Source organism: Oncorhynchus clarkii, chromosome 2 (assembly GCF_045791955.1).
Source record: "Oncorhynchus clarkii lewisi isolate Uvic-CL-2024 chromosome 2, UVic_Ocla_1.0, whole genome shotgun sequence".
In the NCBI taxonomy this organism is placed as follows: domain Eukaryota; kingdom Metazoa; phylum Chordata; class Actinopteri; order Salmoniformes; family Salmonidae; genus Oncorhynchus; species Oncorhynchus clarkii.
In genome coordinates this window covers 85,540,714-85,612,802 of record NC_092148.1, presented here as the reverse complement: position 1 = coordinate 85,612,802, position 72,089 = coordinate 85,540,714, and the positions used below count along the sequence as shown (strand labels likewise).

The 72,089-nt window shown below is 42.4% G+C and overlaps 2 protein-coding genes and 1 pseudogene across 2 annotated transcripts in view; 2 read left to right on the top strand and 1 right to left on the bottom strand.

Annotated features, from left to right (window-relative positions):
- The first annotated feature begins 25,285 nt into the window (after window positions 1-25,285).
- Window positions 25,286-62,165, top strand: LOC139375360 (transmembrane protein 263-like). Its single transcript, XM_071117071.1, has 3 exons — window positions 25,286-25,517; window positions 26,278-26,386; window positions 58,254-62,165. The coding sequence occupies exons 1-3, from the start codon at window positions 25,512-25,514 to the stop codon at window positions 58,532-58,534; spliced, it is 396 nt and encodes a 131-aa protein (XP_070973172.1). The 5' UTR covers window positions 25,286-25,511; the 3' UTR covers window positions 58,535-62,165.
- On the top strand, window positions 28,510-34,753 carry LOC139418874 (glyoxalase domain-containing protein 4 pseudogene; annotated as a pseudogene).
- A 9,775-nt stretch (window positions 62,166-71,940) lies between the features above and the next one.
- LOC139383011 (carbohydrate sulfotransferase 1-like) overlaps window positions 71,941-72,089 on the bottom strand; it is a 3,038-nt gene continuing 2,889 nt past the window's right edge. Inside the window, exon 2 of the mRNA XM_071127307.1 lies at window positions 71,941-72,089. This exon is cut by the window's right edge and continues 1,177 nt beyond it. Within this exon, the coding sequence (XP_070983408.1) occupies window positions 71,941-72,089 (149 nt within the window).

Sequence of the window (72,089 nt, the reverse complement as noted above, 5' to 3'; positions counted from 1 at the left end):
AGGGGTACGAGGTAAGAACATGGCTATATACAAGGAGTACCAGTACTGAGTTGTTGTTTAGGGGTACGAGGTAATAACATGGCTATATACAGGGAGTACCAGTACTGAGTTGTTGTTTAGGGGTACGAGGTAATAACATGGCTATATAAAGGGAGTACCAGTACTGAGTTGTTGTTTAGGGGTACGAGGTAATAACATGGCTATATACAGGGAGAACCAGTACTGAGTTGTTGTTCAGGGGTATGAGGTAATAACATGGCTATATACAGGGAGTACCAGTACTGAGTCAATGTGCAGGAGGACGAGGTAATAACATGGCTATATACAGGGGGTACCAGTACTAAGTCGTTGTTTATGGGTACGAGGTAATAACATGGCTATATACATGGAGCACCCGTACTGAGTCGTTGTTTAGGGGTACGAGGTAATAACATGGCTATATACAGGGGGGTACCAGTACTGAGTCAATGTGCAGGAGGAAGAGGTAATAACATGGCTATATACAGGGAGCACCCGTACTGAGTCAATGTGCAGGAGGACGAGGTAATAACATGGCTATATACAGGAAGTCCCAGTACTGAGTTGTTGTTTATGGGTACCAGGTAATAACATGTCTATATACAGGGAGTACCAGTACTGAGTTGTTGTTTAGGGGTACGAGGTAATAACATGGCTATATACAGGGAGTACCAGTACTGAGTCAATGTGCAGGAGGACGAGGTAATAACATGGCTATATACAGGGAGTACCAGTACTGAGTTGTTGTTTAGGGGTACGAGGTAATAACATGGCTATATACAGGGAGTAGCAGTACTGAGATGTTGTTTAGGGGTACGAGGTAATAACATGGCTATATAAAGGGAGTACCAGTACTGAGTTGTTGTTTAGGGGTACGAGGTAAGAACATGGCTATATACAGGGAGTAGCAGTACTGAGTTGTTGTTTAGGGGTACGAATTAATAACATGGCTATATACAGGGAGTACCAGTACTGAGTTGTTGTTTAGGGGTACGAGGTAATAACATGGCTATATAAAGGGAGTACCAGTACTGAGTTGTTGTTTAGGGGTATGAGGTAATAACATGGCTATATACAGGGAGAACCAGTACTGAGTTGTTGTTCAGGGGTATGAGGTAATAACATGGCTATATACAGGGAGTACCAGTGCTGAGTCAATGTGCAGGAGGACGAGGTAATAACATGGCTATATACAGGGGGTACCAGTACTAAGTCGTTGTTTAATTGTACGAGGTAATAACATAGCTATATACATGGAGCACCCGTACTGAGTCGTTGTTTAGGGGTACGAGGTAATAACATGGCTATATACAGGGGGGTACCAGTACTGAGTCAATGTGCAGGAGGAAGAGGTAATAACATGGCTATATACAGGGTGCACCCGTACTGAGTCTATGTGCAGGTGGACGAGGTAATAACATGGCTATATACAGGAAGTACCAGTACTGAGTTGTTGTTTATGGGTACCAGGTAATAACATGGCTATATACAGGGAGTACCAGTACTGAGTTGTTGTTTAGGGGTACGAGGTAATAACATGGCTATATACAGGGAGTACCAGTACTGAGTTGTTGTTTAGGGGTACGAGGTAATAACATGGCTATATACAGGGAGTACCAGTACTGAGTTGTTGTTTATGGGTACCAGGTAATAACATGGCTATATACAGGGAGTACCAGTACTGAGTTGTTGTTTAGGGGTACGAGGTAATAACATGGCTATATACAGGGAGTACCAGTACTGAGTCAATGTGCAGGAGGACGAGGTAATAACATGGCTATATACAGGGAGTACCAGTACTGAGTTGTTGTTTAGGGGTACGAGGTAATAACATGGCTATATACAGGGAGTACCAGTACTGAGGTGTTGTTTAGGGGTACGAGGTAATAACATGGCTATATAAAGGGAGTACCAGTACTGAGTTGTTGTTTAGGGGTACGAGGTAAGAACATGGCTATATACAGGGAGTACCAGTACTGAGTTGTTGTTTAGGGGTACGAGGTAATAACATGGCTATATACAGGGAGTACCAGTACTGAGTTGTTGTTTAGGGGTACGAGGTAATAACATGGCTATATAAAGGGAGTACCAGTACTGAGTTGTTGTTTAGGGGTACGAGGTAATAACATGGCTATATACAGGGAGAACCAGTACTGAGTTGTTGTTCAGGGGTATGAGGTAATAACATGGCTATATACAGGGAGTACCAGTACTGAGTCAATGTGCAGGAGGACGAGGTAATAACATGGCTATATACAGGGGGTACCAGTACTGAGTCGTTGTTTATGGGTACGAGGTAATAACATGGCTATATACATGGAGCACCCGTACTGAGTCGTTGTTTAGGGGTACGAGGTAATAACATGGCTATATACAGGGGGGTACCAGTACTGAGTCAATGTGCAGGAGGAAGAGGTAATAACATGGCTATATACAGGGAGCACCCGTACTGAGTCAATGTGCAGGAGGACGAGGTAATAACATGGCTATATACAGGAAGTCCCAGTACTGAGTTGTTGTTTATGGGTACCAGGTAATAACATGTCTATATACAGGGAGTACCAGTACTGAGTTGTTGTTTAGGGGTACGAGGTAATAACATGGCTATATACAGGGAGTACCAGTACTGAGTCAATGTGCAGGAGGACGAGGTAATAACATGGCTATATACAGGGAGTACCAGTACTGAGTTGTTGTTTAGGGGTACGAGGTAATAACATGGCTATATACAGGGAGTACCAGTACTGAGATGTTGTTTAGGGGTACGAGGTAATAACATGGCTATATAAAGGGAGTACCAGTACTGAGTTGTTGTTTAGGGGTACGAGGTAAGAACATGGCTATATACAGGGAGTAGCAGTACTGAGTTGTTGTTTAGGGGTACGAGGTAATAACATGGCTATATACAGGGAGTACCAGTACTGAGTTGTTGTTTAGGGGTACGAGGTAATAACATGGCTATATAAAGGGAGTACCAGTACTGAGTTGTTGTTTAGGGGTATGAGGTAATAACATGGCTATATACAGGGAGAACCAGTACTGAGTTGTTGTTCAGGGGTATGAGGTAATAACATGGCTATATACAGGGAGTACCAGTACTGAGTTGTTGTTTAGGGGTACGAGGTAATAACATGGCTATATACAGGGAGTACCAGTACTGAGTCAATGTGCAGGAGGACGAGGTAATAAAATGGCTATATACAGGGAGTACCAGTACTGAGTTGTTGTTTAGGGGTACGAGGTAATAACATGGCTATATACAGGAAGTACCAGTACTGAGTTGTTGTTTATGGGTACCAGGTAATAACATGGCTATATACAGGGAGTACCAGTACTGAGTTGTTGTTTAGGGGTACGAGGTAATAACATGGCTATATACAGGGAGTATCAGTACTGAGTCAATGTGCAGGAGAACGAGGTAAAAACATGGCTATGTACACGGAGTACCAGTACTGAGTTGTTGTTTAGGGGTACGAGGTAATAACATGGCTATATACAGGGAGTACCAGTACTGAGTTGTTGTTTATGGGTACCAGGTAATAACATGGCTATATACAGGGAGTACCAGTACTGAGTTGTTGTTTAGGGGTACGAGGTAATAACATGGCTATATACAGGGAGTACCAGTACTGAGTTGTTGTTTAGGGGTACGAGGTAATAACATGGCTATATACAGGGAGTACCAGTACTGAGTTGTTGTTTATGGGTACCAGGTAATAACATGGCTATATACAGGGAGTACCAGTACTGAGTTGTTGTTTAGGGGTACGAGGTAATAACATGGCTATATACAGGGAGTACCAGTACTGAGTCAATGTGCAGGAGGACGAGGTAATAACATGGCTATATACAGGGAGTACCAGTACTGAGTTGTTGTTTAGGGGTACGAGGTAATAACATGGCTATATACAGGGAGTACCAGTACTGAGATGTTGTTTAGGGGTACGAGGTAATAACATGGCTATATAAAGGGAGTACCAGTACTGAGTTGTTGTTTAGGGGTACGAGGTAAGAACATGGCTATATACAGGGAGTAGCAGTACTGAGTTGTTGTTTAGGGGTACGAGGTAATAACATGGCTATATACAGGGAGTACCAGTACTGAGTTGTTGTTTAGGGGTACGAGGTAATAACATGGCTATATAAAGGGAGTACCAGTACTGAGTTGTTGTTTAGGGGTATGAGGTAATAACATGGCTATATACAGGGAGAACCAGTACTGAGTTGTTGTTCAGGGGTATGAGGTAATAACATGGCTATATACAGGGAGTACCAGTGCTGAGTCAATGTGCAGGAGGACGAGGTAATAACATGGCTATATACAGGGGGTACCAGTACTAAGTCGTTGTTTAATTGTACGAGGTAATAACATAGCTATATACATGGAGCACCCGTACTGAGTCGTTGTTTAGGGGTACGAGGTAATAACATGGCTATATACAGGGGGGTACCAGTACTGAGTCAATGTGCAGGAGGAAGAGGTAATAACATGGCTATATACAGGGTGCACCCGTACTGAGTCTATGTGCAGGTGGACGAGGTAATAACATGGCTATATACAGGAAGTACCAGTACTAAGTTGTTGTTTATGGGTACGAGGTAATAACATAGCCATATACAGGGGGTACCAGTACTGAGTTGTTGTTCAGGGGTATGAGGTAATAACATGGCTATATATACAGGGAGCACCAGTACTGAGTCAATGTGCAGGGGTACGAGGTAATAACATGGCTATATACAGGGAGTACCAGTACTGAGTCAATGTGCAGGAGTATGAGGTAATAACATGGCTATATACAGGAAGTACCAGTACTGAGCCGTTTTTCAGGGGTACGAGGTAATAACATGGCTATATACAGGAAGTTCCAGTACTGAGCCGTTGTTGAGGAGTACGAGGTAATAACATGACTATATACAGGGAGTACCAGTACTGAGTCAATGTGCAGGGGTACGAGGTAATAACATGGCTATATACAGGAAGTACCAGTACTGAGGCGTTGTTCAGGAGTACGAGGTAATAACATGGCTATATACAGGAAGTACCAGTACTGAGTCGTTGTTCAGGAGTACGAGGTAATAACATGGCTATAATCAGGGAGTACCAGTACTGAGTCAATGTGCAGGAGGACGAGGTAATAACATGGCTATATACAGGGAGTACCAGTACTGAGTTGTTGTTTAGGGGTACGAGGTAATAACATGGCTATATACAGGGAGTACCAGTACTGAGTTGTTGTTTAGGGGTACGAGGTAATAACATGGCTATATACAGTGAGTACCAGTACTGAGTTGTTGTTTATGGGTACGAGGTAATAACATGGCTATATACAGGGAGTACCAGTACTGAGTTGTTGTTTAGGGGTACGAGGTAATAACATGGCTATATACAGGGAGTACCAGTACTGAGTTGTTGTTTAGGGGTACGAGGTAATAACATGGCTATATAAAGGGAGTACCAGTACTGAGTTGTTGTTTAGGGGTACGAGGTAATAACATGGCTATATACAGGGAGTACCAGTACTGAGTTGTTGTTTAGGGGTACGAGGTAATAACATGGCTATATACAGGGAGTACCAGTACTGAGTTGTTGTTTAGGGATACGAGGTAATAACATGGCTATATAAAGGGAGTACCAGTACTGAGTTGTTGTTTAGGGGTACGAGGTAATAACATGGCTATATACAGGGAGTACCAGTACTGAGTTGTTGTTCAGGGGTATGAGGTAATAACATGGCTATACACAGGGAGTACCAGTACTTAGTCAATGTGCAGGAGGACGAGGTAATAACATGGCTATATACAGGGGGTACCAGTACTAAGTCGTTGTTTAGGGGTACGAGGTAATAACATGGCTATATACAGGGAGTACCAGTACTGAGTTGTTGTTTAGGGGTACGAGGTAATAACATGGCTATATACAGGGAGAACCAGTACTGAGTTGTTGTTCAGGGGTATGAGGTAATAACATGGCTATATACAGGGGGGTACCAGTACTGAGTCAATGTGCAGGAGGAAGAGGTAATAACATGGCTATATACAGGGTGTTCAGGGGTATGAGGTAATAACATGGCTATATACAGGGGGGTACCAGTGCTGAGTCAATGTGCAGGAGGACGAGGTAATAACATGGCTATATACAGGGGGTACCAGTACTAAGTCGTTGTTTAATTGTACGAGGTAATAACATAGCTATATACATGGAGCACCCGTACTGAGTCGTTGTTTAGGGGTACGAGGTAATAACATGGCTATATACAGGGGGGTACCAGTACTGAGTCAATGTGCAGGAGGAAGAGGTAATAACATGGCTATATACAGGGTGCACCCGTACTGAGTCTATGTGCAGGTGGACGAGGTAATAACATGGCTATATACAGGAAGTACCAGTACTAAGTTGTTGTTTATGGGTACGAGGTAATAACATAGCCATATACAGGGGGTACCAGTACTGAGTTGTTGTTCAGGGGTATGAGGTAATAACATGGCTATATATACAGGGAGCACCAGTACTGAGTCAATGTGCAGGGGTACGAGGTAATAACATGGCTATATACAGGGAGTACCAGTACTGAGTCAATGTGCAGGAGTATGAGGTAATAACATGGCTATATACAGGAAGTACCAGTACTGAGCCGTTTTTCAGGGGTACGAGGTAATAACATGGCTATATACAGGAAGTTCCAGTACTGAGCCGTTGTTGAGGAGTACGAGGTAATAACATGACTATATACAGGGAGTACCAGTACTGAGTCAATGTGCAGGGGTACGAGGTAATAACATGGCTATATACAGGAAGTACCAGTACTGAGGCGTTGTTCAGGAGTACGAGGTAATAACATGGCTATATACAGGAAGTACCAGTACTGAGTCGTTGTTCAGGAGTACGAGGTAATAACATGGCTATAATCAGGAAGTACCAGTACTGAGTTGTTGTTTAGGGGTACGAGGTAATAACATGGCTATATACAGGGAGTACCAGTACTGAGTTGTTGTTTAGGGGTACGAGGTAATAACATGGCTATATAAAGGGAGTACCAGTACTGAGTTGTTGTTTAGGGGTACGAGGTAATAACATGGCTATATACAGGGAGTACCAGTACTGAGTTGTTGTTTAGGGGTACGAGGTAATAACATGGCTATATACAGGGAGTACCAGTACTGAGTTGTTGTTTAGGGATACGAGGTAATAACATGGCTATATAAAGGGAGTACCAGTACTGAGTTGTTGTTTAGGGGTACGAGGTAATAACATGGCTATATACAGGGAGTACCAGTACTGAGTTGTTGTTCAGGGGTATGAGGTAATAACATGGCTATACACAGGGAGTACCAGTACTTAGTCAATGTGCAGGAGGACGAGGTAATAACATGGCTATATACAGGGGGTACCAGTACTAAGTCGTTGTTTAGGGGTACGAGGTAATAACATGGCTATATACAGGGAGTACCAGTACTGAGTTGTTGTTTAGGGGTACGAGGTAATAACATGGCTATATACAGGGAGTACCAGTACTGAGTTGTTGTTTAGGGGTACGAGGTAATAACATGGCTATATAAAGGGAGTACCAGTACTGAGTTGTTGTTTAGGGGTACGAGGTAATAACATGGCTATATACAGGGAGAACCAGTACTGAGTTGTTGTTCAGGGGTATGAGGTAATAACATGGCTATATACAGGGAGTACCAGTACTGAGTCAATGTGCAGGAGGACGAGGTAATAACATGGCTATATACAGGGGGTACCAGTACTAAGTCGTTGTTTATGGGTACGAGGTAATAACATGGCTATATACATGGAGCACCCGTACTGAGTCGTTGTTTAGGGGTACGAGGTAATAACATGGCTATATACAGGGGGGTACCAGTACTGAGTCAATGTGCAGGAGGAAGAGGTAATAACATGGCTATATACAGGGAGCACCCGTACTGAGTCAATGTGCAGGAGGACGAGGTAATAACATGGCTATATACAGGAAGTCCCAGTACTGAGTTGTTGTTTATGGGTACCAGGTAATAACATGTCTATATACAGGGAGTACCAGTACTGAGTTGTTGTTTAGGGGTACGAGGTAATAACATGGCTATATACAGGGAGTACCAGTACTGAGTCAATGTGCAGGAGGACGAGGTAATAACATGGCTATATACAGGGAGTACCAGTACTGAGTTGTTGTTTAGGGGTACGAGGTAATAACATGGCTATATACAGGGAGTACCAGTACTGAGATGTTGTTTAGGGGTACGAGGTAATAACATGGCTATATAAAGGGAGTACCAGTACTGAGTTGTTGTTTAGGGGTACGAGGTAAGAACATGGCTATATACAGGGAGTAGCAGTACTGAGTTGTTGTTTAGGGGTACGAGGTAATAACATGGCTATATACAGGGAGTACCAGTACTGAGTTGTTGTTTAGGGGTACGAGGTAATAACATGGCTATATACAGGGAGAACCAGTACTGAGTTGTTGTTCAGGGGTATGAGGTAATAACATGGCTATATACAGGGAGTACCAGTGCTGAGTCAATGTGCAGGAGGACGAGGTAATAACATGGCTATATACAGGGGGTACCAGTACTAAGTCGTTGTTTAATTGTACGAGGTAATAACATAGCTATATACATGGAGCACCCGTACTGAGTCGTTGTTTAGGGGTACGAGGTAATAACATGGCTATATACAGGGGGGTACCAGTACTGAGTCAATGTGCAGGAGGAAGAGGTAATAACATGGCTATATACAGGGTGCACCCGTACTGAGTCAATGTGCAGGTGGACGAGGTAATAACATGGCTATATACAGGAAGTACCAGTACTAAGTTGTTGTTTATGGGTACGAGGTAATAACATAGCCATATACAGGGGGTACCAGTACTGAGTTGTTGTTCAGGGGTATGAGGTAATAACATGGCTATATATACAGGGAGCACCAGTACTGAGTCAATGTGCAGGGGTACGAGGTAATAACATGGCTATATACAGGGAGTACCAGTACTGAGTCAATGTGCAGGAGTATGAGGTAATAACATGGCTATATACAGGAAGTACCAGTACTGAGCCGTTGTTCAGGGGTACGAGGTAATAACATGGCTATATACAGGAAGTTCCAGTACTGAGCCGTTGTTGAGGAGTACGAGGTAATAACATGACTATATACAGGGAGTACCAGTACTGAGTCAATGTGCAGGGGTACGAGGTAATAACATGGCTATATACAGGAAGTACCAGTACTGAGGCGTTGTTCAGGAGTACGAGGTAATAACATGGCTATATACAGGAAGTACCAGTACTGAGTCGTTGTTCAGGAGTACGAGGTAATAACATGGCTATAATCAGGGAGTACCAGTACTGAGTCAATGTGCAGGAGGACGAGGTAATAACATGGCTATATACAGGGAGTACCAGTACTGAGTTGTTGTTTAGGGGTACGAGGTAATAACATGGCTATATACAGGGAGTACCAGTACTGAGTTGTTGTTTAGGGGTACGAGGTAATAACATGGCTATATACAGTGAGTACCAGTACTGAGTTGTTGTTTATGGGTACGAGGTAATAACATGGCTATATACAGGGAGTACCAGTACTGAGTTGTTGTTTAGGGGTACGAGGTAATAACATGGCTATATACAGGGAGTACCAGTGCTGAGTCAATGTGCAGGAGGACGAGGTAATAACATGGCTATATACAGGGGGTACCAGTACTAAGTCGTTGTTTAATTGTACGAGGTAATAACATAGCTATATACATGGAGCACCCGTACTGAGTCGTTGTTTAGGGGTACGAGGTAATAACATGGCTATATACAGGGGGGTACCAGTACTGAGTCAATGTGCAGGAGGAAGAGGTAATAACATGGCTATATACAGGGTGCACCCGTACTGAGTCAATGTGCAGGTGGACGAGGTAATAACATGGCTATATACAGGAAGTACCAGTACTAAGTTGTTGTTTATGGGTACGAGGTAATAACATAGCCATATACAGGGGGTACCAGTACTGAGTTGTTGTTCAGGGGTATGAGGTAATAACATGGCTATATATACAGGGAGCACCAGTACTGAGTCAATGTGCAGGGGTACGAGGTAATAACATGGCTATATACAGGGAGTACCAGTACTGAGTCAATGTGCAGGAGTATGAGGTAATAACATGGCTATATACAGGAAGTACCAGTACTGAGCCGTTGTTCAGGGGTACGAGGTAATAACATGGCTATATACAGGAAGTTCCAGTACTGAGCCGTTGTTGAGGAGTACGAGGTAATAACATGACTATATACAGGGAGTACCAGTACTGAGTCAATGTGCAGGGGTACGAGGTAATAACATGGCTATATACAGGAAGTACCAGTACTGAGGCGTTGTTCAGGAGTACGAGGTAATAACATGGCTATATACAGGAAGTACCAGTACTGAGTCGTTGTTCAGGAGTACGAGGTAATAACATGGCTATAATCAGGGAGTACCAGTACTGAGTCAATGTGCAGGAGGACGAGGTAATAACATGGCTATATACAGGGAGTACCAGTACTGAGTTGTTGTTTAGGGGTACGAGGTAATAACATGGCTATATACAGGGAGTACCAGTACTGAGTTGTTGTTTAGGGGTACGAGGTAATAACATGGCTATATACAGTGAGTACCAGTACTGAGTTGTTGTTTATGGGTACGAGGTAATAACATGGCTATATACAGGGAGTACCAGTACTGAGTTGTTGTTTAGGGGTACGAGGTAATAACATGGCTATATACAGGGAGTACCAGTACTGAGTTGTTGTTTAGGGGTACGAGGTAATAACATGGCTATATAAAGGGAGTACCAGTACTGAGTTGTTGTTTAGGGGTACGAGGTAATAACATGGCTATATACAGGGAGTACCAGTACTGAGTTGTTGTTTAGGGGTACGAGGTAATAACATGGCTATATACAGGGAGTACCAGTACTGAGTTGTTGTTTAGGGATACGAGGTAATAACATGGCTATATAAAGGGAGTACCAGTACTGAGTTGTTGTTTAGGGGTACGAGGTAATAACATGGCTATATACAGGGAGTACCAGTACTGAGTTGTTGTTCAGGGGTATGAGGTAATAACATGGCTATACACAGGGAGTACCAGTACTTAGTCAATGTGCAGGAGGACGAGGTAATAACATGGCTATATACAGGGAGCACCCGTACTGAGTCAATGTGCAGGAGGACGAGGTAATAACATGGCTATATACAGGAAGTACCAGTACTAAGTTGTTGTTTATGGGTACGAGGTAATACCATAGCTATATACAGGGGGTACCAGTACTGAGCCGTTGTTCAGGGGTACGAGGTAATAACATGGCTTTATACAGGAAGTACCAGTACTGAGTCAATGTGCAGGGTTACGAGGTAATAACATGGCTATATACAGGTAGTACCAGTACTGAGCCGTTGTTCAGGGGTACGAGGTAATAACATGGCTATATACAGGGAGTACCAGTACTGAGTCAATGTGCAGGGTTATGAGGTAATAACATGGCTATATACAGGAAGTACTAGTACTGAGCCGTTGTTCAGGAGTATGAGGTAATAACATGGCTATATACAGGAAGTACCAGTACTGAGTCAAATATGCAGGGGTACGGGGTAATAACATAACATATGCAGGGAGTACCAGCATTGAGTCTTGTTTACCAGTCTTGTTTAGCAGTCTTATGGCTTGGGGGTAGAAGCTGTTCAGGCTCCTGTTGGTTACAGACTTGATGCACCGGTACCGCTTACCGAGCAGAGAGAACAGTCTAAGGCTTGAGTGGCTGGAGTCTTTGACAATTTTTGGGTGCTTCCTCAGACACCGTCTGCTATTTTCCACCCAGGACAATGGATCGGATCCCAGCCGGCGACCCAAAACAACAACGCCGAAAAAGGAGCAAACGAAGCGGTCTTCTGGTCAGGCTCCGGAGACGGGCACATCGCGCACCACTCCCTAGCATACTACTCGCCAATGTCCAGTCTCTTGACAACAAGGTTGATGAAATCCGAGCAAGGGTAGCATTCCAGAGAGACATCAGAGACTGTAACGCTCTTTGCTTCACGGAAACATGGCTCACTCGAGAGACGCTAACGGAGTCGGTGCAGCCAGCTGGTTTCTTCACGCATCGCGCCGACAGAAGAGGGGCGGGGGGGTATGCCTTATGATTAACGAGACGTGGTGTGATCATAACAACATACAGGAACTCAAGTTCTTCTGTTCACCTGACTCAGAATTCCTCACAATCAAATGTCGATAGCATTATCTACCAAGGGAATTCTCTTCGATTATAATCACAGCCGTATATATTCCCCCCCAAGCAGACACATCGATGGCCCTGAACTAACTTTATTTGACTCTATGAAAACTGGAAACCACAAATCCTGAGGCTGCATTCATTGTAGCTGGGGATTTTAACAAGGCTAATCTGAAAACAAGACTCCCAAAATTCTATCAGGGCTGGTAAAACCCTGGATTATTGTTATTCTAATTTCCGCAACGCATATAGGGCCCTCCCCCGCCCTCCTTTCGGAAAAGCTGACCACGACTCCATTTTGTTGCTTCCAGCCTACAGACAGCGCTGGTCTGACCAATCTGATTCCAAGCTTCAAGACTGCTTCAATCACGTGGATTGGGATATGTTCCGCATTGCGTCCAACAACAACTATGACGAATACGCTGATTCGGTGAGCGAGTTCATTAGAAAGTGCATCGACGATGTTATACCCACAACAACCATTAAAACATTCCCAAACCAGAAACCGTGGATTGATGGCAGCATTCGAGGCGAAACTGAAAGCATGTGGCAGGGTCTACAGTCAATCACGGATTACAAAAAGAAAACCAGCCCCGTCGCAGACCAGGATGTCTTGCTCCCAGACAGACTAAATAACTTTTTTGCTCGCTTTGAGGACAATACAGTGCCACTGACACGGCCAGCTACCAAAACCTGCGGGCTCTCCTTCACTGCGGCCGAGGTGAGTAAAACATTTAAACGTGTTAACCCTCGCAAGGCTGCAGGCTCAGACGGCATCTCCAGCAGCGTCCTCAGAGCATGCGCAGACCAGCTGGCTGGTGGGTTTACGGACATATTCAATCAATCCTTATCCCAGTCTGCTGTTCCAACATGCTTCAAGGGGGCCACCATTGTTTCTGTTCCCAAGAAAGCTAAGGTAACTGAGCTAAACAACTACCGCCCCATGGCACTCACTTCCGTCATCAGAGACTGGTCAAGGACCATATCACCTCCACCCTACCTGACACCCTAGACCCACTCCAATTTGCTTACCGCCCCAATAGGTCCACAGATGACGCAATCGCAACCACACTGCACACTGCACACTGCCCTAACCCATCTGGACAAGAGGAATACCTATGTGAGAATGCTGTTCATCGACTACAGCTCATCATATAACACCATAGTACCCTCCAAACTCGTCATCAAGCTCGAGACCCTGGGTCTCGACCCCGCCCTGTGCAACTGGGTACTGGACTTCCAGACGCCCCCCCCCCCCCCCCCAGGTGGTGAGGGTAGGTAACAACATCTCCACCCCGCTGATCCTCAACACTGGGGCCCCACAGGGGTGCGTTCTGAGCCCTCTGCTGTACTTCCTGTTCACCCACGACTGTGTGGCCATGCACGCCTCCAACTCAATCATCAAGTTTGCGGACGACACTACAGTGGTAGGCTTGATTACCAACAATGACGAGACGGCCTACAGGGAGGAGGTGAGGGCCCTTGGAGTGTGGTGTCAGGAAGATAACCTTACACTCAATGTCAACAACACAAAGGAGATGATTGTGGACTTCAGGAAACAGCAGAGGGAGCACCCCCCTATCCACATCGACGGGACAGTAGTGTAGAGGGAAGTAAGTTTCAAGTTCCTCGGCGTACACATCACGGACAAACTGAATTGGTCCACCCACACAGAGAGCGTTGTGAAGAAGGTGCAGCAGCGCCTCTTCAACCTCAGGAGGCTGAAGAAATTTGGCTTGTCACCAAAAGCACTCACAAACTTCTACAGATGCACAATCGAGAGCATCCTGTCGGGCTGTATCACCGCCTGGTACGGCAACTGCTCCGCCCACAACCGTAAGGCTCTCCAGAGGGTAGTGAGGTCTGCACAACGCATCACCGGGGGCAAACTACCTGCCCTCCAGGACACCTACACCACCCAATGTCACAGGAAGGCCATAAAGATCATCAAGGACAACAACCACCCGAGCCACTGCCTGTTCACCCCGCTATCATCCAGAAGGCGAGGTCAGTACAGGTGCATCAAAGCAGGGACCGAGAGACTGAAAAACAGCTTCTATCTCAAGGCCATCAGACTGTTTAACAGCCACCACTAACATTGAGTGGCTGCTGCAAACATACTGACTCAACTCCAGCCACTTTAATAATGGAATTGATGGAAATTGATGTAAAAAATGTATCACTAGCCACTTTAAACAATGCCACTTAATATAATGTTTACATACCCTACATTACTCATCTCATATGTATATGTATATACTGTACTCTATATCATCTACTGCATCTTGCCATATTTATGTAATATATGTATCACTAGCCACTTTAAACTATGCCACTTTATGTTTATATACCCTACATTACTCATCTCATATGTATATACTGTACTCTATAACATCTACTGCATCTTGCCTATGCCGTTCTGTACCATCACTCATTCATATATCTTTATTTACATATTCTTTATCCTTTTACAGTTGTGGAATTGTTAGGTTAGATTACTCGTTGGTTATTACTGCATTATCGGAACTAGAAGCACAAGCATTTCGCTACACTCGCATTAACATCTGCTAACCATGTGTATGTGACAAATACAATTTGATTTGATTTGATAAAGCTCTCATTTTCTCAATGGTGCAGCTGTAAAGCCTTTTGAGGATCTGAGGGCCCACGCCAAATCTTTTCAGCCTCTTGAGAAGGAAGAGGTGATGTCGTGCCCTCTTCACAACTGTGTCGGTGTGTGTGGACCATGTTAATTCCTTAGTGATGTGGACACAGAGGAACCTGAAGCTCTCGATCCACACCACTACAGACCCATCGATGTGGATGGGGGCGTGCTCGGCACTCCATTTCTTCTAGTCGTCAACAAACTTGAAGGCCAGAGATTGTGATCAAGCCAAGGTAATAACACTTTTGGATTATTTGTGCCAGTGTCTTTGGCAGCCAGGGGTGGCGGAGGAGAGGAGGAGGAGAGGAGGAGGTTATGTGAGCTTATGGATCGTTGGCCTCCTGCCCGTCTTTTAACTCTGTCCTTCGCTAGCCTCATTGACCCCCTTACTTTAGTTTGCAAGCCTGTCATCAAGGTAATGGGTGGCTATTTTGAAAAATCTCAAATATAAAATACATTTAGATTTGTTTAATGCTTTACTGAGCTGCTTTACTGCACAGCAGGTCACAATATAAACATGATGAACATGAACTCGAACATGATGAACATGAACTCGAACAATGCTAAACCTGCAGCAGTTTGCTATGTTAACTGGATAAACCTGAATCAGAGTGGTGCGGAGGGCTGCCTTAATCAATATCCACGTCTTCGGCACTCAGGGAACAGTGGGTTAACTGCCTTGCTCAGCGGCAGAACGACAGATTTTTACCTTGTCAGCACGGGGATTCGATCCAGCAACCTTACTGTTACTGGCCCAACGCTCTAACCACTAGGCCACCAGCCGCCCCAGAAGGTGCATCAGACAGACAAACGGGCAAACTCAGTCTGAGAACCACTTTAAACCCAGAGACAGAGATACAGACACAATGTTTTAAAGCCACAAAAGTAGAAGCATAAATGTTTTGCATTGTCTTCCTTACAGAAGCTCTAATATTAGATTATTTTGACCTGGAGGTTGCTAACCTCCTAAACCAGACTAACCTCTAACCTCACCATTGTTTTATATCAGGCTAGGAGATCATTAGCTCGTTCATGACTTTCTTACTCAGGGCCCATTGGACATAAAGCATATAAAGAAGTAGATAAAGCCTTGACCTCTTGTGTTAGAGGGTGACAACCGGCCACATGTGATGCATGGTATTTGTTTATGGTTAGGGGTCTGGGGTGTGTTTTGACCTTGTAAACTGGGCCTTCATGTTGGTGCCCTGCAAAACACACACACACACACACACACACACACACACACACACACACACACACACACACACACACACACACACACACACACACACACACACACACACACACACACACAGTAGCCTATTGTTTTATGAGAAGTCCTGTTGCCATGAGATCATGTGACTAAGGTCCTACTTGTGACCACCCCAGCATTCTCCCATCACTAGAAATAGCACCACCTCCCCCACATATATGACCAGGTGGGGGTAGACCTAGTCATTATTTCCTCAAATGCTTTCCCTGATAGGAGCAGCTCAGTGGTATGAGCACTGGGCACCATAGTAGGCATATGTAGACGGCCTGTGTTATTGGATTTAATATCTACTTGGTAAAGGCACAAAATAAAGAAAATAAAGGGAGCATTCGTAGAAATGCCATAGAAAATAAAGGGAGCATTCATTTCTGGCATCAGGCCAGAATGGGGTGGGCTATTGGGTCTGATTCAAAAGTAGCCCATGTACCAAAAAAAATGAACGCAATGCCACAGACAACCTGTCAATCATCATATATCTGTATCTCTGAAATGTTGATTTACTGTGACGACAGCCACAGACACTCAGTCACAATACAGTGTGTGGTGAAAAACCAGTAAAACCAGACAAAACCAGACATATACAGGTACATATACTGTACCAGTCAAAAGTTTGGACACACCTATTCATTCAAGGGTTTTTCTTTATTTTTACTATTTTCTAATTGTAGAATAATAGAATAAAACTATGAAATAACACATATGGAATCATGTAATAAACAAAAAAAGCATTAAACAAATCTAAATGTATTTTTTTTTGAGAATTTGAGATGTTTCAAAATAGCCACCCTTTGCCTTGATGACAGGTTTGCACACTCTTGGCATTCTCTCAACCAGCTTCACCCGGAATGCTTGTCCAACTGTCTTGAAGGAGTTCCCACATATGCTGAACACTTGTTGGCTGCTTTCCTTCACTCTGTGATCCAACTCATCCCAAACCATCTCAATTGGATTGAGGTTGGGTGATTGTGGAGGCCAGGTCATCTGATGCAGCACTCCACCACTCTCCTTCTTGGTCAAATAGGCCTTACACAGCCTGGAGGTGTGTTGGGTCATTGTCCTGTTGAAAAACAAATGATAGTCCCACTAAGCGCAAACCAGATGGGATGGCGTATCGCAGCAGAATGCTGTGGTAGCCATGCTGTTTAAGTGTGCCTTGAATTCTAAATAAATCACTGTAACCAGCAAAGCACCCCCACACCATCACACCTCCTCCTCCATGCTTCACGGTGGGATACCACACATTGTGTTTCTTGGCCCAAGCAAGTATCTTCTTCTTATTGGTGTCCTTTAGTAGTGGTTTCTTTGCAGCAATTTGACCAAGGCCTGATTCACGCAGTCTCCTCTGAACAGTTGATGTTGAGATGTGTCTGTTACTTGAACTCTGTGAAGCATTTACTTGGGCTGCAATTTCTGAGGCTGGTAACTCTAATGAACCCTCTGCAGCAAAGGTAACTCTGGGTCTTCCTTTCCTGTGGTGGTCCTCATGAGATCCAGTTTAATCACGGTGCTTGATGGTTTTTGCGACTGCACTTGAAGAAACTTTCAAAGTTCTTGAAATTTTCCAGATTGACTGACCTTCATGTCTTAAAGTAATGATGGACTGTCGTTTCTCTTTGCTTATTTGAGCTGTTCTTGCCATAATATGGACTTGGTCTTTTACCAAATAAGGTTTTCTGTATACCCCCCTACCTTGTCACAACACAACTGATTGGCTCAAACACATTAAGGAAAGAAATTCAACTAATTCACTTTTAACAAGGCACACCTGTTAATTGAATTGCATGCCAGGTGACTACGTCATGAAGTTGGCTGAGACAATGGCAAGAGTGTGCAAAGCTGTCATCAAGGCAAAGGGTTGCTACTTTGAAGAATCTCAAATATAAAATATTATTTGATTTATATAACACTTTATTGGTTAATACATGATTCCATATGTGTTATTTCATAGTGTTGATGTCTTCACTATTATTATACAATGTAGAAAATAGTCAATATAAAGAAAAACCCTTGAGTGAGTAGGCGTGTCCAAACTTTTGAATGGTACTGTACATCATTGTTAAAGACCCACACTAGCATGCATGCCTCTTGATGTATAAATAACCTTTTACATATCAACACGGGAGACAGTTAGAGTAGAAACTCCTCTCATTGGCTGACCTGTCACCTTTGGACTAGTGACCTCACAAGGACAACAAGGCAGACCAGTGAGTGTGCCGATCCTTAGATTGTAATATGTGTGTTATCACATGTATTTCTGAGAAGTATACAACTGTAACATGTTAGCCGAAAATGAGCAAGGGTGCACGGATTAAAAACATGGCTAGCCAAACATGATCATTCTCAAAAAAAACATTTTCAGTTATCATTTCATTATCTCCTCTCCGTTCTCGACATTGTTTAACTCGCAGTGAGCATATAGTACATGGTTACAAGGCAGGAGTTGGCCTTACTCGTGTGTCCCAGTGCCACTATTCACAGTCACCCATGTTACAGTAAAACTCTGTCATAGACAGGTCGAGTAATCCAATAAATTGATTATCCTGAGAGAAATTAACAGCACGCTCATTAAGCTAAATTACACCTAAAGGACTGGACTGCTAATTCACAACATTGCGAAAATAAGAACATGTCCATAAACCACATAATATACAGTGCCTTTGGAAAGTATTCAGACCCCTAGACTTTTTCCACATGTTATGTATGTATGCCTTATTCTGAAATAGATTTTTTTTTTATCATCCATTTATACACAATACCCCATAATGACAAAGACAAAAATACATTGTTTACCTAAGTATTCAGACTCTTTGCTATGACACTTTATTGGAGTCCACATGTGGTAAATTCAATTTATTGGACATGATTTGGAAAGGCACACAACTGTCTATAAGGTCCCACAGTTGACAGTGCATGTCAGAGCAAAAATCAAGCCATGAGGTCGAAGGAATTGTCCATAGAGCTCCGAGACAGGATTGTAATCGAGGCACAGATGTGGGGAAGGGTACCAAGAACACAGTAGTGTCCATCATTCTTAAATGGAAGAAGATTGGAACCACCAAGACTCATCCTAGAGCTGGCCGCCCGGTCAAACTGAGCAATCGAGGGAGAAGGGCCTTGGTCAGGGGAGGTGACCAAGAGCCCGATGGCCACTCTGACAGAACTCTAGAGTTCCTCTGTGGAGATGGGCAAACCATCCAGAAGACAACCATCTCTTTAGTACTCCACCATTCAAGCCTTTTTGGTAGAGTGGCCAGATGGAAGACACTCCTCAGTAGGTCACGAGAGATTAGGTGCTCAGGTCTCTCCAAAAGTTTATAGAATGATGGGTAAAGAAACATGGGGAAATTATTATTATTTCCACTATACACTATTGACAGTCTCGTTCACCCACTGGCTCACTCTATCCCTGTCACAATTAGCCTGGGGACAAGGTACCATTGACAGTGGTAGAAAAAAAAAATAGTACCCCACTTGTTGCTGTTTATATATTTGATATATACATACTGGTATTGGACATGTACACATTCATGAACATATACATAATGATATTTATCATAAGAGGGATTATATCATTTTAATGTATAAGAGTGAAAGGATAAGAGGTTACATTTCTGCAAATTCTTTTCATGACATACACAACTTTCAATGTCACCTCATGTATTCATCAATGCAATAAAATAGAAGTGAAGGATACACTGAATTAGCATAAAACACTGAATACAGTCACAGGTTGAGATGAAATGACTGTCAGATGAAATGGACTGAACTTGAAAACCAAGGCTCAGGGGGAAAAAATCGTAGAATAATAGATTCAATTTGAACTCAAAATTAGTCAACACAATTTGCTTTTATATATACCTCTAGAAATGGAGATATCAAATTAAATCCACTCAAATCCTGGCAGAAGACATGGCAAGCAATATGGCAAGGGAAATATACAGATACTCTTATGTACAGCTTAACATTTGAATACAGTATGTTACACATACTTTCTGTAGAATGATGCACCACCTCATCAGTTGGTTAATTCAGTCTCTTATCTAATCATATGACATGAGTTTTAATTCCAGGTTTCACGGTTGTCGTAAGAACGGGAGCAAGGCGCAGCGGAGGTTAAGTTCCACATATTTATTTCAAAAGTGAAACTTAAAAACAATAACTCAATAACCGACCAACGAAACATGACTACGTTGTGCACAGGCACAAACACAACATAATATCCCACAAACACAGGTGGGAAAAATAGCTACTTAAATATGATCCCCCAATTAGAGACAACGATTACCAGCTGCCTCTAATTGGAAATCATACAAAACACCAACATAGAAAATATAAACTAGAACACAAATTAGAAATGAGAAACTAGAATACTCCCTAGTCACACCCTGACCTACTACACCATAGAGAAACAAGGGCTCTCTATGGTCAGGGCGTGACACCAGGAGCTCTTTCATATGAAGAAAGAAGGAATAAGTAGGCCAGGTGAGGTCAACCTTCAAATGCACAATGTGTATTTAAATGTAACTGGGATCTGTACACAAACCACTTCATGAGTATCACAGGTGCTATCTGAACCCTGATCCACCATTGGAGAAACCAACGTGTTAACCAATAGCCCAATAAGAAAGTACCTCTACTTCAACACGAGACCGGCTCACCTAAATGAGTAAGAGTCCAGCCGTGAAGTATAGGTCTTTCACAACTTAGGCATGCATGTCAAGTATACAGTATATCCCAACCCTATACTGTAGGGAAAAGCTAAGGGATTGGTTATTTTTTATTAACCTTTATTTAACTAGGCAAGTCAGTTAAGAACCAGTTCTTATTTACAATGATGGCCTACTCCCCCGACCAATCCTCAATTGTTCTCCGCCCTATGGGAGCGACACAGCCTGGGAACGAACCAGGGCCTGAAGTGACGCCTCTAGCACTGCCATGCAGTGCCTTAAACCACTGCGCCACTCGGGAGGCCTTAAAGTTAAGAGATGGTTGAGTTAATGATAAAACAGGAAATCCATGTCTATTTAAATATTTTGTAAATCCACTCCACAATGGCCTATCAAAGACATTACTATGATGAACCTTGTTAAGTTTGGCATTGATATCTTAAAAAATAAGGAAACTATTAACAATTGATAAACTTTTTTTTTGCGTTACGCTAATGCTTAAAATAATCCCCAAAAATCAGCTCATGGACTAATAGTCAGATTCACTCCAAATGTGATCTTTGCACTCATCTTCTGCTGCATTCAAAGATAGCCAACCTACAGCACTAGACAAAACTTCACTTGCGTCATCCTTGTGCTATTGAGAGATAAATATGGTAATGCTTTCACTGACTGCACATACAGCGGCTTGTGAAAGTACTCACCCCTTTGGCTTTTTTCCTATTTAGTTGCCTTACAACCTGGAATGTATTAAAATAGATTTTGGTGGGGTCTGTATCATTTGATTTACACAACATGCCTACCACTGAAGATGCTAAATATTTTTTGTTGTGAAACAAACAAGAAATAAGACAAAAAAACTGAACTTGAGCGTGATTAACTATTCACCCCTCCCCCCCTTTTTGCCACCTTTTGCAGCAATTAAAGCTGCAAGTCTCTTGGGGTATGTCTACATAAACTTAGCACATCTAGCCACTGGGATTTAAATGTTTTCCCTTAAACCACTCAAGTTTTGCTTTAGCAGTATGCTTAGGGTCATTGTCCTGCTAGAAGGTGAACCTCCGTCCCAGTCTCAAATCTCTGGAAGACTGAAACAGGTTTCCCTCAAGAATTTCTGGGTGGCAGGTCCTGGAGGACAGGAAGCTTGGCTCCATTCGTACTACTCTCTGTAGTGCCTTGCGGTCGGAGGCCGAGCAGATGACATACCAGACAGTGATGCAACCTGTCAGGATGCTGTCGATGGTGCAGCTGTAGAACCTTTGAGGACCCATGCCAAATCTTTTCAGTCTCCTGAGGGGGAATAGGTTTTGTCGTAACTTAGTGGCAACTTAATGGCCTGCCAATGTATAGAAAAACTAGATAGATGTATATTTTCCATTGTCTTGTTCAGTCACAACTTGGAGGAACATAGGATTTAACAGTTTTCAGATCACGTTGATAGGAGCACTTGGTCAGGAGTACGTAAAACGGCTGCTATTCCCTCCAACGCCAATCTACATGTTTTTAGAATCAGATTGTTTGTTTTGGCTAATAGGCCAAGAAGAACGTACAGTAGCTCTTGGCTTATCCTGTATTGCTTGTATAGGCCTACATAGTACTTTTTTTAAAGAAAATGTTGCAATTTCATTCTACATTAAAGTATTAAATTCTGACAGCATTATATTATCTTCAATACTGAAAGTCACTGAGCGAAAATTATATATATATTCAACATTTTTATTTCCAAATGAATTCATGGGTTAAAATTACAGGTGATAAAATCAAGGCCATGTCACCTGGTATTGGTCAATCTAATGTAAAGTGTAACAATTTCCTCTGTAGTGTGATTATCTCTAACCTATATCGAATACCTTGTTATGGTTTCTGAAGTGTGATTGTTACTAGCCTATGTCAAATACCTTGTTATGGTTTCTGAAGTGTGATTGTTACTAGCCTATATCGAATACCTTGTAATGGTTTCTGAAGTGTGATTGTTACTAGCCTATATCGAATACCTTGTAATGGCTTCTGAAGTGTGATTGTTACTAGCCTATATCAAATACCTTGTTATGGTTTATGCCAGGTCAGGGTAGGTCCTTTTGGGATGTCCGACCCCAACTCTCGAGAACCCAAGGCGGCCTACAGGTTCCCCCTCTTGGTTTCTCAGCTGATGGTAAGGACCACAGACGGCTCCATGTGAACTAAATCAAATCAAATCAAATTGTATTAGTCACATTGCGCCGAATACAACAGGTGTAGACCTCACAGGGAAATGCTTACTTACAAGCCTTTAGTCAACAATGCAGTTTTAAAAAATACGGATAAGAATAAGAACTAAAAGTAACAAGTAATTAAAGAGCAGCAGTAAAATAACAATAGCGAGCCTATATAAAGGGGGGGGGGGGGGTACCATTGTGCGGGGGCACCAGTTAGTTGAGGTAATATGTACATGTAGGTAGAATTATAAAAGTGACTATGCATAGATGATAACAACAGTGAGTAGCAGCGGTGTAAAAGATGGGGGGCAGTGTAAAAGTGCTCCGGTACCGCTTGCCGTGCAGTAGCAGAGCCTTCCTCTGACACCGCCTGGTATAGAGGTCCTGGATGGTAGGAAGCTTGGCCCCAGTGATGTACTGGGCCGTTCGCACTACCCTCTATAGTGTCCTTGTGGTCGGATGCCAAGCAGTTGCCATACCAGGCAGTGATGCAACCTGTCAGGATGCCCTCGATGGTGCAGCTGTAGAACCTTTTAAGGATCTGAGGACCCATGACAAATCTTTTCAGTCTCCTGAGGGGGAATAGGTTTTGGTGTGCCCTCTTCACAACTGTCTTGGTGTGCTTGGACCATGTTAGTTTGTTGGTGATGTGGATGCTCTCAACCTGCTCCACTGGAGCCCCATCGATGAGAATGGGGGCGTGCTCGGTCCGCTTTTTCCTGTAGTCCACAATCATCTCCTTTGTATTGATCACGTTGAACTACAATCCAACACTGTTTTAGCATTTACTGTAGAAACGTTTTGGAAAAATAAAGCCCTCTACTTTCACATCACACAAACGCAAAATAAACAATTACTGTTTAAACGGTTTTAACACAAATTGCAGCAAACAGTATTTTTCAGTTACAACACTATGCTGGGGTCCTTCTTCAAGGGGTTAGGAAACGCTCCGATAGCTAATTAGATCACATGGTCACCTCTGTCTTCTGTAAACATGGAAATATGGCCCTATGATAACCATAACCCTAAAAAGGTGTGTAGTAATTTAACCTTTCATTTTTTTGACGATGTGAAAGTTAAGTTCCAAATGTTTCTAAAACCGTATCTCAAGTGACGTGTATTGACATTTAGAGTAAGCTTTGGGACAGTATTGGTGCATTTTCCCCAGGCGGCGGACAGGTTCATGAATAGATGTTGCATGTTTAACATTACTGTCTATGAATTGGCAAGTCTGACCCCTGCTCCCTTTTCAAGGAGAGCTGCTTTTGAGATAACATGGGCTTTATTTACAAAGGTACCCAATTCTGATATATTGCTCAATTATTAACAAAATAGCTGATCTGATTGGCCAAAATACCAATTAGTGGGAAAGATCAGAATTAGGGTGCCTGTGTAAACGCAGCCATGGGGTTGCAGAGGTCTAGGCCTACCTTGGGGTGGCTTCCACTGGGAAGTGGAAGTCCGACATGAATGTGTTGAGGTGCCGTGGAACAATTAAGCTAGCTAAAACTGCTAATAATAAAGTTAGCTAGTTTGCTTAACATTGAAATACGGTCAAATAAATTAACTACATTCTCCATATTGATAAGGTTATAATCGTCAAACATGTATTTGTTGTCATCTTTTGGTTTAAAAGGTTGAAGGTCAGTGGTGAAACGTAGTGCTTTCAAGACAACTGGGAACTCTGGAAAACAATGTGGTCAAATCATGACATCAGTGATTTTCAGGTCTGAAAGTCAGAGCTCTAAGAAAGTGTTGGAAGGGTGGCATCACTGCGCTCTTCAGTACAGGCCATTCTACTGCCAATGTTTGTCTATGGCTCTGTGCTCGATTTTATACACCTGTCAGCAGTGGGTGTGGTTGAAATAACCAAATCCACTCATTTGAAGGGGTGTCCACATACTTTTGGTGATATAGTGTATAGGCCAGTAGGCATTTTGCCTTTTGTGCTTGAGAGGAGTATTGCTATATAACATTTGGCCAAGTAGGCCTACGTTAACATTCGTTTTTTAAGTATTTAACAATTATACATTTTTGCCATTTCTTAGACACCACCTATTTTGCACCTGATACCGATTCCTCATTTATTTTTATTCATTTGCCTTTTCTAGTCAGTCAGCTAAAAGTGCATAAAGCTGAACCAATATGCTGCTGCTCCTCCTCCTCGTTGAATCATTTGACTCGATGATATCCCCTTCTGACTGAAAATCACCATTACAGCAGGTTACAGAAGAATTCCGTAAACATCCCAAGCGTCACTTCCGGTTACATTTTGACAGCAAAACACTGCACATTTTAGCTAAACGAAGCTCTGATCCTCGTTATATGTTTATTTTAACACGTTTTGTGTTTTATGCTCCACATTTATTAGCCAATTTTACTTTTGTGGCGGAATTGACAGTGTTCAGAAAGAGATCAGTTTTCTGCTTCTAGCAAAAGATGAAAGTGAGTATATGTTGGGATTTTGTTTTTGTTGAAATCGTACAGTTAGCTACGCTTTTGAAATGCACGTCTTTGGTAGCAATCTCACATTTTCGCATTCAATAAAAAGCAAAAGTGTTTTTATTGCAATTACATGACAGACGTTGCAGGTAGTGTACAATGCTGGTGTCATACAGGAAAATAAACACAGTGTACATCACTCCGAGTTCCTCCCCCTTAATAGCCAGCCCACTGTGATGCTCTTTCAGGAAAAACAAGTTGTTTGTTTGCTACGTATGTAGCGACCTCACTGCTGCAGAACATGTTGCTGATTACTTTGTGTACGTGTGTTACAGACACGTGATACACAGCAGCCACTTTGACATGATACTGTAACAGTATTCTTGCTGTCTCTATTTTCGGGCCAATTATGAGTGTGTCAATGTAATAGGATTATTTTTTGCCTAGTGCCACATGATCACAGTTTATATTCTATTATTCTCAATGCTCTAGATCAAACATAACGTTTTCATTTTAAGCTTTTTATTTATTTTTGTATTTTTCTTTTAAACTTTCTTTATTCTCAGTGTATTTATTTGATCCTGGCGCTATTGATCAACATAGGCATACTACATGAGATTATTATTATGTTATCATGAATTATGTCCTCATTTAAACTGCGAAATGCAACTATATGAGATATAATATTATTTATTATTTATATGATATTATTTATTAAGTTAGGCCTATGTGGTTGCAGTTCTCACACTGACTTGTCCTGTAGGTTCCTAGTGATGAAAATGAGGTGGTGGGGGAAGCCAGTAGCAGTTCATCAGTAGACAACTCCAACAACGAAGAGATTCCTCCTTATCTACGTGAAGAACCTCCTGAAGGTACGATCATGCTCTCTAATTAATCAGATATATCTGAGTTTTGATTCAAACTAACTACTGAAAAGGGCTTTAACATTGAAACATGTATTTTTGTGTGTTTGTGTCTGATGAGTCCATTGCAATGAACATTAATCAACATGGGATATAATTTATATTCAACGTTCTCTGACGTGGATGTCTTGGTTTCCTTGCACCATGCTCTTATAGAAATGTTGCTTACATGAATTAATGTCCACTCTGAAACCACTGAAACAGCAGTTTGTATTTGCTCTGAGAGGACGTGCATCTGTAGTTCAGAAATAGTCAAGTCATTCGCCTCATGATCACATCTGATGATGCAGTACAGCCGAACGGCCTGCAGAGGGGCATATTGGCCAACAGAAGGTTTTGATCATCTTTTAACGTGCAGCAACATAGAGACAGTGGGTGATAGACCTAGGCTCTATCGGTGATTTGCCATGCTTATACAGGCTAAAATGTAAGGTTATTGGTCATTATTTCAGAGTAAATGCTACATTTAATTCAACCAATTATTCTGCACTACAACCTTGTATGCCAATTCGCACAAGACGAGGCTGCGCTAAAATAAAATTATATGAGGCGTTTGCTATCTGTCTGGTGGGGATAATGAGAGAATTAATTTCTTCAAGACACAGGCGAAATCCCAAATGGAATCCTATTCCCGATATAGTGCACTACATTTGACCAGAGCCCGATGGGCCCCAGTCAAAAGTAGTGCACTATGTAGGGAATAGGGTTTTATTTGGGACAAACAGAACTGTATGTAAATTAGTGAAATCATGATCAACTAACTGCCTCATCATTATTCCAGATCTTCTGATACAGGCTATTGTTGGGTTCAAATACTATTTCAAATCAGAAACTATTCCATATCTTTTATCGTTGGCTTTAGTCTGCCTGGAGTGCCAGATGGGGTTTGCACTTTTTCAACTATTCTATTAGTTCAATTGCACCAGGATAGCTCATTCAAGCAGGTGAAGTATTTTAAATGATCAAATAGTATTTGAACCCAGGTCTGCTGTTAAGATGAAGACATTCATGCATCTGTCTTTCACGCTAATGCCTTCCACTTTCCACACACTCCTCCCAACACATTACATTTATCAGGTCTAGGCCTAATTGCGCCTGTCAACGTCCAACTTCAGTGGAAAGAAATGTAGGCCTAACTCACCTCATTTAAGTGTGTACGTCCTAGTCCCATGTGTAAAGAAATGTAGGCCTAACTCACCTCATTTAAGTGTGTACGTCCTAGTCCCATGTGTAAAGAAAGCATCAAGTCAAATTTTATTTGTCACATGCGACAAATGCAGTGACATGCTTACTTACAAGCCCTTAACCAACAATGCAGTTTTAAGAAAATACCTATAAAAAAAGGTAAGCTAACAAATAATTCAAGAGCAGCAGTAAATAACAATAGCGGGGCTATATACAGGGGGTACCGGTACAGAGTCAATGTGGAGGCGATATACAGGGGGTACCGGTACAGAGTCAATGTGCGGGGCACCGGTGTCGAGGTAATTGAGGTCTGTCAGTACATTATTAGGAAACATGAAACGGAATACAGATATAAATTCTGCCTTCATCTTCTCTTTGAGAAAACTATTTTTATGCCTCTCTCTTTTTTTAATGTCATTTGTGGACACTACAAAGCAATTCATTTATGGTAATTATCTTTCTGGAAACAAACAAACCCTATTTTTGGTCAAGCACTGGAATCTGATTCACCAAAGTATCACTGCTGTATATTTGAAACAATATGTTGCTGTAATTTACAGAGGCATTGCCATAATGTAAAGTTATTACAGTATATCTGGTGAACAGGCTATATTAGGGCATTGTACTGCTCTTGGGCTTTTCATCCTACGTTGAAAGTATTGTATTGCGTACCACTTAGTATGAGCTTGGTATGGTTATATTAATTGTGTGTATCTGATGTCTGGTACAATAACTAGGTTGCATTTCAACCCTATCCCAATAGGTTCCTCTCTGAATAGCCTATGTGAATATTAAGTGTTTTACATTCTATAAAATTCTGCTTTTGACAATTTCCCAGTTGTCGTTATCAGTCTACAAGAGTTTAAATTAATATCTTTTTCATCACCATGTCAGAGAGGTATGTGTAAGTCTTTCATAAGAGGAGAGGAATTAAAGTGATTTTCTACTTTAGTAGTTCTTCATTTTACCCAGCTGCAGTTGAGAGCTAGTCTAAGACCCAGTACAAATCTGTGTTCTCTGTAACTCTGTAACCCAAACAAACAGGATTAAAACAGAAAATGGCCAACAGGATATGCTGTGCCCATGTTCACAGAATCAGCATCAGTCAGCCAGTGTACTGTGCCCCTAGACCCCATATGTACTACTGGGCCATGCCTTCTATGCTTTCTTTTCAATCATAGAAAGGCCTTCATAGTAGGTTTGATTAGTTACATAGCTACTTGAATCAGTCATTCTCATGACAGTCACATAATCTCTGTAGAAACCACTACAACACGACCTTCACATCCCTTCCAAACCACTACAACACGACCTTCACCTCCCTTCCAAACCACTACAACACAACCTTCACCTCCCTTCCAAACCACTACAACACGACCTTCACATCCCTTCCAAACCACTACAACACGACCTTCACATCCCTTCCAAACCACTACAACACGACCTTCACATCCCTTCCAAACCACTACAACACGACCTTCACATCCCTTCCAAACCACTACAACACGTCCTTCACATCCCTTCCAAACCACTACAACACGTCCTTCACATCCCTTCCAAACCACTACAACACGACCTTCACATCCCTTCCAAACCACTATAACACGACCTTCACATCCCTTCCAAACCACTACAACACGACCTTCACCTCCCTTCCAAACCACTACAACACGACCTTCACATCCCTTCCAAACCACTACAACACGACCTTCACCCCCCTTCCAAACCACTACAACACGACCTTCACATCCCTTCCAAACCACTATAACACGACCTTCACATCCCTTCCAAACCACTACAACACGACCTTCACCTCCCTTCCAAACCACTACAACACGACCTTCACATCCCTTCCAAACCACTACAACATCAGAACAGCCTAAAAAACAGGGCTTGTTTGTTTTTTGTCATAACTTCTTACCAAAGCTTCTCCAGCAGGTATCGGCTAGATTTCCATCTGTTGCGAGTTATTAATAGAACCAAATGAAGTTTGATCGACTTTTCCTCCCTGTTTGTCCTGTCGTGTTTTGTGGCGCGGTGTAGGCTGCTCCATCATACTGACAGGTCTAGTACACATCAGGGGAAGATGGTGATGTGCAGAGTAACTGTGATGGATGGACTATCACACAGCTGAACTCTCAGCCAGACACTGTGTGTGTGTGTGTGTGTGTGTGTGCGTGTGCGTCGGTGTGTGCTACTCCCCCCAAGTCCCCAACAGCCTGTCCACCTGTGTCTCTGCCTCACTTTTCATTAGAAGGAGAACACTCCAGTCTTCTGTGTGACCCGATCCCAGACATCACAGACTCATGTAAGACCTTAATTTGAGCTAGTTTGCTACAGCAGGAAAATAATCCTGCAGAAACAGGAAATGTGAATTATTATATAGATGATGATTATTAGGGGACATTTCTGTTGGGGTTGATACATCATGTCTGGAATTTCAAAGTGGAAATTACAAACTTCAGAAGCCTTTTTAAACTGAAATATTCTACATTGCAGGAAAGTTATCCTGCTACAGGGTGATCAAATTGTGTGGCTCTGTGAGGTTACACCGAATGAATCGGGGCAGCAGTGTGCTTTAAACGAGATCATGCTTTCCATGATTATCATCAGTATTTTTAAACGATAGAGCCATTAGAGTTTTATCCTAATAATATAATCAAACAGAAGCCTATCACTGTGGCTTGTAATGGAGGGGCTATGGCTTATGTTGGTGCCCATACCTTACAGCCCTCAGGCTGCTGTAAATCTATCCATCTCCAACACTGTGAAGTGTGTGTGTGTGTGTCCATCCATCTCCAGCATAGCCCTCAGGCTGCTGTAAATGTATCCATCTCCAACACTGTGAAGTGTGTGTGTGTGTGTCCGTCCATCTCCAGCACAGCCCTCCTGCGAGGAGTCGGGTGGAAGATGACCCTTCTGTGTTTAATGAGCAGGAAACACACACACACACACCCTATTACCTACACTGTATGTAGTGCCTGTGTAGGGCCTAGGTAGTGCACTACATACAGTGTAGGGAATAGGGTGCCATTTCAAATTCAGCCCGTATCTGCCTGCCTTATCACAGTTCATCAGTCACGATCAACATCACTGGTCTGATTGAGAGAAAGCTCCACAGTCTTATCACAGTTCATCAGTCACGATCAACATCACTGGTCTGATTGAGAGAAAGCTCCACAGTCTTATCACAGTTCATCAGTCACGATCAACATCACTGGTCTGACTGGGAGTTTGATTTACGGGCTGCTCTGAGATCTGTCAGTAAAGCTATTCTTTCTTTTTGCTGATCTCCATAACCATAGGAAAGTGAGGAGAGAGGACCCAATTGCACACAACACACACACGGTCAGTGGTCAACATTCTGTTTGGTCATCTGTCTTATCACTCACCCATTCAAGTGTGGATCACACCATTGGCATACAAGCGTATATGGTAGGCCTACTAAAGATTTGAGAATATAGATAGTATTATCCCAGGGATGGAACGCAACTACGCCATGGTTTGTCATGAAACAGAAATACAGGAAGATATTTGATGACTGTTCACTGTGTTTATATCCCATTTGACTGCATAGATGTATCTTTATTAAAGACATCCCCTGAATGGTTGTTCACATCTCTCTTACTGTAAACTAAATCGTCCTCTGGGAGGCTTGCTAGAGGATGCATGTAGACAGGAGCAAGCGAAGAGGCATTTGAACAAAATGATGAAAACAACATTTGCTGTCTCAGAGAGAGAGAGAGAGAGAGAGAGAGAGAGAGAGAGAGAGAGAGAGAGAGAGAGAGAGAGAGAGAGAGAGAGAGAGAGAGAGAGAGAGAGAGAGAGAGAGAGAGAGAGAGAGAGAGAGAGAGAGAGAGAGAGAGAGAGAGAGAGAGAGAGAGAGAGAGAGAGAGAGAGAGAGAGAGAGAGAGAGAGAGAGAGAGAGAGAGAGAGAATGTCTACTTGTCAAATATGAGCAATTTAGATGAAGAAAAGTGAGCTGTTTGTGTTGTGGATGTTCATATCCAATTATTTTCCACAGCGTGTTATTTTGTCTTATCAGCACGTTTCTGTCAGAAGGCATACATTGATAATGTGGTAGGGCTGACAGGTTGAGAGAACAACTCTCCTTCCTCACTGCTGCTGTGTTCAAAGGACTGACAGTCTCTCTATAGCAGACTTTCTGCAAGAACAATGAAAATCAGCAAGGTGCCAAGTCTGCCATCTGTGCTGGCAAATTATGACACTTCATTACTTTATTGGCCCATGTCTGTCCCATCTCTCTCCCATCTCTCTCCCACCTCTCTCCCATCTCTCTCTCTTGTCTCTTTCTCACAACCTTATCTCTCTCTGAAACCCACAGTAGTTAGCCTACCTTTTGAAGCATAAGGAATCAGGGGTTAATCTATCCAAATCTAGATGTAATATTTCCATTCTGTTGCTGGTCTAACACAATGTTTATGACGGAACGAGCATCTGTGAGTATTTCCTGTGTTGGGTGGAGAAATGACCGAAACTGGCCTAAATCTGCCTAACTCATCTGTCTTGTCCTAAGCTGGCTCAGCTACTCAGCAATTAAAGTCACATTCCTGGTGTGCCCCGGGTGCATGGATATTGAATAAATGAATTGATGGTGGCAGAGGAAAATGGAACTCAGAGCTTTGGCCCTCTGTGGTTTTCTGGGGACACAAGGGGATGCTAGTCTTCAGACATACTACAAGCATTACCACCAACCAACGTGTACCAAGTAACTGTTCTGTAGTTGACAATGCCTTCACTTCTGAGTCCTGCTGTATCTCCTGCCATCTGGCCAGATCACAAGGACAACCTATGTAGGAGAGATAGCCTTGGCTGAGATGAGAGCGGAGCACTGCTTTCACTTTGGTCCTCTTTGGTTTCCAGGGACACAAGGGTTTTTCAGAGAGACACACTACAAACATAGTCATCAACCAACCTGTCAAAAGTTGATTTACTGCTTCACAGTTCACCTTTCCTTTTCAATACTTCCTGTGTCTTCTGTTCTGCCATATGGCCATAGCACAAGGACCGAGTAGATAGAGGATAGAGAACCTTGGCTCAGATTAAAGCACAGCTTTCTTTGTAAACTCCCAGGGCTCCAAGACAACCCAACACCACATGCCTTTGTGTGTTGAAGTATTGAAAATAATCTTTACCTGTAACCTCTGACCTCTCACCTTCCCATTGAAACCACCAGGTGTACCTTCCTGCATTATGCAGTGTGGTGCACGTAGTGATTACACTATTGATCATAATTACTTATTGATCAGTTAAATCACCAGATCAGCTTTCATCTCCGACATGATCAGAGGAAGCTGTCTGCCTACTATTGTATCTTTTTCTCTCTCTCTGTCTATCTCTCACTCTCTCTTTCTCTGTCTCTCTTTCTCTCTGTCTCTCACTCTCTCTTTCTCTGTCTCTCTTTCTCTGTCTGTCTCTCACTCTCTCTTTCTCTGTCTATCTCTCACTCTCTCTTTCTCTTGTCTCTCTTTCTCTGTCTGTCTCTCACTCTCTCTTTCTCTGTCTATCTCTCACTCTCTCTTTCTCTGTCTCTCTTTCTCTCTGTCTCTCACTCTCTCTTTCTCTGTCTCTCTTTCTCTCTCTCTCACTCTCTCTTTCTCTCTCTCTTTCTCTGTCTGTCTCTCACTCTCTCTTTCTCTGTCACTGGCATGAACATCATCATTGTTTTAATTTTCTCTTAACCTTACCACGTTTCCCACTACCAGTGACAGCAGTAACAAATGTCCTCAAGCGGAAACGCTTCTTCACACTCAACTGCTCTAACCCCACCATCTTCTGTAACACCTCACAAACTTATCAACATTAAAACAAAAATCTGCCAATTTGACAGATTTCCCAAAAGTCTGATCCAGGAACCCATTTACCTCCTCTAGATTGTAAATTGAGTCGTCACCAGATGCTATCATATCAACAGAGACGTCCATATTCTTCTGATCCTCCTCAACTGAGGCCACAGACCCCTGACTCCCCTCAGCCACATCACTCTCAACACTCCCCACTTGCACCCCATCACTCATACCGGGCATCTCCTCCACTACCTGGGAGGCTAGCCCCACCTGAATCCCCTCCTGTATCCCATCACTCGTGCTGCGCATCTACTCACTAGTCTGGGGAAGTGGCTCCCCAAATCCATCCTGAGGTCCTACAAGAATATTTTTCTGCTGCACATCAGACGCTATGTTCCCCTCTGGTATAAGCTGCAACTCAGTACCCTCAACACGGACAACTTGTTCCTCAGCAACAGGTGCTTGTGGCTGCTCTACCACTGTCGGCCCACCTCTCCCTACATCAGTGGGCCCAGGCATTACGAGGACCACCTACGCCCCTCCTTTCCTACGCCCCTCCTTCAAGGATCCTCAATCAACTTAGACAAACTGAGGGTGATATATAATCGTATAGTACATAACAAACTCTCTTGGGTTATCATGGCCTTGAGGTAAGCCTTGTAGTTCGTTTTCAAAGTGGGTGACCGAAGCTAAACAGGCACCTTTTACCGAGATGTGCTCGGCATGAAGATTTCAAAGAGTTTGAAGAGGGATGCAACTTGTAAGGGCCCTTATGATGGAAAATGGAGCAAGACAATGGTCAACTGGGCCAGAGGATGGTCGCTTTGTGGCTCAACTGACCTACAATTATGTAGTGGGACTTCCTGGGTCTGACTCTACACTCTAGCCAGGCTGTCAGCAATGCTAAGCAGCTTGGTTGGCCCTTAGTTGGCCCTTAGGTTGGAAAGGTCGTCTATCTGGATGAGGGCCCAGGAGGTTATCACTTCTACCTGGTGGACAAAGAACAGCCTCCCACTGATCCCGTACAGAAGGTGAGTCCGGCAGGGTCTGCCCTGCAGAAATCAATACACTGCTGCTCCTCCCTTCTGGGAACGAAGGTGAAAGAGAGAAATGAGGCGAAGAAGACTGCTGATGGGATTCACAGACACTCAGTGTAAACTAGAGCTTCACAACATTGTTGGGACAGTAGACCATGGGACAGCCTTTGGACGTAAAGCATTCTCTTGTCCATGTGAGCAGTTGGCAGATCTTGAAGCACTGATGAAAGGAAACAAAAGGAAACCATAAAATCCTTACTATCTTGGTTAGCCTGGACACCCCATGAGATCTGCGTTGTTGTTTGAGCCTTTATTGTGCTGTGGGTTTCCCAGACCCAATAAAGGTTCTTTAAAACTCAAACTCTTTCTCTGTCTCTTTCTCTGTCTCTGTCTCTCTTTCTCTCTCTCTGCCTTACCCTTCTTTTACACACGCACTCTGCTACCATCCAAATGTGGCCATACATTCCATAAACAGACCCTGTCTGGCTGCCGTGGCTCAGGTGATGGATGGATGTCTCTGTTAGATCCTTCAAAGCACAAACACTGACACGAAATGCTGTGTTTGTGTTTGTGTGTGCGTGTGCGTGTGCGTGTGCGTGTGCGTGTGTGTGTGTGTGTGTGTTTGTGTTTGTGTGTTTGTGTGTTTGTGTGTGCGTGTGCGTGTGCGTGCGCGTGCGCGTGCGCGTGCGTGTGTGTGTGTGTGTGTGTGATGAGATGTAGGAGCTGAACAACTTTGATTTTCTTCCATAAATCCCAGCAGATGAGGGATTGGGTCCTGTCAGGGCCAGCAGTATTCAGCCTTATTTCTCACCCAGCCTCCCAGTCAGAGTGGGCTGAGGGGAGAGTCTCAGAGAAGGGAGAGCTGGACCTAAAGCGGGCAGTCTGGGATTTGGGAAGCTGTTTAATGGTCATTTCAATGATTGATGTATATCCATTGATTCCTGAAGAATATAATGAGTTTAGCACCACTGTCTGTCTTTATTATTATATATGGTTTTATTACTCTGTTGTTTACAAACGACAAGAAGTTGAATCGCAGTCTGTACCTTTTTAAAGCAGGCAGTATGGATGTGGAAATTAAATCACATGGAATTACACCATACAACAAGGGATATTACAAAAAGAAACAGGACGAATCACACATTTGATGTATCAATAAGATACTATGCTTAAAGGTTGCTGTTGACAAGACGTATTGCATGTTCAACCTTTTTCTCATCATGAATCTGGAGGCTGCCCTGCAGAGTGGTCACTAGCTGGCACAGCCACAAAGTTCTAAAATCTGATTTTAAACATAACCCTAACCTTAACCCTAACCTTAACCCTAACCTTAATGCTTAACCCTAACCTTAATGCTTAACCCTAACCTTAACCCTAACCTTAATGCTTAACCCTAACCTTAATGCTTAACCCTAACCCTAACCTTAATGCTTAACCCTAACCTTAACCCTAACCTTAATGCTTAACCCTAACCTTAATGCTTAACCCTAACCTTAATGCTTAACCATAATCTTAACCCTAACCTTAACCCTAACCTTAATGCTTAACCATAATCTTAACCCTAACCTTAACCCTAACCTTAATGCTTAACCATAACCTTAACCCTAACCTTAACCCTAACCTTAATGCTTAACCCTAACCTTAACCCTAACCTTAACCCTAACCTTAATGCTTAACCATAATCTTAACCCTAACCTTAACCTTAACCTTAATGCTTAACCATAATCTTAACCTTAACCCTAACCTTAATGCTTAACCATAATCTTAACCTTAACCCTAACCTTAATGCTTAACCATAACCTTAACCCTAACCTTAATGCTTAACCATAATCTTAACCTTAACCCTAACCTTAATGCTTAACCATAATCTTAACCCTAACCTTAACCCTAACCTTAATGCTTAACCATAATCTTAACCCTAACCTTAACCCTAACCTTAATGCTTAACCATAACCTTAACCCTAACCTTAACCCTAACCTTAATGCTTAACCATAACCTTAACCCTAACCTTAACCCTAACCTTAATGCTTAACCATAATCTTAACCCTAACCTTAACCTTAACCTTAATGCTTAACCATAATCTTAACCTTAACCCTAACCTTAATGCTTAACCATAATCTTAACCTTAACCCTAACCTTAATGCTTAACCATAACCTTAACCCTAACCTTAATGCTTAACCATAATCTTAACCTTAACCCTAACCTTAATGCTTAACCATAATCTTAACCCTAACCATAACCCTAACCTTAATGCTTAACCATAATCTTAACCCTAACCTTAACCCTAACCTTAATGCTTAACCATAATCTTAACCCTAACCTTAACCCTAACCTTAATGCTCAACCATAATCTTAACCCTAACCTAAACCACACTCCTGACCCTAATTCCTAACCTTAACCTAAACCACACTGCTGACTCTAATTCCTAACCCTAACCTAAACCACACTGCTGACCCTAATTCCTAACCCTAACCTAAACCACACTGCTGACCCTAATTCCTAACCCTAACCTAAACCACACTGCTGACTCTAATTCCTAACCCTAACCTAAACCACACTGCTGACTCTAATTCCTAACCCTAACCTAAACCACACTGCTGACTCTAATTCCTAACCCTAACCTTAATGCTTAACCATAATCTTAACCTTAACCCTAACCTTAATGCTTAACCATAACCTTAACCCTAACCTTAATGCTTAACCATAATCTTAACCTTAACCCTAACCTTAATGCTTAACCATAATCTTAACCCTAACCTTAACCCTAACCTTAATGCTTAACCATAATCTTAACCCTAACCTTAACCCTAACCTTAATGCTTAGCCATAACCTTAACCCTAACCTTAACCCTAACCTTAATGCTTAACCATAACCTTAACCCTAACCTTAACCCTAACCTTAATGCTTAACCATAATCTTAACCCTAACCTTAACCTTAACCTTAATGCTTAACCATAATCTTAACCTTAACCCTAACCTTAATGCTTAACCCTAACCTTAATGCTTAACCCTAACCTTAATGCTTAACCATAATCTTAACCCTAACCTTAACCCTAACCTTAATGCTTAACCATAATCTTAACCCTAACCTTAACCCTAACCTTAATGCTTAACCATAACCTTAACCCTAACCTTAACCCTAACCTTAATGCTTAACCATAACCTTAACCCTAACCTTAACCCTAACCTTAATGCTTAACCATAATCTTAACCCTAACCTTAACCTTAATGCTTAACCATAATCTTAACCTTAACCCTAACCTTAATGCTTAACCATAATCTTAACCTTAACCCTAACCTTAATGCTTAACCATAACCTTAACCCTAACCTTAATGCTTAACCATAATCTTAACCTTAACCCTAACCTTAATGCTTAACCATAATCTTAACCCTAACCTTAACCCTAACCTTAATGCTTAACCATAATCTTAACCCTAACCTTAACCCTAACCTTAATGCTTAACCATAACCTTAACCCTAACCTTAACCCTAACCTTAATGCTTAACCATAACCTTAACCCTAACCTTAACCCTAACCTTAATGCTTAACCATAATCTTAACCCTAACCTTAACCTTAACCTTAATGCTTAACCATAATCTTAACCTTAACCCTAACCTTAATGCTTAACCATAATCTTAACCTTAACCCTAACCTTAATGCTTAACCATAATCTTAACCTTAACCCTAACCTTAATGCTTAACCATAATCTTAACCCTAACCATAACCCTAACCTTAATGCTTAATCATAATCTTAACCCTAACCTTAACCCTAACCTTAATGCTTAACCATAATCTTAACCCTAACCTTAACCCTAACCTTAATGCTCAACCATAATCTTAACCCTAACCTAAACCACACTCCTGACCCTAATTCCTAACCTTAACCTAAACCACACTGCTGACTCTAATTCCTAACCCTAACCTAAACCACACTGCTGACCCTAATTCCTAACCCTAACCTAAACCACACTGCTGACCCTAATTCCTAACCCTAACCTAAACCACACTGCTGACTCTAATTCCTAACCCTAACCTAAACCACACTGCTGACTCTAATTCCTAACCCTAACCTAAACCACACTGCTGACTCTAATTCCTAACCCTAACCTTAATGCTTAACCATAATCTTAACCTTAACCCTAACCTTAATGCTTAACCATAACCTTAACCCTAACCTTAATGCTTAACCATAATCTTAACCTTAACCCTAACCTTAATGCTTAACCATAATCTTAACCCTAACCTTAACCCTAACCTTAATGCTTAACCATAATCTTAACCCTAACCTTAACCCTAACCTTAATGCTTAGCCATAACCTTAACCCTAACCTTAACCCTAACCTTAATGCTTAACCATAACCTTAACCCTAACCTTAACCCTAACCTTAATGCTTAACCATAATCTTAACCCTAACCTTAACCTTAACCTTAATGCTTAACCATAATCTTAACCTTAACCCTAACCTTAATGCTTAACCATAATCTTAACCTTAACCCTAACCTTAATGCTTAACCATAACCTTAACCCTAACCTTAATGCTTAACCATAATCTTAACCTTAACCCTAACCTTAATGCTTAACCATAATCTTAACCCTAACCATAACCCTAACCTTAATGCTTAACCATAATCTTAACCCTAACCTTAACCCTAACCTTAATGCTTAACCATAATCTTAACCCTAACCTTAACCCTAACCTTAATGCTCAACCATAATCTTAACCCTAACCTAAACCACACTGCTGACCCTAATTCCTAACCTTAACCTAAGCCACACTGCTGACTCTAATTCCTAACCCTAACCTAAACCACACTGCTGACCCTAATTCCTAACCCTAACCTAAACCACACTGCTGACCCTAATTCCTAACCCTAACCTAAACCACACTGCTGACTCTAATTCCTAACCCTAACCTAAACCACACTGCTGACTCTAATTCCTAACCCTAACCTAAACCACACTGCTGACTCTAATTCCTAACCCTAACCTTAAATTAAGACCCAAAAGCATATATTCAAGGCAAAGGGTGGCTATTTCAAGAATCTCAAATATAACATATATTTAGATTTGTTTACTAAATGATTCCATATGTGTTTTGATGTCTTCACTGATGTCTTCATGATTATTAGAAAATAGTCAAACATAAAGAGAACCCTGGAATGAGTAGGTGTTTTAAAACGTTTGACCGGTTGTGTGTGTGTGTGTGTGTGTGTGTGTGTGTGTGTGTGTGTGTGTGTGTGTGTGTATGTATATGTGTGATATATTTTGGTTTGTTTGTTTGTTTGTTTGTGTTTTTTTGCAGCTGGCCCATCTAGTGGAAATCGCTTTGCCTCAAGGACAAGATTCATCACTATAGGCTAGATTGTAGTTTCAGACCACTCAACAGAGTAGTTGACAGGAAGCATGGAAATGGCTTATTGTAGTTTCACACCACTCACTTGTATTTTCAGCCATGCAATAGGACAATTATTCCACTACATGTTAATGTTTTAAATGTATGTAAATTGTAAAGATTTTGTCTGTAATGTCTTTTTTGTTATGTGTCAGACAGGGTAGTGGACAGGAGGCATAGGAATTGCTTATAGGACAATACTAGTTTTTGTTTACCAGACCATGCTATTTCATATCAAGGAAATCATGTATTCTTTTCTTGAAAAGCTTCTGTGCTTTACAAACCTGGCCTGCTATATGTTGTATTGTATAGTGGTTCTATGGGTCTATTATTAGCATACATTACCTCTAGTCTTTTACCAGGCCCATTGGTGAGAATAGTTTTTTGTTGAGCAGTGTAGCTGGGCTAGGTTTACAGTGGGGAAAAAAAAGTATTTAGTCAGCCACCAATTGTGCAAGTTCTCCCACTTAAAAAGATGAGAGAGGCCTGTACATTTTCATCATAGGTACACTTCAACTATGACAGACAAAATGAGAAAGAAAATCCAGAAATCACATTGTAGGATTTTTAATGAATTTATTTGCAAATTATGGTGGGAAATAAGTATTTGGTCACCTACAAACAAGCAAGATTTCTGGCTCTCAGAGACCTGTAACTTCTTCTTTAAGAGGCTCCTTTGTCCTCCACTCGTTACCTTTATTAATGGCACCTGTTTGAACTTGTTATCAGTATAAAAGACACCTGTCCACAACCTCAAACAGTCCCACTTCAAACTCCACTATGGCCAAGACCAAAGAGTTGTCAAAGGACACCAGAAAGACAATTGTAGACCTGCACCAGGCTGGGAAGACTGAATCTGCAATAGGTAAGCAGCTTGGTTTGAAGAAATCAACTGTGGGAGCAATTATTAGGACATGGAAGACATACAAGACCACTGATAATCTCCCTCGATCTGGGGCTCCACGCAAGATCTCACCATGTGGGGTCAAAATGATCACAAGAACGGTGAGCAAAAATCCCAGAACCACACGGGGGGACCTAGTGAATGACCTGCAGAGAGCTGGGACCAAAGGAACAAAGCCTACCATCAGTAACACACTACGTCGCCAGGGACTCAAATCCTGCAGTGCCAGACGTGTCCCCCTGCTTAAGCCAGTACAAGTCCAGGCCCGTCTGAAGTATGCTAGGGAGCATTTGGATGATCCAGAAGAAGATTCATATGTCATATGGTCAGATGAAACCAAAATATAACTTTTTGGTAAAAACTCAACTCGTCGTGTTTGGAGGACAAAGAATGCTGAGTTGCATCCAAAGAACACCATACCTACTGTGAAGCATCATGCTTTGGGGCTGTTTTTCTGCAAAGGGACCAGGACGACTGATCCGTGTAAAGGAAAGAATGAATGGGGCCATGTATTGTGAGATTTTGAGTGAAAACTTCCTTCCATCAGCAAGGGCATTGAAGATGAAACGTGGCTGGGTCTTTCAGCATGACAATGATCCTAAACACACCGCTCTGGCAATGAAGGAGTGGCTTCGTAAGAAGCATTTCAAGGTCCTGGAGTGGCCTAGCCAGTCTCCAGATCTCAACCCCATAGAAAATCTTTGGAGGGAGTTGAAAGTCTGTGTTGCCCAGTAACAGCCCCAAAACATCACTGCTCTAGAGGAGATCTGCATGGAGGAATGGGCCAAAATACCAGCAACAGTGTGTGAAAACCTTGTGAAGACTTACAGAAAACGTTTGACATCTGTCATTGCCAACAAAGGGTATATAACAAAGTATTGAGATAAACTTTTGTTATTGACCAAATACTTATTTTCCACCATATTTTGCAAATAAATTCATTAAAAATCCTACAATGTGATTTTCTGGATTTTCTTTCTCATTTTGTCTGTCATAGTTGAAGTGTACCTATGATGAAAATTACAGGCCTCTCTCATCTTCTTTAGTGGGATAACTTGCACAATTGGTGACTGACTAAATACTTTTTTAGAAGTATTTTCACCAGCAAACTGAATCCTTGCTGCCTTTTCAGCCTCTACTAAACGTTGAGTGCTTGGGACGGGACATGTTTTATGTCTATTATCTGACTTGGAATCTGTTAATTGTTCGTCAAGCTGTTTTTAGAAGCATTATAGTTATTTTTCTTTACAGGAGCTTACAACCATTCATCATCAGGGACATGGTTCCTATTGTCCTACTGTTGAACAAGCCTTTTACTACGCTGTATTATATTCTCTCAGTGTAGGCTAGTTTTCATTCCCACCACGTTTGGTTTCAGCATGACCCACGAGCACAATGGTTTATTCCTGTCTTCTCTCCTCTTTCTGAAACTTTTTTTATCCATATTTTTCCCCCATTAGGATAATTTTTGTTTGAGTATGCAGTTGTGCTGATGATATATCCCAGTAAGAGATGATATACCCCAGAGTCAGAGATGATATACCAAAGAGTCAGAGATGATATACCCCAGAGTCAGATATGATATACCCCAGAGTCAGAGATGATATACCCCAGAGTCAGAGATGATATACCCCAGAGTCAGAGATGATATACCCCAGAGTCAGAGATGATATACCCCAGAGTCAGAGATGATATACCCCAGAGTCAGAGATGATATACCCAAGAGTCAGAGATGATATACCCAAGAGTCAGAGATGATATACCCAAGAGTCAGAGATGATATACCCAAGAGTCAGAGATGATATACCCAAGAGTCAGAGATGATATACCCCAGAGTCAGAGATGATATACCCAAGAGTCAGAGATGATGATATACCCCAGAGTCAGAGAAGATGATATACCCCAGAGTCAGAGAGGATGATATACCCCAGAGTCAGAGAGGATGATATACCCCAGAGTCAGAGAGGATGATATACCCCAGAGTCAGAGAGGATGATATACCCCAGAGTCAGAGAGGATGATATACCCCAGAGTCAGAGAGGATGATATACCCCAGAGTCAGAGGCGATGATATACCCCAGAGTCAGAGGCGATGATATACCCCAGAGTCAGAGGCGATGATATACCCCAGAGTCAGAGGCGATGATATACCCCAGAGTCAGAGGCGATGATATACCCCAGAGTCAGAGGCGATGATATACCCCAGAGTCAGAGGCGATGATATACCCCAGAGTCAGAGGCGATGATATACCCCAGAGTCAGAGGCGATGATATACCCCAGAGTCAGAGGCGATGATATACCCCAGAGTCAGACCGGATGACGTACCCCAGAGTCAGACCGGATGACGTACCCCAGAGTCAGACCGGATGACGTACCCCAGAGTCAGACCGGATGACGTACCCCAGAGTCAGACCGGATGACGTACCCCAGAGTCAGACCGGATGGCGTACCCCAGAGTCAGAGGCGATGATATACCCCAGAGTCAGAGGCGATGATATACCCCAGAGTCAGAGGCGATGATATACCCCAGAGTCAGACCGGATGACGTACCCCAGAGTCAGACCGGATGACGTACCCCAGAGTCAGACCGGATGGCGTACCCCAGAGTCAGACCGGATGGCGTACCCCAGAGTCAGAGCTGATGCCGTACCCCAGAGTCAGAGCTGATGCCGTACCCCAGAGTCAGAGCTGATGACGTACCCCAGAGTCAGAGCTGATGCCGTACCCCAGAGTCAGAGCTGATGATGTAGCCCAGAGTCAGAGCTGATGATATAGCCCAGAGTCAGAGCGTATGATATAGCCCAGAGTCAGAGCTGATGATGTAGCCCAGAGTCAGAGAAGATCATATACCCCAGAGTCAGAGCGTATGATTTACCCCAGAGTCAGAGCGTATGATATACCCCAGAGTCAGAGAAGAGCATATACCCCGGAGTCAGAGAAGATCATATACCCCAGAGTCAGAGAGGAAGATTTACCCCAGAATCAGAGAGGATTATATATCCCAAGGTCTGAGATGTTCTGATGATATACCCCAGAGTCAGAGCTGATGATATACCCCAGAGTCAGAGCTGAAGATATGCCCCGGAGTCAGAGCTGAAGATATGCCCCGGAGTCAGAGCTGATGATGTACCCCAGAGTCAGAGAGGATGATATATCCCAGAGTCAGAGAGGATGATATACCCCAGAGTCAGAGCTGATATATGCCAAGGTCAGAGATGTTCTGATGATATATCCCAGAGTCAGAGCTGATATATCCCAGTGGTCAGAGATGTTCTGATGATATATCCCAGAGTCAGAGCTGATATATCCCAGTGGTCAGAGATGTTCTGATGATATATCCCAGAGTCAAAGCTGATATATCCCAAGGTCAGAGATGTTCTGATGATATACCCCAGAGTCAGAGAGGATGATATATCCCAGAGTCAGAGCTGATATATGCCAAGGTCAGAGATGTTCTGATGATATATCCCAGAGTCAGAGCTGATATATCCCAGTGGTCAGAGATGTTCTGATGATATATCCCAGAGTCAGAGCTGATATATCCCAGTGGTCAGAGATGTTCTGATGATATATCCCAGAGTCAGAGCTGATATATCCCAAGGTCAGAGATGTTCTGATGATATACCCCAGAGTCAGAGAGGATGATATATCCCAGAGTCAGAGCTGATATATGCCAAGGTCAGAGATGTTCTGATGATATATCCCAGAGTCAGAGCTGATATATCCCAGTGGTCAGAGATGTTCTGATGATATATCCCAGAGTCAGAGCTGATATATCCCAGTGGTCAGAGATGTTCTGATGATATATCCCAGAGTCAAAGCTGATATATCCCAAGATCAGATATGTTCTGATGATATACCCCAGAGTCAGAGAGGATGATATATCCCAGAGTCAGAGCTGATATATGCCAAGGTCAGAGATGTTCTGATGATATATCCCAGAGTCAGAGCTGATATATCCCAGTGGTCAGAGATGTTCTGATGATATATCCCAGAGTCAGAGCTGATATATCCCAGTGGTCAGAGATGTTCTGATGATATATCCCAGAGTCAAAGCTGATATATCCCAAGGTCAGAGATGTTCTGATGATATACCCCAGAGTCAGAGAGGATGATATATCCCAGAGTCAGAGCTGATATATGCCAAGGTCAGAGATGTTCTGATGATATATCCCAGAGTCAGAGCTGATATATCCCAGTGGTCAGAGATGTTCTGATGATATATCCCAGAGTCAGAGCTGATATATCCCAAGGTCAGAGATGTTCTGATGATATACCCCAGAGTCAGAGACGATGATATACCCCAGAGTCAGAGCTGCTGCTGCATCTGGCAGCGATAGATGATGATATATTCCATCAGGTCAGAGAGAGAGAAGACACTATTGGATGTAATGATGGAAGTAAATTATGCCTATATATGGTAATTTACTCTGTTCAGGCGAGTTTGTGTCTCAAATATCACCCTATTCTCTATTCCAATTACATTCAGCCGCGGGGAGATTTTTTTCTTGAGCGGATGGTCGGGGGACCAGAACAAAGTTATAAATAATTTTTCCGAATTTTACTTTGGGGACCGATGATATGGGATCTTTTTCTGGGTGAAAATAGTTAGACTAAATACTTTTAACACAGTTTACTATGTAGCTTAGTTTCTCATTCAGGCTTTTGTTATTTCCCCAGCCATTAGGTTACATGTTGTTTCCACACACACACACACACACACACACACACACACACACACACACACACACACACACACACACACACACACACCACAACAGTACAATCGACCAGGCTGCTAAGGTGCATAGAAATTTGCAATAGAAACATGCTAAAATGAGAAAATAACTATTACACTCTTAGTATCAGTGACTGAGAACTACTTACACTCATTGGAAGTACCCCCTCCCCCCCCCCCTGGTCCCTAGAAAGAGGAATATCTTAATTTAACCTTTTTGGCAGACCCTTGAAATGTCATAGTTCTGTATCAAAAGACAAAGTGACATTTTATTCATGACTGTGGAATTGGATTGATCTTTAGCACTCTTGTTGGAAAGTACAAAGAGCTATTTTCCCAGAAGAGGGTGAGAGGAAATGGAGAGAGGAGCGAAAGTATTATTACTTTGCGTTTTCTTCACAGGATGACAAATGTAAGATTTCTTTGAGGTTTTGGCTGAAGATAAAAAATAATTCAGACTTTCAGACTTGAATAGGAGGGAAATAACACAGACAGTATCATTTTAAGCCTAGCATCTTCTGAAAAATGAATGGAAATTCAGCGATGGAACGAGTGATGTTTTGTTGTTGTTTTTTGACACAAGTGGTAGTTGCCTGGTAACGGGGCGATGAAGTGTTGGTCGGCGTGATATTTGAAGAAATAAGGTGCTGCATGAAATCAACAACCCACAAGACCAATACTGATTCAGATGCCTGACACACACACACACACACACACACACACACACACACACACACATATATATATATATATATATATATATATATATATATATTTATATTTGTGAGCTAATCTCATCTATTGTTTAGCTGCCTGCCTGGTTTCCCCACTGCTATAACCTGCTAATTGTTCAACAGAACTCTTAGACACTTACTTCTACCCAACAACAGCAACTAACAGTGTAATGACAAATTCCTAGAAGGAACATATGATAACAGACAGTTTGACAGGTGGGAGGTGGGAGGCAAAGGGTGGTCAGGTCATATATAGCCAGAAGCTGTGTAGATCATAGTGATATTATTCTAGGGAAGGTTGTGTTGTTGGGAGTTAGGTTGAGTTATGCAGCCTTGAGGAGAGGAATGTGTGGGAGGATAATCAGCATTAGTCAATGGGTCTTATGCAGAGTCATGAGGGAAAATACAAAGCTGAGACATGATTTGTTTGCCTGATGTTTGTACATGTCTCCATCACCCTGCTCTAGTTATCCTTAGGACTGACTGGCCTTTACTGGCCCAGCTGTCTGTAGGGACCATGTTCATGTGTTGGCAGTATAGGCACGGACACCGCCTGTCAGCGAAGCTAGTTGAAGAGCCTCTGCCTGTAGATATTGCAGTTGACTTATGGACCTGTGTATGTGTTGGGGGGTATGTGTTTGTTCATCCGTGTGTGTTTGCGTGACTAACTGTACGTGTACTTGAATGAAGGCTATGTGACGTGTGTATAATGTCTTAGTGCTGGGTAGCTGGGAGAGGTCTGTATTTCACTATCTTACGTAAGGAGCGCACGACCTCAAACCTATTGCTCAGCCTATGACGAGAGTTTGTTTTTATAATACTGAGTGTGCAGGTAGCAAGTCAAATTTGACAGAAGTATAAATAATGAATGCAATCCGATATAAACACCGCCAGTATCAGAAATACAGGATCTGGCCTTGCTGCGAACATCTGAGTCGAGATGATTCAGTGTCCTATTTGAGACCACTGTAGGAAGGTCAAAGCTAAGCAAAACGGAGGTCGGTTTTAATGTTTTAGACTGCTTCTCATATGGCTCCTTATTTCCTTTGAAGTGCACTACTTTTGACCAGGGCCCATAGGATGCAGACTTAATGTGTTAATTGAGTGACAAAGACATAATAACCAGTCGTCAGGTCTAGATACGTGCGGCTATCTTTTAATTGCATTGCAGATACAGTGCCTTGCGAAAGTATTCGGCCCCCTTGAACTTTGCCACCTTTTGCCACATTTCAGGCTTCAAACATAAAGATATAAAACTGTCTTTTTTTGTGAAGAATCAACAACAAGTGGGACACAATCATGAAGTGGAACGACATTTATTGAATATTTCAAACTTTTTTAACAAATCAAAAACTGAAAAATTGGGCGTGCAAAATGATTAACAGTTAACAGCACTGCTGCATCGCCTTGCCTTGTCTTCCTGGAGACAACACTAGTTAGGAAGCACTGAGACAGAAGCTGAGACTGAGGCTGAGTGAGAGACAGGCTGTTAGGGTGAAGTATTTTCTTACGCTAATGTGGGGTAACGTGGAGGAGGCTGCATGGTGTCAAAAACAGTCGGTAAACAGACATTTTATTTTCAGGTAGTTGAGGAACAGTGTGAAATCAGTCTACAATGTGTGACCAAATGTGTAATTCGGGGGTGTAAAATGCCCAGACCCTGTGAATCAAACTCTGTCTGAGATGTAAATAACAGGGTTATTTGTTGTCACATTTTGCCACCATTGCCTTAGATGAGGTCAATAGTTAAATAAAAGTAATCCTTAAAAGTAATTCTTTTTTCCACAACAGTTATCTTACAAAGCATTCAATCTGGATACCTGTTGGCTATCTAAATGATTGTGTTTGGTGTATACTTACCAACTATTTCCAAGTTGTGAACAATAACGGGCGATTCCAAATATTTTTGGTATCTCAGATTATTCTGTCAATTCTCTCATAGAAACTTCAATGCTTTTTGAATTTTTATCAGACATGTTTTTTTGATGAAAGTGCTCATTTTAGGACCTTTTTAGACCTGCATGTATATATGCCTTTTGTAAGACCCTATGATCCGTGAACAACACATGATACAGACAGCATTTTGTTGTCATTGTACTCCGTATAGTGTGCTCTAAAATATGGAGTGTCCATTAATTGATTAAATATTAACACTTTTAATATGAATACCTAGAAACAACCCTTTTCAATGTTCCAAAAATATGTTGTTTGGAAGAATATATTCAGTGGGTTTTCTGCTAATTTTGAAGACATTACCCATTTTATACATAGAAAATGACATTACAGGTCATTAACTAATGACATCACTCCTTTAGGATTCCACATTCAGCAAATCACCAACAGAGGGAGTTCCCTTTAAATCCATTTTCCCATTCACTTTGTTGGTGGTGCTCATAAAATGTATCAGAACTTAAAAAGTAGAAGAGCACCCACTCTGGAAATGTGATGTAGGCCTACTTGTAGAGTATATTGTTTAAAACAATATTAAAAATGAACAAAATCCAAAGTTCATATTAGTAATTTTGATGTTGAAGAAATGAATGTAATTTTTGTTTTCAGAATCTAGACGTTCTCCATGTTTGAGAGAACAGTTTTACCAAAATGTTGTCTGTGTCATGTACCTTAACGGATCATAGGTGACTCACCACCTGGATTCTGTCTTATGTAGCAACATTTCAATTATGTTTTTCTACATTGGATAAAAGTAGAGACTCAGAGCTACAAAATGGTACATCATACACTGCATTTGAGGGACAATGGGAAAGTAATTCAACTTGTAAACTCAGTTTTGAGAAAATGCCATTTTAGTGTTTCCGAGTTATTTGCAAGAGGAGGAAGGATCAGTAGAAGGTGTCAATATTACTCACCAACGTGCAATCACTGGACAATAAATTAGACGAGGTACGACCACGAATATCCTACCAACGGGACATAAAAAAATGTAATATCCTATGTTTCACGGAATCGTGGCTGAATGACAACATGGATATTCAGCTAGAGGGATACACGCTGCATCGGCAGGATAGAACAGCACACTCCGGTAAGACGAGGGGGGCGGTCTGTGCATATTTGTAAACAAAAGCTGGTCCACGAAATCTAAGGAAGTCTCTAGATTTTGCTCGCCTGAAGTAGAGTATATTGTGATAAATTGCAGGCCACACTACTTGCCTAGAGAGTTTTCAGCTATACTTTTCGTGGCTGTTTATTTACCACCACATACAGATGATGGCACTAAGACCGCACTCAGTCAGCTGTATAAGGAAATAAGCAAACAGGAAACTACTCACCCAGAGGCGGTGCTCCTAGTGGCCGGAGACTTTAATGCAGGGAAACTTTAATCAGTTCTACCAAATCTCTATCAACATGTTAAATGTGCAACCAGAGGGAAAAAAATTATAGATCAACTGTACTCCACACACAGAGACGCGTACAAAGCTCTCCCTCGCCCTCCATTTGGTAAATCCGACCACAACTCTATCCTCCTGATTCCTGCTTACAAGCAAAAATGAAAGCAGGAAGCACCAGTGACTCGGTCTATAAAAAAGTGGTCAGATGAAGCAGATGCTAAACTACAGGACTGTTTTGCTATCACAGACTGGAACATGTTCCGCGATTCTCTGATGGCATTGAGGAGTACACCACATCAGTCACTGGCTTTGTCAATAAATGCATTGAGGACGTCGTCCCCACAGTGACTGTACGCACATACCCCAACCAGAAGCCATTGATTACAGGCAACATTCGCACTGAGCTAAAGGGTACAGCTGCCACTTCCAAGGTGTGGGACTCTAACCTTGAAGCTTATAAGAAATCCTGCTATGCCCTGCGACAAACCATCAAACAGGCAAAGCGTCAATACAGGGCTAAGATTGAATGTAAAGAGCATATAAAGAGCATATCAAATGTCTTTCATCTCAATTAGCTTTCTATGTGAGAATTGCCAGAACAAATACCAAAAATATTTTCAGGCTACGCTATATCAGATGGCATGTTGTTATTCTTTGTTTCCTGTCTTCTCCCTCCACTAAGACACTGAGGTGGTGGTGGTAGTCTCCACTGCTCTCCTTGTTTATATAGACCTGTGGTTTGTCTTTACCCTGAGACCTTCCTGCCTGTCTCCATTCAATCTAAGGGAGAGGTTCAACTCTTATTCCCCTCTTTGCACCTTGTCCCAAATACTCTGAGGTATCGATTGAGAGAACAGTATGGTATTGATATCATTCTCTAGTTCCCAACCTGTGTGTAATGCAGAAAAGTTTGATCTCTAAACTGTGTTGAAGAAATAGGAAAAATCGAATCTACCAAAATACTTTATTGTGTGTGTGTGCGTGTGTGTGTGTGCGCGTGTGTGTGTGTGCATGCGTGCGTGTGTGTGTGCGTGCGTGTGTGCGTGCGTGTGTGTGTGTGCGTGCGTGCGTGCGTGTGTGTGTGTGTGTGCGTGTGTGTGTGCATGCGTGCGTGGAGGACTCTGGCTGATCTGATGATTTTATTATGGACCAGTCAAGTGTGAAGTCACACTTTCCTAAACACAAGGATATTAAAGGTTTAGAGAGGCTAGCCGTATTTCACACAAAGCTCTCAAATAAATAAACACAGAAAAGTCCTGGTTAAATTTAGAATCCTTAGTTGAAACAATAACAAAGAGGACACCCCGCCCCTGTTTAGGTAAAAAGCTGAGGGATGAGCCTGGAGAAATTCAACCACTTTCAAATTCATAAACTATGGATGCGACGACTGACTTCCACGATATCCAAATTATAGTCGTAATCATGTTTTGAGGCTATACCGTGATTTTTTATATTGACATTCATTACAAACAAGTAAAATATTATTATATTTGGGGTTCTGTTGAACTAAGCTCATGAGGCATTTATAAGTTATATTCATCAACAATCAATGGGTATATACAGTGGGACAAAAAAGTATTTAGTCAGCCACCAATTGTGCAAGTTCTCCCACTTAAAAAGATGAGAGAGGCCTGTAATTTTCATCATAGGTACACTTCAACTATGACAGACAAAATGAGAATAAAAAATTCAGAAAATCACATTGTAGGATTGGCAAGACGACACTAAAGATCTGCTAGGGAAATGTTACAGTAGGTAGATCTAGTCTGTTATAGCAGCGTGGAGCTCTTGGTTGTGTAATCAGTATTCCCATTAAGATGTTATGAGGTAGTTACTATGCAGGAGGAGAAGGAATGGTCTGAGTGAGAATCTGTATATTGTACAGGAGAGGTATCCTGGGTTTCTGATTCACCAGGGTCCACTGTAAAACACACAGACGTATGCAGACACACACAGAGTAGAGGAGAGAGATGATGCCATGGCAGCAGCAGCAGCAGCTCCCAGCTGCAGTTCACATTAAAGCTAGTCTCTAATTGTCTAGTGTGCGTGTGCGTGTCAGTCTCTAATAGACCGTCTGGACTCAGTGAGTCGCCACACTGCAGTATCTGGATTCTCTTCCTCCTTGAGTCGCATCCCAAATGGTACCCTATTTTCTATATAGTGGACTACTTTTGAGCAGAGCCTATGAGGACTATGGTCAATTTTAGTACACTGTAAAGGGAATAGGGTTTCATTTGGGACGTAACCTCATCCCCTCAGACTCAGCAGAGGCTGAATTAGCCTGCAGGCTGCTAAAGCTTCCTCCCCTGGTAGAATTGAACTAGCCTACCATACAGGTAGGATACCCTCAACAGGTTGATTGGCTGGTCCCTAATATCAGGAAATTCCCTATGTAGTGCGCTACTTTTGAGTAGAGCACTGGTCAAAAGCAGTGCACTATATAGGGAATAGGGTGCGATTTTGGACACAGGCATTATCTTTGTTTTATGGGATTATTATTTATGGCAAGCATTACAGCAGGCATACCTTACCTCTGCAATTTACTGGCCTCCTGAGAGAGATTCCTCACTAAGAAGAAACAAGGGTTTCATCCCAAATGGCACCTTATTCCCTATGTAGTGCACTACCTTAGACAAAGGTAGTACATTAAATAGGGAATAGAGAATATTTTGAGACGCAGACAAGGATGGTTTTAAAGGTTGTTCCAGAACACAGACGGTGAGGGACTATTTGGCTCCATCAGAATCTGGGTTTATTATCGGCCCGTGACATTAGTTTGTATGGACCAATCAGAAGCAGAGAACATGGTGTATATGGTGTTTCACGTGCTCACTGCAGAGGATACAAAGAAAGGCTGCTGTTTAGAGACTAAATGAATGTCAAAAGGTAGATTTCTTTACCCTATGTAATTTATACATTTACACATCATTAATCATTTGATTGTTTTCTACATTATTATAGCCTTAATAGACTTGTACTTGACAGTGTTGATGAAATAAGAATGTTAATTTACTGTGACCGTAAAGGCCTGAATAGTGGAGTGCTGCAGAGATGGTTTTCCTTCTCGAAGGTTCTCCATCTCCACAGAGGAACTCTAGAGCTCTGTCAGAGTGACCGTCGGGTTCTTGGTCACCTCCCTGACCAAGGCCCTTCTCCCCCGATTGCTCAGTTTAGCCGGCGGGCCAGCTCTAGGAAGAGTCTTGGTGGTGCCAAACTTCTTCCATTTAAGAATGATGGAGGCCACTGTGTTCTTGGGGACTTTCAATGCTGCAGTCATTTGTTGGTACCCTTCTCCAGATCTGTGCCTCGACACAATCCTGTCTCTGAGCTCTACGGACAATTCCTTCGACCTTGTGGCTTTGTTTTTGCTCTGACATGCACTGTCAACTGTGGGACCTTATATAGACAGGTGTGTGCCTTTTCAAATCTTGTCCAATCAATTAAATTTACCACAGGTGAACTCCAATCAAGTTGCAGAAACATCTCAAGGATGATCAATGGAAACAGGATTCACCTGAGCTCAACTTCGAGTCTCATAGCAAAGGGTCTGAATACTTATGTAGATAAGGTATTTCTGTTTGTTTTTTTAATACATTTCCCAAAAATTCGAAAAACCTGTTTTTGCATTGTCATTATTGGGCATTATGTGTAGATGGCTGAGGATTTTTTCATTTTTTTAATCCATTTTAGAATAAGGCTGTAACGTAACAAAATATGGAAAAAGTCAAGGTATCTGAATACTGCCTTCTTAAAACCTTTAGGTCCCAAACCACTGATGTGTGTTCCTACAGACCAACATCAGGCTAATGTTTTGGGAGTTTGTTCCTACTTCCTACAGACCAAAATCAGGCTAATGTTTTGGGAGTTTGTTCCCAACAATGTTTTGGGAGTTTGTTCCCAACAATGTTTTGGGAAGTTTGTTCCCAACAATGCATTGGGAGTTTGTTCCCAACAATGCTTTGGGAGTTTGTTCCCAACAATGCTTTGGGAGTTTGTTCCCAACAATGCTTTGGGAGTTTGTTCCCAACAATGCTTTGGGAGTTTGTTCCCAAATGGATCCCCATTCGTTCCTGCCAAGGCAGCAGCAACTCTTCCTGGGGTTTATTATGGATCCCCATTAGTTCCTGCCAAGGCAGCAGCAACTCTTCCTGGGGTTTATTATGGATCCCCATTAGTTCCTGCCAAGGCAGCAGCAACTCTTCTTGGGGTTTATTATGGATCCCCATTAGTTCCTGCCAAGGCAGCAGTTACACTTCCCGGGGTCCAGCAACATTAAGGCAGTTATATACAATTTAACTTATTACATTTCATAACATTTTTCACAACACTTTGTTTTCCCTCAGGCCACTACTCTACTACCACGTATCTGCAATGCAAAATCCATGTGTACGTGTGTGTGTGTGTGTGCCTGAGTGTGTGTCTCTTCACGGTCCCCGCTGTTCCATAAGGTGTATTTTGATCAGTTCTTCCTATATACACTATAGCTCACCGCTCAGGGATGAGATGGTACTGAGTGTTAGTGACAGTTGGTGTTGGTGTCTTGTCCTCCAGCATTGTTCATGAGAAGCCTCTGTTTGAGGGTTGACAGCAAAAAAGAGACCTAGGGCACTTTTCCCAAATGGCACCCTATTTCCTATATAGTGTGCTACTTTTAACCAGGGCCCTTTGCGGTGCAGACCTACCCTCTGCTGTGGCTATGAATACAGGTCTACTACAGATCTACCACCATTCAGAGCCGCAGGTTGACGTGGTAAAGATGGTGACAGTGTGTAGGAGGTGCTGTATGGATGTGCTTCTTTCAGTCACAGATAAAGATGTCTAAAATAGCATAATGGTAACATCCCTGCCAACACACTTGTATTTGTTTATTTGTATTATTATTTGTACCTTGACAGGGAGTCATACTGAGACCAAGGTCTCTTTTATAGATGAGCCCTGTATCAAACATACACATCAATATACACTTAATGGGTGGCATGTGGCCTAGTGGTTAAGAGGTTATTGTAAATTGATGTGTGTAGGGAAGGGAGATACTTCGTCAGTTGCACAACTGAACACATTCAACTGACATTCATCTTTGCAATGAACCTCTTTATCAGAGAGGTGCAGGGGGCTGCCTTAATCCACGTCCACCGTATCGGCGCCCGGGGAGCAGTTGTTTTTCTGGGGTTAACTGCCTTGCTTAAGGGTAGAATGGCAGATTGTTCCAACTTGCCGGCTCTGGGATTCGAACCAGTGAGCTTTCGGTTACTGACCTATCACCCGTAAAGGACCCTATCACCCGTAAAGGACCCTATCACCCGTAAAGGACCCTATCACCCGTAAAGGACCCAATCACCCGTAAAGGACCCTATCACCCGTAAAGGACCCTATCACCCGCAAAGGACCCTATCACCCGTAAAGGACCCTAATCACCCGTAAAGGACCTATCACCCGCTATTACCCGTAAAGGACCCTATCACCCGCAAAGGACCCTATCACCCGTAAAGGACCCTATCACCCGTTATCACCCGTAATAAAACGTTGTGTGCTATGATAAACTGCATCCAGTGCTTTCAATACAGTGGCACCTGTATTCATATAAATAATATCACCATAGTCAATAACCGTAATGAATGTTTACTGAAGATTTGTTTTCTGCTGTTTCACAATAGGCCCTATTCCTATAAAGGAAGCCCATTTCATTCTAAACTAACTCATCAATATGTTTTCTGAAAGATAGCTTATCTTCAATCCAGACACCCATATATTTAAAGAGACAGAATTTGTTGTTGTGCCTACAAATTAATACGCAAGCTGTTTTTTTATATATATACAGTGCCTTGCGAAAGTATTCGGCCCCCTTGAACTTTGCGACCTTTTGCCACATTTCAGGCTTCAAACATAAAGATCCTCACTGAACTTCTGGAGAGAGTTTGCTGCACTGAAAGTAAAGGGGCTGAATAATTTTGCACGCCCAATTTTTCAGTTTTTGATTTGTTAAAAAAGTTTGAAATATCCAATAAATGTCGTTCCACTTCATGATTGTGTCCCACTTGTTGTTGATTCTTCACAAAAAAATACAGTTTTATATCTTTATGTTTGAAGCCTTACTTTCGCAAGGCACTGTATATATATATTTTTAAATGTAACCTTTATTTAAATGGGCAAGTCAGATAAGAACAAATCCTTGGCCTACACCGGCCAAACCCTGACCTGGACTACGCTGGGCCAATTGTGCGCCGCCCTATGGGACTCCCAATCCTGGCCGGTTGTGATACAACCTGGAATCGAACCAGGGTCTGTAGTGGCGCCTCTAGCTCTGAGATGTAGTGCCTTAGACCGCTGCTCCACTCAGGAGCTGTCACGACTTCTGCCAAAGTCGGTTCCTCCCCTTGTTCGGGCGGCGCTCGGCGTCACCCAGTTTTGCTCTCCTGCACCTGACTTCCCTGCCGCCAGTTACGCACTCCCTTACAGGAGCCCATTATATCTGTACTTCATGTGGATAGGAAGCTATTGAACATTTGGCCTATATTCTATTGTAGTAGGCTTATTCCAGGTTTCTATTGAATAGGAGGCCTACTGAATATTATTTGTTAAGGTGGGGAGGAGGAGGAGCAGGAGGGAGGAGGAGGATAAGGAGGGAGGAGGAGCAGGTGGGAGGAGGAGCAGGAGGAGCAGGATCTTAAGTTTTTTTTATAAAGACGTTGTCAGTGTAAAAAGGGATGACATGAACAGCTCACTCTGGGTTGAGTGTCTCTCTCCAACTCACTAGTTACCACAGTACATTAGTTAATGCATGTTTTGTCAAGCCAAAAGGGGGTGGGAGGGGAAATGGAGCTGGAAGACATGCAAAACTGTCACCTCAATGTTCTGCTTGGATTGAGAGGGGGAAATAAACAGAACTGTGTCAAATCATGCAAAGATGTGACAGGGACTACTTTATCTGCTAGGGTGGAGTGGTATATGATTTTTGGGCTATGGGGAGATTGGGTAATGTGGCCGTAAAGGCCTTTTTACTGCACAGTGCAGTCAATGGACTAGATTCACCCAAAAATGACAATGCATTAATCAGGGAATGATAATGACTTCACTAGACATTTATTAGTGTGGTACACTTTGGAGAGTACCATTACAAGTTCAAGGACCTCTCTCTCTCTCGCTCTCTCTCTCGCTCTCTGTTACTCTCTCATAAAGTTTCTTTTAAAAGCTTTTTCTGTCCATATTTTATGCCACATTTTAAAGCCTTGGCCTATGACTCAGACAACCACTTTAGTGCCCTTCACTTTGAAAGTCTGTCAGCTGTAAGCAGTGAAAACAACCGTGGACATGCGTTGTGCTTCACTACAGCCACACGCCATACATAGACCATAAACACCATAACCCATTTTATAGGTGCCTTTATTTTCCCCAAGCTGTAGAGCGAAGTTTCCACTAATAAGCTTTTTATTTTAAACAGGCTTGTAATTCCACTGTGAAGGAAAACTGTCCCTATTATTAGTGACCAGGTGGTAAACCCTAGCAATTATATTGTGACTTAAATAGAAGATGCTAACAGAATGAGAGATAATAATGTGAACTCTTGAGTCATCAGCCAGGTCATGTAGACCTGAGGCTTTAGAGCAGACAAGAACGTTCTCCTCCATCCCTAGGTACATTTAACATTTGAGTCATTTAGCAGAAGCTCTTATGCAGAGCGACTTACAGGAGCAATTAGGGTTGCGTGCCTTGCTCAAGGGCACATCGACAGATTTTTCACTTAGCCGGCTCGGGGATTTGAAACAGCAACCTTCCGGGTTACTGGCCCAATTCTCTAACCGCTAAGCTACATGCAGTTATAAATATCAGATATGTGACATTAGTCTTCGTATTGAGATGTTGTACTTTAGGGAGGACCACTGACTACAATAACTCCAATACATCAATCTTACATTTCCCAGCGTCCCTTTGCATCCCAAATGGCACCCTATTCCCTACATAGTGCAGTACTTTTGACCAGAGCCTAATTAGGCCCAGGTCAAAAGTTGTCCACTATGTAGGGAATGAAGTGCCATTTGGGATTGATGGATTGGCGTTATTGTAGTCAGTGGTCCTGTTTGTTCCTCTGAGGGACTGGAATGTTATCTACCTCTATAAACACCATTGAGAAAACGCATGGAAAGCTTTCATCTGGAACTTTCTTTCAGGCACCTAGACACAAATGATGAATCTATAAATTGTTTTTTTTACGCTCTCTTTGTCTTTCTCTTGATCTCTTTCTCTCTCTCTCGCCCTTTCCCTGCCTCTCTCTTTCTCTCTCTATCTATATATCTATCTATCTCTCTTTCTCTCTCCCTCCCTCTCCCTTTCCCTGCCTCTCTCTTTCTCTCTCTATCTATATATCCTCCCTCCCTCTCCCTTTCCCTGCCTCTCTTTTTCTCTCTCTATCTATCTATCTCTCTTTCTCTCTCCCTCCCTCTCCCTTTCCCTGCCTCTCTCTTTCTCTCTCTATCTATATATCCTCCCTCCCTCCCTCTCCCTTTCCCTGCCTCTCTCTTTCTTTCTCTCTCTATCTATATATCCTCCCTCCCTCCCTCTCCCTTTCCCTGCCTCTCTCTTTCTCTCTCTATCTATATATCCTCCCTCCCTCCCTCTCCCTTTCCCTGCCTCTCTCTTTCTCTCTGCCACCATTCCCCCCTGCAGACGGAGAGAAGGACCACCCTAAGACCGAGGCGGGGGTCATCTGGAGGGTGACCGGCGGTCTCTTCAACATGACCAAAGGGGCGGTCGGAGCGACATGGGGAGGCGTGGCCTGGGTGGGCTGTAAGAGCTATGACATCACCAAGACGGTGGTGACCAGCGTGCCGGCCGCCGGCGTGGGATTGGTCAAGGGCAGCGTTTCCATGGTGACGGGGGGAGTGGGGGCGGTAGGGTCTGCTGTAGCCAGTAAAGTTACACCAAAGAAAAAGGACAAGTCTGATTAGACCTAGACCCAACTACCACCCCATTGCTACAGTATAGTTTATAAATGTCTCCCTGTCTCTCTGCTGTGTTTAGGTTCCATCTGGTTACTATGGGGAACCATTCAGAGTTGAAAAAGGCACAAGTAACTCAGATTTCCGTGTAAATCATTTGTTGACGTCAATGGGCGATTTGCACTGAAATCTGAGTTAAGGTGGCGGATCTCAAGTCAGAATACTGCCCTAAGGAAGCATTACAGAGGGGGATTATGGGAATGTTCATTTGTTAGGATATAGGAATTGACCAGAATGTTGAACTTACTGCCGAGGTACTCTTGAGAGGGATCTCATGTCTTTTTGGTTAATCTGGGTCTGGGTGGGGAAGGGCATGATAATATGAAGACAATCCACAATCCACAACAATTTGGTAGCGATTCAGCATACTCATTTCTCAAAAGCTTGAGGTTATTTAAATTCTTCCAGTTTTACTATGAAAAGGTATCTTTACATTGACAAGTATTAAAACAAAGGTACTTCACACAACTTAATTTCATCAGTTTGACATCAGTGATTGGGGAATACACACCAAACAATGTGTGTATGTGAATATGCTACAACATTAACCATGTCTACACTGTATTTCTGATCAATTTGATGTTATTTTAATGGACAAAAAATTAGCTTTTCTTTCAAAAACAAGGACATTTCTAAGTGACCCCAAACTTTTGAACGGTAGTGTATATGTTATAAAATATATATGTGAAAAATAGGCATATGATTCCTATTGATGCAGACAAAGAAGGTTAGAGGAACCTTGCAGTCTTGCAGTAAATATTTTCATTGTAATGCAGGTGTTTTTAGATGAATGCTTGATGAGTTGGAGATGTGGTCAATTATTGCATAGAAACGGACAGAAGAAGTCATGGAAATGACATTTTTACGTACATGATACATATACCAGCAGATGTCCTGAGCTGTTTAAATAAATAAAGCACCATTTCACCAACAAAGAAACACGCACATTTAAAAATATATATATTTAACCTGGCAATTCAGTTATGAACAAATTCTTATTTACAATGACAGCCTACCCCAGCCAAACCCGGACGACGCTGGGCCAATTGTGCGCCGCCCTATGGGACTCCCATTCACGGCCGGTTGTGATACTGCCTGGAATCGAACCAGGGCCTGTAGTGACGCCTCTAGCACTGCCATGCAGTGCCTTAAACCACTGCGCCACTCGGGAGGCCTTAAAGTTAAGAGATGGTTGAGTTATTGATAAATCAGGAAATCCATGTCCATTTAAATATTTTGTAAATCCACTCCACAATGGCCTATCAAAGACATGACCATGATGAACCATGTTAAGTTTCAAGCATCATAGTTCATGCCTACGTCTCAAATGGCACTCTATTCCCTTTATAGTGCACTACTTTTGACCAGCACCCATAAGGCTGTAATCCAAAGTAGTGCACTGTACAGTATAGGGAGTAATGTGATATTTGGGACATAACCCATTTCATTCACTTATATGTACTTTACTCAAGTGTATGTTTATGTTCCTTCATTTGCATTAGATCAGGGACCGCGGCCCATTCATTTCCAAAAACGGAAAAATGAATAAATAACAACACATTTAAAAAATGTGAACTCAGTTGGGGTCTCAACTGACTGTTGAGAGTAAGAATAGTAGAATACACATGGTGCATTTTTTACATGTGGTTGTGCATCAGCAGTTTTTGTCTTAGGTCAGTCACTGACAGTCACTGAATTAGCCCGTGTCAATTTACATTTTTTCGATTTGTAAATTAGTCTATCCCAGCTATCTAAACTTGTAGTAATCATGGTCAAATTACAGACTGAGGGTGCCCATGGATATTAACCAAATGTGTAGAATTGCAGGAAATTAGCTTAAAAACTGCAAATCTTTCTCTCCGCCCCACAGCAAAATGAGTAGAATTGCATGGAATTAGTTATAAAATTGCAAAATGTTCTCTACTCCACATGGCAAGAAGTAGAATTGCATCAAACTTATTTTAAAAGTACAACATTTTCTCTATATATTGTATTGTATAATTGCAGGAAATTAACAATAAAAAATATCTATATAGATTATCTCCACTGTCAAGAGGGGGGCCACTAACAACAAAATGTAGCTCTGACTACATGTGTGGGTATGAATGTGGGTACGCAGACCCGCTAACCACTGCAGCTTTCAGATTTGTTGTGGCCCCCACCCCCATCAAAGGTGCCCATCCCTGCATTACATTTATAAATACTGATAGTTGACACTGACATTCCCAGAGTAGGAGGGACAGTTTTTAAAAAAAAAATGCCTTTTCTTTCTATGCTTTCCAATCACTTCTAGCCTTGGTCCCAGTCTGTTTGAGTTCACAAGATGATATAAACGGATCTGGGACTAGCTAATTCACTTCCACATTGTTACGTGTAATCCTGAATTACTGTCCATTCTGATCAGAGAATAAAAGTAGATGACCAATTTCTTCCCACTGGACAAATACTGGTTGAATCAACGTTGTTTCCACATTTCAACCAAATAACTCAATGTGATGACGTTATCAACACAGAAAACTGATTGGATTTGAAAATAGTCATCAGCGTAAGGTCATTTTGTATTTTTTTCCCCCACACAACTTTTAACCTAAATCAAATGACATCGTGAAATGTTTTGTTCATTTCACGTTGAATTCACATTATTTGACAACTTGACCACATGTAAATCGAAACTAGACGTCTGTTCCCAGTGTGCTGTTTGTTCTCCTTTTCGGGTTTGGTTTCTTACATTTCTATTTGAACAGTCACTGTGAGGACATTTTTATTTGAAAATAAATAAAGAGAAAACAACTTGGCATGGTATTTCCACACCCTCACATTATGCATCGCATGTTTCAAGAGGTCGTTTTTCCTTCTTCCTGAACACAATATGCTGTTTATTATTATGACAAGTCTCACCTATTTTATTTTCATGCTGTTTCATCTTGTCCTGTCTTTACTGTTTTCATCGGGACACTTCTGCTAGTTAATATATGTCTTGGAGACTCTGTTACTATAAACTGGGATGGGGCCCTGGTCAACTATAGTGCACTATACACCAAGTGTACAAAACATTAAGAACACCTGCCTAATTTTGAGTTGCGCCCCCTTTAGCCCTCAGAATAGCCTCAATTCGTCGGGGCATGGACACTCCAAGGTATCAAAAGCGTTCCACAGGGATACTGGCCCGTGTTGACTCCAATTCTTCCCACAGTTTGTAATCCTCTCAAACCGGTGTGACTGGCACCTACACCCATACCGCACTTGAATCTTTTGTCACCCTCTGAATGGCACAGATAAACAATCCATGTCTCAGTTGTCTCAAGGCTTAAAACTCCTTCTTTAATCTGTCTCCTCCTCTTCATCTACACTGATTGAAGTTGATTTAACAGGTGACATCAATAAGGGATCATAGCTTTCACCTGGATTCACCTGGACAGTCTATGTCATGGAAAGAGCTGGTGTTCCTAATGCTTTGTACACTCAGTGTATATTAAATAGTGTGTCATTGGGGTCGCAGTTTTTTGTCTATGATAGAACTATTTTTGCAAAAACTGATGCTGTATTCTATAAATAAAGCTACTCTGTATTTTAATTGCAATTTGTTGCATTTTATTTGGTCGCTCAAAAAGTGAATACTGCTTTATGTTTCAGTCATTTAGCAGATGCTCTTATCCAGAGTGGTTACATTTCTGTACTTTATCTCCATACTGGTCCCTCGTGGGAATCTAACCCACAACCCTGGCGTTGCAAGTGCCATGTTCTGCCAACTGAGCCACACGAGACCCCTCTGCTCTCTCTCTACCCTCACCCTCAGAGGAAGTTATGTGTCCAGCTGATGGGAAGGTCATTCATGGTATCATGTATTGGAAAAACAGGACACATTTGTGAGAATATTCCAATATTAGTCTGCTTTTGCATTATGTGATAATAGTAGTGCTGGTGATGCTGCCTCCTTGACTTGACTCCCTCTACTCACCTACCTTCTCCTGTGGAGTCAGTTTGTGGTGTCGGTCTGCTGTGGTGTCTGTCTGCTGTGGTGTCTGTCTGCTGTGGTGTCTGTCTGCTGTGGCGTCTGTCTGAGGTGGCTGCCTGTCTGCTGTGGTGTTTGTCTCCTGTGGTGTCTGCCTCCTGTGGTGTCTGTCTGTCTGAGATGGCTGCCTGTCTGCTGTGGTGTTTGTCTCCTGTGGTGTCTGCCTCCTGTGGTGTCTGTCTGTCTGAGGTGGCTGCCTGTCTGCTGTGGTGGGGTGTCACGCCCTGACCAGAGATATCTCTGTTTTCTTTATATTTTGGTTAGGTCAGGGTGTGACTAGGGTGGGCACGCTAGTTTTTGTATTGTCTAGGGTTTTCTGTATGTCTAGAGTTTTTGTAGGTCTAGGTGATTTGTATGTCTATGGTGGCCTGATATGGTTCCCAATCAGAGGTAGCTGATTTATCGTTGTCTCTGATTGGGGATCAGATTTAGGTAGCCATTTCCCTTTGGTGCTTGTGGGATCTTGTCTATGTGTAGTTGCCTGTCAGCACTCGTTTGTATAGCTTCACGGTTCGGTTTGTTATTTTGTTAGTTTGTTCAGTGTTCATTCTTTAAATAAATAAGAATGTACACATACCACGCTGCGCCTTGGTCCGATCCTTATAACGAACGTGACATGGGGTGTCTGTCTGCTGTGGTGTCTGTCTGCTGTGGTGGGGTGTCTATCTACTGTGGTGGCTGTCTCCTGTGGTGGCTGTCTGCTGTGGTGTCTGTCTGCTGTGGTGGGGTGTCTATCTACTGTGGTGGGGTGTCTATCTACTGTGGTGGCTGTCTCCTGTGGTGGCTGTCTCCTGTGGTGGCTGTCTCCTGTGGTGTCTGTCTCCTGTGGTGTCTGTCTCCTGTGGTGGCTGTCTGCTGTGGTGGCTGTCTGCTGTGGTGGCTGTCTGCTGTGGTGTCTGTCTGCTGTGGTGTCTGTCTGCTGTGGTGTCTGTCTGCTGTGGTGTCTGCCTGCTGTGGTGTCTGCCTGCTGTGGTGTCTGTCTGCTGTGGTGTCTGTCTGCTGTGGTGTCTGTCTGCTGTGGTGGGGTGTCTATCTACTGTGGTGGGGTGTCTATCTACTGTGGTGGCTGTCTCCTGTGGTGGCTGTCTCCTGTGGTGTCTGTCTCCTGTGGTGTCTGTCTCCTGTGGTGGCTGTCTGCTGTGGTGGCTGTCTGCTGTGGTGTCTGTCTGCTGTGGTGTCTGTCTGCTGTGGTGTCTGCCTGCTGTGGTGTCTGCCTGCTGTGGTGTCTGTCTGCTGTGGTGTCTGTCTGCTGTGGTGGGGTGTCTATCTACTGTGGTGGGGTGTCTATCTACTGTGGTGGCTGTCTCTTGTGGTGGCTGTCTCCTGTGGTGTCTGTCTCCTGTGGTGGCTGTCTGCTGTGGTGGCTGTCTGCTGTGGTGTCTGTCTGCTGTGGTGTCTGTCTTCTGTGGTGTCTGTCTGCTGTGGTGGCTGTCTGCTGTGGTGTCTGTCTGCTGTGGTGGCTGTCTGCTGTGGTGGCTGTCTGCTGTGGTGGCTGTCTGCTGTGGTGGCTGTCTGCTGTGGTGGCTGTCTGCTGTGGTGGCTGTCTGCTGTGGTGGCTGTCTCCTGTGGTGGCTGTCTCCTGTGGTGGCTGTCTCCTGTGGTGGCTGTCTCCTGTGGTGGCTGTCTGCTTTGTACTAAGAAGAGTGATAGTAGAGGAGATGCGAAAAGAGGTTCAGGGTGGGTTGTTTTCAACTACTCCAATGGTGTGAAATAATGTACTTTCCAGTTTCTATTCCATCCGGCTGTGGATGTGTGGTTGACTTCAGCTTCGGTCATGCCTCTATAATCTGTTCAGTGGCATATTGCAACACAGTCAGCACCACACCTTCTATCACTGAGGATGAAACCCAGATGGCACCCTATTACCTATGGCGCCCTATTACCTATACAAAGGCCCTATTACCTATGGTGCCCTATTACCTATGGCTCCCTATTACCTACACAGAGGCCTTATTTCCTATGGCACCTTATTACCTATGGCGCCCTATTACATATACAAAGGCCCTATTACCTATGGTGCCCTATTACCTATACAAAGGCCCCATTACCTATGGTGCCCTATTACCTATGCCCCCCTATTACCTATACAGAGGCCCTATTACCTATGGCACCATATCACCTATGGCACCCTATTACCTATACAGAGGCCCTATTACATATGGCACCTTATTACCTATTACGCCCTATTACCTATGGCCCCCTGTTGCCTATGACATCCTATTACCTATGGCATCATATTACCTATGCAGAGACCATATTGCCTATGGCACCCTGTTACCTATGGCACCCTGTTACCTTTGGCACCCTGTTACATATGGCATCCTATTACCTATGCGGAGGCCATATTACCTGTTTACCTATGGCATCCTATTACCTATGACATCATATTACCTATGTAGAGGCCATGTTATCTATGGCATCCTATTACCTATGGCATCATATTACCTATGCAGGGACCATGTTGCCCACCCTGTTTACCTATGGCACCCTGTTACCTATTGCACCCTGTTACCAATGGCGCCTATTACCTATGGCACCCTATTACCTATGCGGAGGCCATATTTCCCGTGGCACCCTATTACCTATAGCACCTTATTACCTATGGCACCCTTTTATGTATGGAACTCTATTACTTATGGCACCCTATTACCATATTACCTATGGAACACTATTACCTATGTCGCCCCTATTACCTATGTCGCCCCTATTACCTATGGCATCATTTTACCTTTGGCACCCTTTTACGTATGGAACTCTATTACTTATGGCACCCTATTACCTATGGCTCCCTATTACCTATGGCGCTCCTATTGTCTATGGCACCATTTTACTTATGAAACCCTATTACTTATGGCACCCTATTACCTATGGCGTCTTATTACATATGGTGCCCCTATTACCTATGGAGCCTTATTACCTTTGGCGCTCTATTACCTATGGCACCCTATTACCTATACAGAGGCCCTATGGGCTCTGGTCAAAAATAGGGCGCTCTAAAGGGAATATAGTGTCATTTGGGACTCTGCCTGAATGTGAATTTCTCCAGCATCTCCATCCTCTCTCCTGTGTTGTGCTGTGCACTGTACCAAATCACCACGTCAGCCAGACGACAGGTGGAGTTGGATCTCCTGGTGTTACTGTCAGCCCTCGTCTAACAGCTGTGTCTCTTACTGACATGGTTTCCATTCCTGTCCGTAGTGACGTACTCGTTATGGGATATCCCTTGTAATGGACAACATGAAATGGGCATAATCGGATCCTGCAGATATGCATACAGAACCATAGTATTCAATGCTTTCTGTCGCCCCCTCACAGCCAATCACGTTGACTTGATAGGTCTTATTAGTGCAGAAGCATTGCATAAGGTCACACTTTATCCCTATAGGTGTCAATTATGCCAATTTATAAAATGGGTGGGTCTAATCCTGATTGCTGATTGGTTATTTTAAAATAGGGAAGCGTAAGTAAACCTTGGTTTGAGATCAGTGTTCAGTGTATAAAAGACCAGTGTTACTTTATACACTAGCTTTTGTTGAAGTATCAGACGTCCTTGACAATGACTTTTGTACCAGCTAGGTATGATAGGCTCCTTTTGGGCATCTCGTTTTCCTCAGGAGTCTAACAGTGACACAAAACTAAGAACAGAACTGTACTCCTGTACCTAACAACTGTACCTCTGCCAACCTACAAAGAACTGTAATAAAATCATTGTGAGAAAAGATTGTTCTCCTCCATTCATATTGTAGTACAGTTCTCTCGCTCTCTCCCTCTCTCTCACTCACTCACTCGCTCTCCCTCTCCCCCTCTCTCTGCCGCTCTCTCTCCCTCTCTCCCCCTCTCTCTCGGTCTCCCCCTCTCTCTGCCGCTCTCTCTCCCTCTCTCCCCCTCTCTCTCGGTCTCTCCCTGTCGCTCTCTCCCTCACTCTCCCTCTCGCTGTCTCTCTCCCTCTCCTCCTCACTCTCTTTGCCTCTTTCTCTGCCTCTCTCTCTCTCGCCCTCTCTCTCTCTACCTGTCTCTTTCTCTCCCCCTCTCTCTCTCTCCGCCACTCTCTCTCTCCCTGCATCTCTCTCTCTCTACCTGTCTCTTTCTCTGTCTCCTCACCTCTCTATCTGCTGTCTCTCTCTGCCTCTTAGTCATCTTGAGGAGTGGGTTTTGGTGTTTTGGCAGGAATATACACAGATAATTAGAGACATGCCTTGTTTTGTATCACATTCCAATGATAAAACTGGGGGGGACAAAAATGCAATTTCAGAATGGGGGGGGACATGCCCCCGTCCCCAGTGGAAGTTGTGCCCCTGCTCAGTATTCATATCCCAAAATAAATAAATGATCTCACAACAATACATTTTCATAGAAAGTTATAAAAAATAGATAAGATCTTGGAAAATACCTGTCTATTTGTGAAAAAATCACCCTGATTAACTCTTTATTCACGTCACAGTTTACCTATTTTCTCATGGCCTTGCCTACACCTAGCGACTTGTTTTTTAAAATTGCACGAGCAAAAAATATTACATTTTATTTGGAAAGGCAACTTAGACAAAATTAAACTGTCTTATTTATATAATTAATATGAATTTGGAGGGCAGAAATTATTAAATATTAAAACATTGGACCTCTCACTAAAGGCTTCAGTCATACAAAAGTTATTCTTAAGTCTCCGAACTGGTTCTCTAGCAGATTATTAATAATGTCTGACCCCATGTTCAAGAACGGCCTTTTCCCCTTAATTCAGATTACAACCGCTCACTTTCATTTTTTTAATGAAATCAACTCAAAAATATTGCTATTTTTAAAACAAACCATAGAAAGTTGGTTGCAATTTCACTTTAATCCACCAGAAAAGACAGAACAAATATTACAACAACAAATATTATGGGTAAACCCAAATATACTAATTGATAATAAAATAAAAATGGTATAATCTTTGTAAATTATATATCATAAATTGGACTGGTGGAGTTATGTCACACATGCAGTTAACAAAAATAAATGGGATTGTCTGCCCTATCCAAAATTATAACTAACTAATTCTAGCGTTACCACAAAAATGAAAGGGGGAGAACATAAAGAACTTGTCTGTCGGCCCTGCATTAAAGACCAAAATTGGTTATAGATAATTGTGATGAATAAAAAACGCATACCACAAATGACAGCTGTGCCGTGTAGATTGCAAAATAGTTGGGAAGAGATTTTCTATGTACCGATTCCATGGCACATGGTTTATGAACTGATACACAAAACGACGCTGGATTCAAAACTTTTTCATTTAAATGATTATACAAAATTATTGCAACCAACAGAATGTTATATATATGGGGGATACAACCATCCCAGCTCTGCAGATTTTGCTGCAAAGAGACAGAATCATTAGATCATTTGTTTTGGTACTGTCCATATGTAGCTTTGGTTGCAGGTTCAGGAATGGCTGAAGAATTGCAACATTTACCTGGAGCTAAATCTGCAAAGATCACTGCTGGGTGATTTAAAAAGTCATAGTCAATCGATCAATAATATAATAATACTCTTGGCAAAAAAATGTAGCTTTAATTTACAATCTGTAGAAACATGAGAATAGAAAAGTTCCACATTTTTGTGAAACATCACAGCTCAGTGGGATACAGTGCCTTGCGAAAGTATTCGGCCCCCTTGAACTTTGCGACCTTTTGCCACATTTCAGGCTTCAAACATAAAGATATAAAACTGTATTTTTGTGTGAAGAATCAACAACAAGTGGTACACAATCATGAAGTGGAACGACATTTATTGGATATTTCAAACTTTTTTAACAAATCAAAAACTGAAAAATTGGGCGTGCAAAATTATTCAGCCCCTTTACTTTCAGTGCAGCAAACTCTCTCCAGAAGTTCAGTGAGGATCTCTGAATGATCCAATGTTGACCTAAATGACTAATGATGATAAATACAATCCACCTGTGTGTAATCAAGTCTCCGTATAAATGCACCTGCACTGTGATAGTCTCAGAGGTCCGTTAAAAGTGCAGAGAGCATCATGAAGAACAAGGAACACACCAGGCAGGTCCGAGATACTGTTGTGAAGAAGTTTAAAGCCGGATTTGGATACAAAAAGATTTCCCAAGCTTTAAACATCCCAAGAAGCACTGTGCAAGCGATAATATTGAAATGGAAGGAGTATCAGACCACTACAAATCTACCAAGACCTGGCCGTCCCTCTAAACTTTCAGCTCATACAAGGAGAAGACTGATCAGAGATGCAGCCAAGAGGCCCATGATCACTCTGGATGAACTGCAGAGTTCTACAGCTGAGGTGGGAGACTCTGTCCATAGGACAAATCTGGCCTTTATGGAAGAGTGGCAAGAAGAAAGACATTTCTTAAAGATATCCATAAAAAGTGTCGTTTAAAGTTTGCCACAATCCACCTGGGAGACACACCAAACATGTGGAAGAAGGTGCTCTGGTCAGATGAAACCAAAATTGAACTTTTTGGCAACAATGCAAAACGTTATGTTTGGCGTAAAAGCAACACAGCTGAACACACCATCCCCACTGTCAAACACGGTGGTGGCAGCATCATGGTTTGGGCCTGCTTTTCTTCAGCAGGGACAGGGAAGATGGTTAAAATTGATGGGAAGATGGATGGAGCCAAATACAGGACCATTCTGGAAGAAAACCTGATGGAGTCTGCAAAAGACCTGAGACTGGGATGGAGATTTGTCTTCCAACAAGACAATGATCCAAAACATAAAGCAAAATCTACAATGGAATGGTTCAAAAATAAACATATCCAGGTGTTAGAATGGCCAAGTCAAAGTCCAGACCTGAATCCAATTGAGAATCTGTGGAAAGAACTGAAAACTGCTGTTCACAAATGCTCTCCATCCAACCTCACTGAGCTCGAGCTGTTTTGCAAGGAGGAATGGGAAAAAAATTCAGTCTCTCGATGTGCAAAACTGATTGAGACATACCCCAAGCGACTTACAGCTGTAATCGCGGCAAAAGGTGGCGCTACAAAGTATTAACTTAAGGGGGCTGAATAATTTTGCACGCCCAATTTTTCAGTTTTTGATTTGTTAAAAAAGTTTGAAATATCCAATAAATGTCGTTCCACTTCATGATTGTGTCCCACTTGTTGTTGATTCTTCACAAAAAAATACAGTTTTATATCTTTATGTTTGAAGCCTGAAATATGGCAAAAGGTCGCAAAGTTCAAGGGGGCCGAATACTTTCGCAAGGCACTGTATACATGTATATGGCAGCTAGAAATGAACACTGGATGGGGTTAAGAGATAGATGGGAGGGGTTGAGTGGAGCTGAAGGGTGGGACTAATAACAACAAGATAACTAATGGAAAATATACTGTGTCCGTAAAATGTACGTTACCGTTCAAAAGTTTGGGGTCACTTAGAAATGTCCTTGTTTTTGAAAGAAAAGCACATTTTTTGTCCATATAAATAACATCAAATTGATCAGACATACAGTGTAGACATTGGTAATGTTGTAAATGACTATTGTAGCTGGAAATGGCTGATTTTGAATGGAATATCTACATAGGCGTACAGAGGCCCATTATCAACAACCATCACTCCAACAATCACTCCTTGTTTTTGAATTAAAGGAGCAGTGGGAGGCCCCGGTCCACAACTGAGCAAGAGGACAAGTACATTAGAGTGTCTAGTTTGAGAAACAGACACCTCACAAGTCCTCAACTGGCAGCTTCATTAAATAGTACTCGCAAAACACCAGTCTGAACGTCAACAGTGAAGAGGCACCTCCAGGATGCTGGCCTTCAAGGCACAAATGCTGATGCTCCAGATACTCAACTAGTCTTAAGATGGACAGTTTTATTGCTTCTTTAATCAATCAGCACAAGTTTTCAGCTGTGCGAACATAATTGCAAAAGGGTTTTCTAATGATCAATTAGTCTTTTGAAATTATAAACTTGGATTAGCTAACACAACGTGCCATTGGAACACAGGAAGGATGGTTGCTGATAATGGGCCTCTGTTCGCCTATGTAGATATTCCTTTAAAAATTAGCCGTTTCTAATCATTTACAACATTAACAATGTCTACACTGTATTTCTGATCAATTTTATGTTATTTATATGGACAAGAAAATGTACTTTTCTTTCAAAAACAAGGGCCTCAAACTTTTGGAAGTTAGTGTATATAGGTTCAGAACTTTTGTGAAACAGAACAGTTGAAAAATATATGGCAAATAGATTATGAACATCACCTCCTCAATATTTCAGAGCAGTCCAAGGGGATTGGGTAAGGCCATTTCCCAGCCTGTCACTGTTTCATGTAAGTTATTTTAGTACATGTTTGTAAAGTAATAACTCAAAATAAATAAATAAATAGATAGATAATAACAAAGGCCTTCCTCACTTATTGTGACAGCATAATGGTCAGTTTCTGTTGACAAATGGAACATAAAATACTGTATTCTATTCAGTTCAATTCTATTCCTTCCAGAGATTGCAAACTCCACTACCCTGATAATGTTGTGAAGACCAGAGCTAGCTTACCTGTATAAGACTAATCAGCCACTGCAGCTGTCTCTGATTGCCTGCCTGCTCCACAACGTCAGTAGTTGGCCGGGAAGTCAAACTAAACATTTCCAACACCTCGCTGACACTTGGATGATCAGGGTAAACTATGCTTGCGTCTGCAATGGCACCCTATTCCCTACACAGTGCACTACTTTTGACCAAAACCCTATGGGCCCTGATAAAAAGTAGTGCACTAGATAGGGAATAGGGTGCCATTTGGGATGAAGCCTCTGTAAAATCACTGTTGTCCGGCACTCATTACCCTTTGGTGAGGGTGGATTTGACAACCCTCAGTTAAGCTATTTCAACACGATTAAAGCGCCACCCCTTAATTGTTACCCTCTGTAACATTTAAACAACACCATTTAAATTGACTGCAACATTCAAATGTATCTTGCATGGTTTTATCATGGGCCTACACCTCAGCATTTATCAGTTAAGGTATGATTAGGTACATTCCCTAACAATATTGTACAGTAGGTCCAGTTTTCTTGGTGTACAAATATTAACATTCACTTTTGTCAATGCAACTGTCAGCATTCAGGGATCTTAAGTAGGATGGTGCTTCACTGTAGGTTGTTCATGTCAATTAACCTGACATTAGTGTCCCTTCAATATCGATAAAACATTGATACTGAAATCTCTAAAACAGCATTCCCAAATGATTTTTCTTGTGCTGTTCTGAATGTCTTAAATCTTACCACAGGAGTCGTCAAGGTTTCTGAGGTTTAGTGCAAATCTGAGAGGAAATGAAGGCAACAATGTAAATATAACAAAAATATTTGTGCGTTGTGATTGGCCCTTGCTTTTCTACAAAAAAGGTACAAAAGTTTTGTCCTCGATGAGAGTGAGAGACAGATTTTTCAGCTCCTCGGGCGAACTGACAGTCTTATAACCCAGCTCCTGTAGAACTTGCTGACACACAGTCTGTGTGTAATCAACCATGTCATAAGACAATT

Coding starts and splice junctions, on each gene's coding strand:
- LOC139375360 (XM_071117071.1), top strand. Junction 26,387..58,253: donor ACGTGAAGAACCTCCTGAAG/GTACGATCATGC, acceptor TCCCCCCTGCAG/ACGGAGAGAAGGACCACCCT.